This window comes from Hirundo rustica, chromosome 5 (assembly GCF_015227805.2).
Source record: "Hirundo rustica isolate bHirRus1 chromosome 5, bHirRus1.pri.v3, whole genome shotgun sequence".
In the NCBI taxonomy this organism is placed as follows: Eukaryota; Metazoa; Chordata; class Aves; order Passeriformes; family Hirundinidae; genus Hirundo; species Hirundo rustica.
The window spans coordinates 30,664,929-30,737,017 of record NC_053454.1 but is presented as its reverse complement, the minus strand read 5'-3'; the positions used below and the strand labels follow the sequence as shown (position 1 = coordinate 30,737,017).

The window sequence follows — 72,089 nt, the reverse complement described above, 5'->3', positions numbered from 1 at the left end:
TTCTGAGAGAGTTCTTATATCCAGAGACCTACAGGTGCTTCCATCAAGGTGAATGTATTGGGGATAGATTGAATGTCTATTGGGGATAGATTCCTATGTGAAACAGTTGACTTATCCACAGTTCCTCATTGGAATTGCTTTTCACTTATTTAAAGTTATTCTTTTCACTCCTTTTTAATTTTTGATCCCAAGCCAATGTTGTGTTTAATTTTCTTCTTCATGACTCTTCAGCTCAATTATCTTTTGTCACTTAATGGACATGGTGCTGATGCACAATGAGAGCAATCCACTTTTGGAAAAAGAAAATTTACTAGAGCTTATACAATGCAACTTCTATTGGTTTTGAACAAACTTGCCAGAGTTAGTAGGAGGTGTGATATTACAGAGTGTTAGCAAAGTGCTGCCTGGTAAGTGGTCAGTGTTAGCCTCCCTGAGCTCTATTTCACTGCTGGTAGTTTCAGGTACAACTACAAGAACAGCAGTCATCGAACCCTTGTCTGCAAAAAAACTCTTTTGTGCTGCTTCAACACCACTGGGTTGTCATACCATAGTTATAACTGTAATTTCCACCTGCTTTATATGTTTTTGTGCTGCTGATGTTCTGAGAAGCCTTGGCATGAATAAGGATCAGTAAGAATTTGATTCCACTTTTGAAATTACTTCTTTTCTGCCTAGCTTCCCCCTGGTAGGCCCTCATCTTTCTCAGTGGCTGACCTTCTTTAAAGAAGGCATGTGACCATTGCACTGCTCAGCACCAAGGAGACATTTTATGTGACGGATTTGTTTCTGAAAAGCTTGCAATCAACATACAAGCAATTAGAGGCCACTTTATTTCCTGGCAGTATTAAGGGCTCCTGCTGTTTGGTTTAGTACTGACAGTTGCAAATAAGGCTTTGAAAGGATCACTGTAAGTCATTCAGACTGATGTAGTCCTTTCATTCCCCACAATGCAGTCAAATCCACATGAAAATCTGTCTCACATGATATCAGTAGTCGGCCAAAGCTCTATCCTTGGATTTCTTCATTTGCTGTAAAAATCACATACTATTTAACAGAAAGAAAAAGAAAAGAAAATGCAAAGCAGTATCCTTGGAGCCCAAATGACAGGAGAGTTGTATTAACATGATGCAGGAGTTTTAATTATTCTGAGCTTGCACCTTTAGAGCTAGCCATTTCTCAGCCTAATTAACCTGTCTTATTGTACACTCCATGTAAGGTGCAAGCAATTAAAATTTCTATAATAAATAAACAATTAAGAAATGTTTTGATTTCTGGTTACACTTTTTGTTATTCAAACCACACTGTTGTATCTGCCTACAAGGAATTTCCTTTTTTAAACACTTCACAATTTATTATCGAGTGTCTCTTACCTCTCTATAAAAATGAAAATATATAAGGGTACCATTTCACTGATGCAACAAGAAAATAACAAAAATCACAGGCAACCATAATCTTTTAAAAACTTGTGTCACAAAGTATTGTTTAATTGTATCAAATCTTTATAGGAATAGTGAAAATGTTTTCTAGTTTTATTCTAGAATTTATTGTAACTGAGAACAAACACTTGCCCAGATTTGCAAGCTAAGTTTACCCCATGCCTTTATTAGCTAATATTTGCGTGGTCTCTGAAGTACTGTCATTCTATACTATTGACATACCTTCTCCTTATTAATTTTTCAGATAGCACTAATAGTTTTATATCCTTCCACTCATAAGTGAATTTTGTTAGTAGCTACAAATTTGGTGGGCAAGAAGTAGAATTCTCTACTATGGTCTTGGGTCTTGCTTTATTTTTTATAGGTCTGATAATGACCATCATTTTGATTAGCACCATAATTCCTTAATGGATAACTATAAAATAGTTCTAATTTATAGGTCCCATAGGTTATCATTATTACACAAGTATGTCATAGTAGAATGTGCCTCATGGAATCATGCAGGCTGTTAATGGAACTAGTTAATCACATCTATTAATGTCATTTGCTTGTTAATGAGTAGTTAATAATCAGTTTGTGATATCTATTTAGGAAGTTTATGGTACTAGTTTCATAATAAGGTCCCAGCAGGTAAGTTCTCATGCAAGCAGAACCATTGAGATCAGTGATGTCCTTCATAGGCAGGAGGGTTACTGCATTATATTATTGCACATCATTGTAGTGTTACACTAGAAGCCCATAGATGAAATAAAAAGGAAGGAAAGATATTAAGATTCATAGATATTAAAAATATGCAACTGTCCAAGGATAAAATTGACTCAGAACTACCTTTAGGTATATGATTCCGTTATGTATGTAACATCCAAAAAGAAAGTGTAAAATGTGTGCCTTGCAATTGTTGCAGTATATCCAAGAAAACGTACTACTTTTTAGCTTCTAGTATTCTTTGGTTATGAAATTGAAATCATGAGTGCCTGTAATATCGAATCAGCTTTACCCAATCATATATTAAAAAACTTTCACAAATCTTATAAATGCTATAGTTCTCTATTAAAAGTGTATATTAAAATTCTCTACTCTCTCAAATAATAATGGAGTTTCCACAACTTATGCAGCATGAGAAGTTCAAGGATTATGCTAGCAAAAAAAATCAGGACACAAAAATTTCTAGAAAAGATATTCATTCAGGTAAAAAAAGTCTGAGGTGTAAATAATCAGTGTGAAGGAAAATACAAAAGTTGTCAGCAGATGTAACATGCTTCCTAGTTTAACACCAACTTATAAAAAAACAGGCCTTACAGTTTCCTATTGACAAAATATACACACACCGTGTATAAAATAAAATACATCTTAGCATATCTGTCCCCCAGAGAAAATCTTATTTCTTTTTGCAGAAGTTTATGATATGAGAATAGTCTGAGCAATAAAATGGCAAAAGTCCCAGTGGAGAGATGATATTTTCTGTGAGAAGTTAGCTGCCAGTGTAAATCATACCCGTTACAGATTGCTGTATGTTTGTGGTTATTCTCCATGAGCCATATACATCCTGGAAAAGGCTTGTATTTTCAATTTAAACTGTCAAAGTGTGAATTTCATCTCATGCAAATTTGAAAACTTAGATCATAATGATTATTCAAATCCCTATTAACATAGTAGTTTTCATTGCTTCCTAAGTGCTTTCCCACACTTCTTTGTAAGTAAGAAAACAGAAAGAATGGTGCCCATCTGTTCTTTTATGATTTTTACTTCCAGACCATTTTAATTCACTCACTGTATCTGACAAAAGGAGTAGAGTACATTCACAAACATCTGAAAATTCCCTGTAGGCTACATATTGTGGAGTCTGAAGTCCATTCTCTAAAAATGAGTGTTTGTGGGAAAACAGATGGAAACAGGAAACACCTCCAGTCTCTACAACAATTCAGCAGGTGCCATACAATAGTATGATTGTGAGAACAACAAAGTCATGTTCAGCAGGTTGAGGAAGTAGTCTTCAAAAAATATCTTCAATAAATGCTAATGATACTTAGTTCAATTGATAACAGGCTATTGGAACTTAGATAACAAAATGATTCATTCATAAAATACAGTCTGCAGCTACATAGCAGGACTGAGAACTTAAAAGATTAGTATGTCTGAAATTTATCCCCTGTTTAGTAAATTTAGCTCAAAAAATGTTCTTGTTTATCCCCAACCATGAAACAGAAATAAGCAAGATTTTAAAAATAAGTGACCCCTGTCATATATAACAGTAAGTACCATGCTGTGAGCACACAAATACAGAGTGCAGTTTGTTCAGTGACATTATTTTCTTTTGCTTCTGACTGATCCTGTAAGAAATAATGAAATGGTATTCCATCTGGTTAAGCAGTTGCTCTCTATCTTCTTTCTTTTTATTGTCAGATATTTCAGGCCCAAGCCACTTAATCAGTTTCCAAAAGAAAGAAAAAGAATGGTTGCATTAACCTTAGCAACCGATAAATAAGTTTTTCTTAGAAAATTCTAACTCTATTCTACAAGGCTGACTCTGGAATTTGAATGTGTTAGGAATAATAATTAGCTGGTAATAGGTTTTTCTGAGGGTCTTTTCCTCTCTTTAACACTAGGCATGGCATACAGCTGCAATCAAAAGAGGAGATCGTGAAGCTTATAGTATTTATTAACTTTCTTTATATATATTTGGATTGTTCAAACTCCTAGGACTTATCCTACATCCTTTGAAATCAGTAGATTAGTCTGTTTGTCTACTGGAATTTGATTTACAGATGATATCAGATTTATTTTCACTAACGGTATGAAACGCAGTTATATTGTTAACCCGCAAATAATTTCTCAATAATTTCTTATCACTCAGCCCCTTTGAGCACAAACTGCATATTAGACTGTTTGCACTTTACCCCAGTCCTGTTCAGAAAACTTTATGCAAGTTCAGGATTTTTGCTCCCGGCTAAGCATAGCTTGTTCTAAAAAGACATGATGGTCCCCATCAAATACATAGCATTACCTTCTGTAGGATAGGTGTGAAAATGAAAAAGAATGTAAAGGATCTAGTATTTTAAATTTTTCTATAAAATATATTAATTAAAATTAAACTATTAGTACTTTTCCAGAGAAAATTCACATATACATGTTGCTACTTACTAAAGGTAATGGGGAATTAGAATGAATCAGACAATGGATACATTAGATAATCAGGAATCTAAAAGGTGTGAGAAGGCTGCTGTCAGGAATTTCCAGGTGACTTTTGACAGAGGGAGCTTGGAATCAGGATTCGTGAGTATCTTCCATGTAAATCTTATTCTACTCCAGAACTACTGTAAATACAGTGTACTCAAAGTCCAGATGCAGAGAAACTGGAAAGAAATTCCATGAACCTGGAGTTATCAGGTGCAAAGTCTTTGGGAAGGTAGCAACTTTTGGATCCAGCTGCTGTCAGAAATAGTTTGTCAGTGTAGAGAAGTGCATGACTTAGGAAAGTGACCAGCTGTATATTTTTATTACCCATAAGTCACTCCATTATTTCTGCATTTAATCCATTGGCATGACCTTTGCACAACCTGACTGAATCTTTGACAGATGATGAAGAGTTGTCAGTGTTTCTGTCCATTTTCAAGCTGTTTTGTACTTCAGTTTGACATTTTAAACATTTGGTTTCTTAAACTGAGACAGCACAGTCTAATTTATCCATTTTTTAAAGCTTTTTAAAGTCTTTATTAAAAAAATCTATTTGACAGTATGAATAAAATGCAATAAATATGGTATATTATTTTATCTCAGGTTTTAATAATTCTTAATTTATATAGTTGAGATTTCAAAAGAACTACAATGAGGTATAACTTTCAATTGATTTGAAATGCTAACTTACAATGTCCTGGAAATCCTACTCTTAATATCTCTCAGTAGAGAAATTGATTAGATTTCCAATGAACTCAGCTGTTTTCTGAAATCTCTTCCTGATATATATTTTTGTAGTATATTACTCTGTCCCTCTCTTCATTTAAGTCTGGGGCTAGTGCTTTTTTTCAAAAAAACTATCTTAGTTACAGAGGGGAAATCAGATTGAAGATTAATTAAATTAAAGAATTTGGTCCAGAAGCAATTTTCCAGGTGTACTTCTACAGCATATTTCATCCTAGACAGGTAAATACAGATAAAATCAAGTTGTGGATGAAAATCTAGATCTAGACACACTGCAGACTTTGTAATCACACAGGAAATGTAATCGAGACAGCTGTGAATGATGAATACTACCAAACTTAACATAGCTCATGAAGTAAAATCAGTGTTTTATTGTTTTGCCTTTTCATCAGTGATGCCATTTAATGAAAAAGGGTAAAGACAAGTTTTGAAAAGGATTTTGGCCTCACAATGTACATTTTCAGAATGTGATGCATTTTATTGACTGCTACAGAAGAATCCTTAAAACTGGAAATGCATTTACATTTCGCTCGGGTCATGCACGCAGGTGGTCTCAGAGGGTGCTGCACTGTTTAGCTAATTGTCTTGGAGATCTCACAGTCTAGCCCTGAAGCAGAGTGAGGAATCTAGCTCTCAGACATACTGGGCTCTTCAGCAGCCTATGGGGTGAACCGTCTCTTTTCACTGCTGAACTGAATATAGCTCCCCTCCATCCCTCAGTACTTTGTACAAGGCTTGTTTTGGCTCCAGTCAGGTATAGCATAGTCATTTGTCTCTTTCTTAAATATAAAGGATTTGACAGGCAGTGTCTCTGAAACTTCATCCGACCCAGAACTTCCACATCAAGTTTGGCCACTACTAAATAGCAGTAAGGCTTGAAAGGATTGCCAGACTGGTCTCAGTATAATCTCAAAACAACTTCAATGCAAAAGCTTATATCTTAATTACAACCTGCCTTTTCTACCTCTTTGAGATGAGATGAAGTATCTCCAAAGCTCTGTCTGAAGGACTGGCTGCACTGCTAGATGCACTGCTAGAAATTCTTAAATTACCATGGATAGATTAGCTGGCTTTACTAAATGGTATATGCTCAGCAGATGCATTTATGTAGGCTTCAGGTCAGAACTCAATTTTAACTAGCAAGATATCAGATACCTCAGAGGAAAAATCAGTGTTATATCTAGTTTTCTCCTCTCATTACTCCAGGGTTGAAGATATCCCAGGTCATCTGGATTTACTTAACTTAAATCTATGAATTATGAGATTATTGTAGGTTACACTCTTAGGAAATACGTCACACCACTACATTACTAGAAGGTGGGAGTGCAATGATATCCATGGTGTCTTCCCATATTCCCGTTTTATCACTTCCTTCTGAAAATGGCCTGGATTAAATGGTCAGTTTTCCCAGATTTTCTTACGTGGAATGGAATCTGTAAATCCTCACTAGCATTTAGATCACATAGCATATGAAGAATTGTTAACTACATGGTAAAATATTGTTCTCCCTATAGGCTATGACTGGTTTAATAGGACCAAAAGCTAAACTGAGTATGAACAGAGCATTGAAAAGTTGTTTATATTCTTTGCCATCACAGACACCATGCACTATTACTAGGATGTCTTCTCTTTGTCTCTCTAGTTCAGTGGCACAGAATCTAGGTTTTTAGCAGATGTCATGCCTTGGAGCTTGATTGTCATTGCTTTTCAATGGTTTTGAACTGGGAACTTAGTTGTTGAAACAAAGTGATGATTTTTTTACCAAGTTAGTGGAAAATCAGCCCTGTTTGTTGCTGAAAACATTTCTAGGCAATATTCCCAAAAGATAATGACAACACTATATTGATGTAGTTGTCATGAAACAAATTATATAGGTTTATCTAATATATAAAACTAGAGTAAAAGTCAGTTCTAAATAAAATGTTTGATGTGAAGAACAGTTCAGTGACTTGTTCAGTCACAACATAGTGATGTTTTGATTATATATTCAGTTGTTGTACTATGGCACCTTTTTTTTTTTTTTTTAATATGCCACTGTTCTGCCTGAATTCTCTTGTAAGAGAATTGTAACTTAATGAGCAGATATAAAATTTCCACCAGTGAAATGGCCCTGAGGAAGAATTTTCTTTCTCTTGTTACTGATATTTGACTCATATTTTTTCTTTCTGACCCTGAACACTAAGGAAGGTTGACCCTGAACAAAATGAAACAGTTAAAGACATTGAGGTCTTTTTACCTTCTCTGGGTTGTGCGTAACTATAGCAAGTCATTTATGAATTGTTAATAGACAGATAAAGACAATGAATTATGAAGACCTAGGAAACTGGGGTGAGGCTTGTAAAAAATAAAAATTGTTAACTCTAGATGGTGGGACATTAGTAAGACAAGGTAATACATACAGTCTAGGTATCTTGGGGGAGAGAGTATGAATTTTATGAACAAGGAACTGTAATGACTTGTAATTCATGTAAAGGCACTAATCTCTGCACATAGAATTTGCTTCAGAAAGATAAAAATTCATCTTTTAAAGTCTAAAAAAGTAAAATGACGCCCTAAAATTTTAGGGCATAACACTAGCTAGAAACCACAGAGGCAGGCATTCTAATAATTAACCCTAACCCTAAGCCTAACCCTGCAAATATGATGAAAAATATTTACCTCTTATTTAAAATCTTCAGGCATTGTTTTTGCATTTTACTTTTTTACCAGGAATACATTTTTCAGAAAGGTTTAGTTCAATTCGAGAAGAAGATCAAATCATCTAAATTCTAAAAAATGACAACCAGTGTCATTTGAGTAATTAGGTTATAATGGATGTAGACTGACATAACAAGGAAATATTTTTCAAAAAAAATGAATTCAACTCCACAAAAGTATTGAAAAGAGTCTCAAGAGCTCAAACAGAACTTCTTACACACAATATAATTTAACAAATTCAGAGCCAGATTTTATGAACTCCTGCACAAAATTTTGAATGCATACAGAATGCTGGACTCTTGATAGATAATATACAACAAATATCACAAACAATAATACCTGATAAAGATGTCAAGATCATAACGGCTCTGGTGATAGTAAAATGCACCTCAGAGGGATGACAACCAGGTATTTTAATGATTGAGTTTAAATCTTACTCGGGACACTGCCGTGGTGTTTTCCTCCTGTCCCTAATATTAAAAAGAAAGAGAATCCCTGCAAGGGAGTAGGAATTTAAACTTTTTTATTAGAAACCTTTGGAGTAACTAGAGCCTTCCCAATGTGGAACTGCTGTAGATACAAAGTGGAACCAGTTCTGGAACCGAGAAGAAATATGGCTAATTGAAATTACTCATGATGAAAACTTGAAAATGTTCTGTGTGTCTTTACACAAATAAAGCCCAGGTTAAGCATTAAAAAGTCAGAAAAAGTCAGCAGACAATAACCAAAATAAAATCACATTCGAGAATGACATGTAAAATAAGGAGCAAGATAAAGACCAAATGAGTACACAACTCTCTATAACTGAGAGTGAAAAGAAAAAGCTGCATAAACTGAATAACTTCATTTATGTGATAATATCAATTCAGCTAACATTCCATAAGAATGTTAGATTAAAAATATGTGAGACATTTTACATAATGATGTCAAGAGCCAGGAAGGATGTGATGTTGAATGACTTGTTTACATTGTCTTGTCTGTATGGACGGTTAGTCCACCACCTCTGTTCCTTGCAGGATGGCATGTTCAATGTAATCATTTTTATTTCATAAAAACTTAATTAATCGTTAAACTGGGAAGAGTAGGTGTAAAGGAATTTAGTGGCAAGACAGTTGTTGCAAAAAGACACTATGTACTAACACTCTGGGCCATAAACAAAAATGAACAAAAAAAATTTAGAACAAAGGAACTTACTAGAACCCATGATCAGAGCAGCTGCTCTTTTGCATCTAGAGTTAATATGCTGATATATAAACTTTAAATAACTATGAGGCACACAAAAATATTTCTCATGTAAGTGTTTTAAAACAATGCATTCTTAAATGAAGAGCAATTAAAATATATGCCTGAAGGAATCTGGAATTTCTGTATTGTAGAAAATTCTACTCTATATAGTTTCACTCTGATCTGGCAAGAAATAGAACAATTTCTACTAATGAATCATTTTTTGGGAAAATATCTTAAGTAACCATATGTTACATTTTTATGAAAATTAAAATTTCATCGCTGACTTGTATATTTCATTATTAGTATATGTTATAAATTTTGAAACAGCCTTTTAATAGAAATATAACAATATTATTTTATGATGTTTGGAGCTCCTCATTTTATACTTGTCTGTTTTTCTTAACAAAAAATATGTCAAAATTGACAGTTTACTGCAAAGAGGTAATTATGTGAACATACAGCTTTCTATCTTGGAAGCAAAATAATCTCTAGTAAACTGCCTTCACTTCTCTCCCAGTGATTTATTGTGAGTAGATGGAAGATTTTCAAATCTGTCATGGTGATTTTATGCTTGTTTTCCTTAACAATTTTTTATTAGGTAGAAATTTGCTGTGTTTTGGGAAAATAATCTTGACTGAATAATGGAAGTGAAGATACTGCAAAACAAATCTGAATTTGGTGTTTCCCCTGTCTTTGTCTAAATAATGGAAAATAATTACGTGGAAAACTTATCTTTCTCTTTCTCACTCATAAACACACAGTGTAGACAAAGCAACTTTTTTGTTTCACAGCTGGAAGAGACAAACATCAGAGCCAATACTTAGATGATTTAATAAGAGAAATATTAACAGTTCAATTAATTTCTATTTGAACTGTCTAAATGTTCAGAATGAATCTCTCATTTATTTAAGTGAATGGTAAAATGCAACAATGTAAATTAAAAGTAGATTATTTCTTTCCATTTTATTGCCCTTGATGTAAAGCCATTATGAACACATTATAAAAATATCAAACTGAAGACCAATTCCAGCACCTCTGTCCAAGAGAGACAGTATTTCATTGACGCTCACACAGAACACTTTGCAGTAACATATATTAATTGCCAATCAGAATAAGAGTTGTATGGATAGATTTCCAGGGCCTTGCCTACACTAGCAAGTGGGATGACGTAGCAGGACCTAGTCTAGAAACTGAAACAGTCATCCAATTGCCTATGATTTTCCAGGTTTTGCACTGGCTCTCTTCCTGGTCACCAGGACTAAAGGCCTGCTTGCAGTTCAAACTCATTGTGCACACCCTGGGGAGAAGTTTTGGTTCAGCCTTATCTGCTCCTGCACCCCTGGAATGCTCCATGATGCATGGCAAATTCTACTCTAGTGTTTCAGTTTCTTAATAGATCTGCATTTCATTTTGTGTAGGGTAGAACTATAGCTTCAGGGCCTCTTACAGCTATGTTAAATGACAGTCACTGGTTAAATCCCTGAGGTCTGGCAGCTCATCTTGTGTCATTGCAATTCTGTTTAAAGCAGTTTCATCTGTTTGTGTGTGTTGTGCATGTGTGTGTATATTTGCATGAGCTAATTATAAGGCAAAGCTAATTATAAGGCTAAGTTTTAGAAACAGTGTTTAGATTTGTCAGTTACATTACTTAAATTATTATCTGCTCTCAGAATTACCAGTGTCAAGGGAATAGACTCAAAAGATTGTCTCTCCCTCCCTCCCTCCCTCCCTCCCACTACTACGTACTATATAAGCTAATTTCCAAATGAGTGATTTCCCACTGTGACTATATGAAATATATGACACTTTTCATGTAGCTTATTTCTATATTAATTGTATTTAACTATTATTTGTGGTGTTTTCACCCTAAGTCCTGCTTTTTTGACTCCTTTTTCTTTCCCCAACATAGCTGAGACCCTCTCTGCTCCCACACATGAACCTCTGTTTGGGACTCTGCTTTTGGCTACCGGCATTTTATTACAGCATGGTGATAAAACAGGTGTCATGGTCTGATTTTGGATTCCTGGGGCTGAGCCACCTGCTTGGATTATTGTCTCACGAGGACCTCCACAGTATAATAACCTTTGTTTGTAATGTTTGTGACTTTACCAGCAATTCATGCCTAAGGCTTTTAGTGTGTCTGTAGCAAAATGACTCCTGAATATCTAGGTATGGAAAGGTAGAAGTCTAAGCTGTTAAAATATAGCTTAGTGATAGAGACAGATAAACTTTTGATGAGTTCTGTGTAAGGAAACTGTTCCTCTCTCATACTAAGTTAAACTTTATGCTTCCTGATCACTTTTCTTTCAATATTAAAAAAAAAAAAAAAAAAAACAACTTTTTAAATATCCCATGTTTCTAAAAATAGAATAAAGTTTCAAGTAGAAGAAACTGAAGCAAATATTCATTACTTAGAAAATGTTGAAAGGAACAAGTCAAAATTTCAGAACCTTAAGAAACACTCCTTACCAACAGTTACATTCCTCACAGTCAGTCATTCCTTGCAAAAGTCTGTTTTGGTTCATTTGCTTTTGTCAGCTTACACAATTCTGTAAAACAGTCCTGAGCAGCTCAGAAGTGGAATTGCTTTCCTTTATTTTTAATATTACATTTTCCTAGACTTCTCACCAAATTTTATCATTGTTCTGCAGTTTTATGCTTTCTCATAGGTTTTTTGGTTTTTCTTTTTTGTTTGTTTTGGGTTGGTGGTTTTTGTTTTTTTTTTTTTTTTTTTTTTGTTTATTTGTTTTTTACTTTGCAAATAGTTCAATATATGGAAAGGTGAAGATATTATATGCATTTTAGTGTTTCTAAAGTATGTGGTATTTACTATCCAAAGCCTTTAGAAATATTTGTGGAAAGAGGAAAGCCAATGATCCAAAAGCTCATTGAAATCAATGGGAGACTTTCCATTAAATTCAATGGGCTTTCATCCAAGCTGTTTGTAATTATAGGCTGACATTTTGAAAGCTGCCTAAGGGATCTGGAAGCCTAATACTCATTAAAATTAACTGGGCATCTAGCTTTACTAGGGCACTTTGGAAGCCACTACTACAGTGTATACAAATGAGTGACCTGTTTATGAGTTACATTACACCTTCGTGAATCTATATGCATGTGTTTTATCTTCCATATCAAATAAATATTTTCGATTTTATTGCTTGATAAGACCCATCTTCCTACAGAAAAGTATTCTCTAATTTAAAAACAGAGATGAATATACAAAAAAAAAAAAGTCATAGAACTGAGAAAAGCTGATTTATACAATGGTTTTTTTTATCCAGTTAGCAATTTTTGGTGTAATTTTTAAGAAACATTCTTAAATATCTGTAACCTATTTATAATGTGGACTCAATCACTATACTGAACAAACAACTGATTCCATAGATTACCTGATAAGTTATAATTTTTATTTCTTCAGCATGAAGTCTGTGATTTCCTTGTTTATATCTATATAAGCATCTTTATCAAAATCTATCTATGTCCTGTTTAAGCATCCCCAAAATATTCAGACAGTAGACTTTAATTTGAGAAAGTTGCTTGGACTGTGATTGACAAATGATAGAAATACTCTAACATTTCCTATGGATACTGAGCCATATAAAAACTATATATATTTATATATATATATCAAGTGAGTCACTTCAGCTACAGCTGCTTAGACACACTATTTAAAATTTAATCAAATTTGTGAACTATGTCGATTTGTTCTAAATGTCACTTGTTAGAGTAGCATGTGTTTTCATTGTAATACTTTCAAGTTAACCTTTGATTTTAATCTGACCAGTAATCTCATTCATAAATTTGTAGGAAAAAAAAAGAAAAAAAAAAAAAGTTCTAACCATAAGTACTTCAAGGGATTAGAAATATTAAAAGTCTTTGGAAGCTAGATAGAAAAAAATTTAAAGTTTGGAAATAAAAAGACAATATTTTCATTCTTAGAGGATCTGAATTATGGGATGGATCAAAAATAAATGTAACACCTGTTTAAAATACTTATGTGCACTTGATATGTAGTTCAGTAGCAAGTTGGTTTTATTTAAATTCATCATAAATCATAACATTATTTCCCAAAATGACTTATTATGGATTATGACTTTATAATGACAGTATTGTTGCCATGAAATCATCACACATTCAACAGAACTGTATAAGGAATAATATTGCCAAGCAACAAGAAAACATTCAAAGTGGTCAGATGCAAGTAGATCAAATATTTTAACTCATCTCAAGTAATATTAAATAGAAACAATTTAAAAATTATATTTGGGCTAAAATTAAAAAGTGTACATAAATAGCTGATCAGTTAAAACTGGTCAGATGGCTCCTGGAACTGTGAAGTTTCTTCAGGTGCAATTACATTCCAATTTCAAGCAAACAGCAGCTTCCTTCTTCACTCCTTGTGGAGGATTTTGTGTACTGCCAAATGAATGATGATAAAATCAGATTCCAAAAGTATGACTAGCTATTGAATTTTTTAATTAGCATCATGTTATGTTTCCTATCGGTCATTAATTGTTTTCTGCTTTAGAGTTAACCACTGGCCTGCCTTCTTGGTTTAAGAATTGATGTCAATTCAAATATAGGTTAAAATAAAAAGGGAAACGGAAGCTATTTCTTACAGTACAAAAAACCCAAAACAAGGCAGAAAATGTCTTAGAGTAAAAGCAGTACAAAAAAGCAGAAAACACATAATTAAACTCAATTGGAATGAAATGCAATTGCTAATGTGTCTACTGAGCTATTTTATGACATTGTCTGTAATCAAAATTCCACTTGTTCTACCCTGTAATTAGTTTCTATAGGTGTAATTTTTTTCAGTGTTAATGGGGGTGATTGATGGAAAATGTACATATTCGTGGAGGTACAGCACCAAAACCATTGTAGGTTTCAGCACAGATAATTGTTTAGATCTCTGAATCTCTTTCTGAAATTCCTCTGGAAATACAGCAGGCTATTTCTAACCCTCTTGTACCTGAGACCATTTCTTCTTTAGGACTTGCGAAGCTTCTCAGACTCATGCTTTTGTGAGAATTCATCAGCATATTTTTCATTTTTAACTAAAGACCACAGCTGAGGACTGATCATCCATGTCACGGTAGCTTCTCTGTGCTATGCTGTTGTCAGTGATCTGTTAGCTGCCTGTTTATCCATTCCTCAGTTCCTGTCCTAATAATCTTCTCTACTTTAACTAATAATTTCCTGTTAAGCATCAAATATTTTCCCAGCTTCCAAGTAGATTATATCTAGATTAGAACTATTTCCCTTGTCTAGAAAAGCAATTATCTCCCCAATGAAGGCTATCAGATTAGCCTGGTACAGTTTGTCTTTGTCAAACTGAGGCTGCATTTTATAACATTTTTGCTGTACTTCTGTGCCGTCATTCTTTCCTGTTGCAAAACATAGCCCAGACAGAGCCATGGTTGTAAGGATAACCCTAGTTTAGTGTCTTAAGTATATGTAACATTTAATCTTTTTTCTCAATTTTAGCATTTACTGGAACTTGATGGATTTTGCTCCTCTCCTAGAGGGTCTGCAACATTGTGCTAGTATTCTTGTGATTCTGGGACAGCAGCAATCTGTCTCAGTTTTTATACATGAAGTAGTGTTGTAATGCATTAATTGGGTTTATATTTGTAATGTTTTTTTCTATCTGCCCCTGTCCAGCTGTGCCCACTCCCCTCACTGAGATGCAACCTAATCCTGTTTCCTCCTACTGAACACTGATTGGGCGATGCCTCTGGGTCTCGCCTATGGGCCCTGCCCCCTGGGGGGGAAAAACCACGGCAGGGGAGAGGCCAGCACTCTCTGGCATCGGCTCTCCATCGGGTAGGGTCTCAAAGCTGAGCAGGACATAAGAATAAAAGCAGAAATATCCATCCGAAGTCAGAGAGTCAAGGCTCTTCTTTTACCTTTGGTGGCTGTCTAGTCTCATGGGAAAGGATACAAAATAGTAAGTGTGTTTTTCTCCATATCAAAGGGTCACTTGTGTCCCATATCATCCCTGTAACTTCACTGAAAACTGAACTTCAGCATAGACCTTTCTTAATCCTTATCCCCTCTTCTCTAGACACTCTTTTCACTTCATCTGAATTCTTCATTTTTAGAAGTATCATTATGTTTAATTTAAAAAACACAAAGAAACACAAAAACTAAATCAATTTCACTTTAGAACATTCTTCCTTATCTTAAAAATACTAAGATTTAAATGATAATTTTCTAATCAGGTCCATTTTCAATTCCTTTAGACTTTCTATTCTTCTTTGATTATTCTCATTCATTTTTTATTTATTTATACATTCATTCATTTTTATTTTACTTTGTTCCTTATGGTTTCCACAACTTTGTAATTTTGGGGGGTTTGTTGATTGACATTTTTTAAGTATTAAGGTTCCTTCTATAGTGATCTGTGAATGAAAAACACAGTTTCACATTCTGCTTAGCTTGACTTAAGGTAATTTTATTGAAGTATTCACTTTGAATCAGAAGCTTTAAAGACTAGTTTGTGCTTTTCTTTCTATTTAATTTAAAGTGAATTATCTCATGATTTTTCTTCCCAAGGTTATTTTCTACAGCTATGTTTTTAGTGCTTGTTAGTTGCCAAAGTCTGCAATAACAATGTATGTTTCTTTCTGGTATATAAATTTGTTGGCTACTGAGTCCAACACAATACAAACCTTAATTTCATTTTAGCATTTGTTCTGAAGTATATTTTTGGGAAGTTCAAACTACATTTAGCGACAGAGTTTCTGGTAGTATTTCCAGATGTCTTTCTATATGCAAACGTGACCTTGTGATTCTATAGCGGATCCCATTAGTTTTTTTACTCTTTCCCCTCTAATACATGTAATATTTTCCAACATTTTAAAAGATGAGCATGACAGTTCATATGCAATTCCTGCTTACATCTTTAAGGCTATCACATTCTAAAGTTATGGCATTGCTCTCACAGCCTTCTCTATGTGACAAAACTACATGCTCCAGAGAGCTTATATGTATCTTCTGTTTTCTTTTTCTCTGCATTTCCATTACCTTTTATCTATCCAGCTTAATAGTCTACATCACTCTCTTAAGTTTTTCATGTCTGCATTTCTAAAGATATCCATTAATTTATTTGTTAAAGATCGAAGTTTAATTATTTTAAAGCTCCTTTAATTTCTAGTGATCACAGTTAACTCAGTTAATTAATTGGCAAATATTTGGTCAGGGTTTTTTTTAAATTTATCCAGTTTAAAACTCTGTCATAAAAAGTGACAGATGTTATACTGATATGCTCCAAAATTCTCAATGATTTTTAGTCTCAGGATTCTGATATCATTTGCGTTGGCAATAACCAAAAAAAAATTTATACCAACATAAAAACTAATCCAACAGCAGAATACTTTCCAAATGACAAATTTGTCAAAACTTTCCTTCTAGCACCAGCTTTTATTTATCTCTTACTTTGTCTTAATTTCTTTTATTTTTTCTGTCGAATTTAAGTCAAGTATATAGTTGAATGTTTTCCCTGTTCTGGAATGATCATCTTCTATCTGTTCCAGTTGAACTGTATTATTGCCATTTATATGGTCTCAAAGTCTTCAGCATTTGGTATTTTCAAATATATGTCACCCATGCAGTGTATCTCTTCAGGAGAGTAGTCTGTTAAGCTAAATCTGACTCCTTTTCATCATCAAGCTAAATCTCCTTCCCTCTGTAATGCTAAATTTTAGATGTGAAAGAAACATGACTGTGTAAAATCTATTGCAACATAGACAGAGAAGAAAGAGGAGGAGGATTATCATAACTTGATGCACATGACCATGCCTGGTGTGTAGGAGAAGGGAATACAGGTGACCTCACTCCTGATAAGTAACAGCTGTGTTAATTACCCAATACAGCCTCACCCCTGATGAGTCACATCTACAGCCAATAAAGATAAGTGTGATAAAAGGGAGTGTGTTAGTTGCTGACAAGAATTATGAAGGAGAAAGAACCTTGAGAAAGAGGGAACCTTGAGGAAGAAGGATCCTGGGCAGAGAGAATCACTGCTGTGAGGTCAGTCTGGGTCTGCAGTTGGAACCTGCAGTCACAGTCTAGCTAGGTAAAAGCCTGCAGTCAGAGTCTGCAAACCAATACATGCAGTCACAGTTTAGCAGGAAATAACCAGCAGGGAGAGGCTGTAAGAGAAACCTATAGTAGGAGCTTGCTGCAGCCAGAGCCAGTGAATAGTTGGAATCAGGATGGCTGAGCTTTAAAGAGGAATAAACCAGGAGCCTTTTTATGCTGTGTTTAAAAAGAAGTCTGTGTCTCAGCTCATTTCCACCTTCTAACAAGAGGGCTGCTGCAACAATAGTGTGATGATAAAATAGACCATGAAGTTCCAGGTGAAGTTATGGACAAGATGAGAAATATTGCTGCTTCAAATTGAGTTTATTTTTTGTATAGAACAAAAATGTCTTTAAACTGGGGCAGACTTGTCCTAAGCTTTGTGTAAGACTGTGTAGAACCTGAAGAAATCTCTAGCTCTCCCCTTTCTGCTATTCAAATTTTTCTTCTCTAAAGCAAATAAACACATCAGTAAGAATTAATCATCTTTAAGAGTTTCAAAAAACCACCTGAGATGATTCTTCATATTCTAGGAAGAAAACTGGATACATCTTAGTCACTTTTCTTGATATTCTCTGGGTAATCATAGTACAGTGAATCTAGAGGTCGTAAAATTGACTTCTGAGTTCTTCAGAGTAATTAAGTTATTCTAATAACCTCGTCTGGCCACAACACAAATAAGAAGAGGACTGATGGACTAAGAGTTTTCTTTGAGGCTGAAGTTTAAGTTATGCTTTTCTAAGACAAATAAAGTATATATTTTTAGAGGAACTGTCATTGTTCAGCTCCTGCTGTATTTAAATATCTTCCAGTATTACCTTCAGCTGCCACTGGATGTGTTCAAAAGTTCTTCTGCAAAGCAGACCATAGTCTCATGTCAGGCAATGGAAAACTGGTGAACATATAGCTTGTGGACACCTATAAAAAGTTAGCAGGTGGCTGTTCTCCAAGGTGGCCTTGACTGAACTAATTAAACCATTCTTCTCATCTTTCCTCCCTCTCCCCCTCCATCTTTTCTTCACCCACTCTTGCTTCAATTTCTGCTGTAAATGGGGGGATCCAGGCTACAGCAAGCATCGGTACTGTAGAGTCTTGTTTTGGTCCCCCATGAGGAATGTTTCCTGAAAGAAAAAAGAGTGTATTGTTATGTAATAATTTCTTAGTGTGTTCTCATAGGGATTGTTCAGTCATTAAGATTGCTCAAGCAAATTTTACTCAAGTGTTACCAAATTTGGATTTCCACCATAACTAACTGCAATATGCCACCAGAAAAGTGTCTAATGGATTTATTAAAAATACTGATCTCTATGAATAGAAATACTGAATCATTTTACAGACAACTAATAACTTCAGCTAGTATAGTAATGGAGCAGTTCAGGTATGCCGGAATCCTTTCTAATTTCCAATGAGACAGTATATTTTTATTGTCACAGATTGTCCTGCCTTCAGTTCTTCAAAGGCATGATGGCCTTATCTTGCAAAGGTTTAGGTTCTCACCTAAGCCCCATTTCTAAATCACATCAAGTACAATCTTTATTCTTTAAGTTCCTGACACATTCCTCAATAAAAATCCTACTTTTTATCCTCTTTTTACATGATAGAGTCCTAGTGTCCCAGTGCCTGATCCCTTTGACATTGTTTCTTGCTGCAACTGTTCCCTGCAGTTCCTCCATTGCCACTTTGTGGCTGAAGTAGGTGTTAATACTACTGAATTCAGCAGACCCTGTTCACTTTATTTACTTGTGCCTCTGGGTTTAAAATATCGTAGAGGTGCATATATAAGAAAAGTGTTGCATAGCCATAAGTTGAACCTCTTAACTCCTTGCCTAATTAATATTCTTTGCATAAGACATAAGAAATCTCTGTCGAGCCTGAATATTTTTTTCCAAGCCTCATAATTTAAAGTGGCAAAGAAAGCCAAATTTCAGTTTTCATTCCACATTGTTATTCGCAGCTGCCAAATATCAATCTGCAGCTTTAAATTACATTAACTATTTAAATAACTTCTTTCCTTATCATCTCTTACCCTCCTCCCTCCTTTTTGATTTGCTATCATGAGTGAAACAACATATCTTTTGCCTCATTCTCAGAAATTACTGGATTGTTTTGGCAAAAAAGGCATTCCAACACATATTTTGACAACCTCAGAGCAGACACTAAGGAATATTTAAGCCCAAATGTCTACCAACTGGCAAATTGAAAAGTACTAAAATCAGCATTTTATAATGAAAGTGGCAGGGAACATTAATGAGCATAGCTACCAGCCCATATTTGGCCTTCATTGGTTTCTTCAGCACTAGCTAAAAAGAACAAAGTCCTTGGTAGAAGCAGCCAGCTTGGAGGCTTTAAGTCTCACAGGTGACATGCTGCTGGCCTAGCTGTGTTTTTTGCTGTATTTTGTAACATTATTTGTGGGAATCCATCAGAGGCTCATGCAGGATATTATCACTTCAAGCTGTTCTACCCTGGGGTAGTATGAAACCAAGCTCCAGCCAACAGGTCGACAACCAGAATTTTTCAAAAAGTGTTTGCTTACACCTTTTTTATTAGCCCTTTGCGTTCTGCATAAAAAAGCAATTTATTCTTAACTTTGATATATATATATATATACACATATATAATGTGACTCAGTAACTGTTATCCAGAGGTCTTCTTTGCCTTTGAAACTTCAGTCTCTGCACAAAATTACCTTTGAAGGATGGGGAAAGGGTTGGTTGGTCCTTAAGAACATTTAATAAATTAGCACATAACCACTAATAACCAATTATGTCATGACACTTTCACACGAACTTTAAACTTTCACTTTAAACATTTTCTATGTTTAAAAAAAATATCACAATCTTTTGGAAAATGTTTGGTAGATAACTTAGCAAGTTGTCTCCAACCTTAAGCAATAGATGTTCTAAACTGGACTGATCAAATAGGTGAACTGTGTAAAAAAATTTACTGATAAGACTAGGTCAACTGGAGTTGTAAAGCTAGGGAGTCATACTACAAGAATAATTTAACAGCAGAGTCATAAAAAAACCAAAGTATTTGCATTAGTAAGGAAATAGGAAATAAAGGAACTAATCACAAAAACATAGATATGTCTGTCCTCCTATCAGTTATGTAGAGTTTAAAATACAATGTATAACATTTATTGCCAAAGAGTTTAAAAGTAAGATTAGAGAGTACAAAGGAATTATTGTCCCTATAGTCTGTGGACCCTAGAATACTTATAGCAAATGGCACAGTATGAATATGGAAGGCATCGTAATGCTCCCCTCTGGGAAAAAAAACTATTTTAATTCCCTGTAGTAGGCAATTAAATATCACATAATATACACAGACATATATTATTTGAATTTGATCTGTTTGGAACACCTTCAATTTAATTTTTGGAGGAATACAACAAAAATAACAGTCCTCAAGTACCTTTGGGGTAGGAATCTAGATGGAAAAAAAGTATTAATACTTTATCCCAATATGTGACATTTTATTTTATCCAAAATTGTTACAGCTGAAAGAAGTAATGATACTGTGTTTTATAGTGGGTTTTAGAACTGATATAATATATGCAGCTAAAACTTTACTAACCCCACATTTTATAAAAGTGATTATGTGTTGATTAAAATTGCATATTAGAGACCATAACTCTAAATTTGTATTCACAGCATACAAAATAGTGTAGAATAAAAAAGAGTCATGAGAAGTTATATTACCCATCGAATATTGCACTCATTTCATCACATACTACAAAGTAATTTGAAGAGATATAGATGTGGTGTCCTTCTTCACTGGGACAAATTGATGGTGGTCTTAGACAGGGAAATGCAACTATGTCCAAACACTTCTTCCAAAGTAAGCTGATTCTTAATGATAGGGAGGAGGCTCACAGTAAATATGGAAACTGTGACTCACTGGCTGCTTTGCCTTGCAAGGAACAACAAAAGCTTTCCCACACTCTTGTGTTTACCCTAAGCATGTAAATTCATGTCTTGACTTGCACCACTTGCACAGGTGAAGTTCCTATCAAAGTCAGTGGGAATTTTGAACATGTAAGGAGTAGTTTATATCTTTAACTACATCAAGTTTTCTGATTAAATGTTCCAAAACCCCCCTTTCCACTATTCCTAGATATGAACAACAAAATTTCCTTAGCTGTATTACCCTAATTTCCCTGTGATGAGGAATTGCTACCCTTTATATCACCCAAATGGTCTGTATTCCTTTTCCCTCATCCCATCTACCAGCTGTATGTTTCAACTAATGCAGAACAGAGAGCATAGTTCAGGGCTGTCAGTTGTCAGGCTTTTGCTGTTGCAATATGCCACTTTTACCATTTTATTTGGTAAATATAATGAACCTTTCATCTCTTCTCCCTTAAATGTGTTCAAATAGACAGCATTTTCTTCCCATCCTCCCTTCAGCAGAAAAGTAAAATACAGTAAATGAACAATTCCTTCCTCATTTTCTTAAATAAATTACTGCTACAAGAAAGTGTTTCATGTTATCTTTAAGCAGACCAGAATAGGATGAAAACATGCTGTCTTTTCTTTCTTTAGACAGTGACTCAAAGAGCTTTCCAGAAAGCAGCAGTGGTGAGAGTGGTGATTGAAATAGTGCTTAGCAGCAGCTTACAGGGAACCCTTGTTAATTTTTGAAATAAAATTCTGAACTAAAATTGATTAAAATTTTAATCAGTTTTAAATTGATTAAAAACAAATACTAAGTGAAACAACTGCTGTGTTATTTGCATCCCTTTTGACAATTGCAGTCAAGGGACTCAATACTCCTCATTAAACACTTGGTCTGGAGGCTGAAGATGACTCCTCTTCTTTGTAACTTTTAGAATATAGCTGGTACAGTATTATATAAATAATTTTGATGAACCAGGATTTAAATGTATTCTGCCTACTATTTTATAGAATAACTCTGAATCTGAGCAAGAGGCAGGTAGACTAAATTTTCTGAAGCACCTCCTCTACCAACACTACCTCCCTTCAGACCTTTGAATGCTGTGGCAGTGCAAGAATTGTTTTATTAAGTTTTCATAAGAAGTTTTATGTTATGGTTCATTTCACTGTGCCCCCAGTTCTGTAACAGTCCATCCCCTTTGAGTTGTTTCATGTCAGTCATCCCACCCCCCACCTATCCTTGTCAATCCCCTCTCCCCCCTGCTCTGGGGCATCCTGTCTGTCACTTTGGGACCCCTCCCAGGCCTGGGAAATTCCCAGGGAGGCGTTGAGTGATAGGTTGGTGCCCGGGGGAATCCCCTTTTCCCCTTTTGTCAGTGGTCAGAGGCTTAGAAGTGGACACCCCCTGTTACCCCCCAAATTCCCTGATTTGCTGTCCTGTTGTCACCTCCCCTGAATCCTCCCCACTTATAAGATTGGGGAGGGAAATTCAAAGGGTCTCTGGCCAGTAGTTTGGACGAGCTGTGGATCTCCCGCAGCTCGGCTTGGATAAACCATCTTTAAACCTGCTTAGCCAAGAGCCATCCTTTATCTACCACCGCGGTCACAACACTATCTGGGCCAGCCGCTGCTGAAAAGCCGAGTCCTGCAGGTAAAGATAACCTGCTTGCATACCTGGACCGAAAATGCTCTGGCCACTGTGCAGATCTGAGCCAGCCAGGGGCCCGTGTCCGCCCAGTGCACAGAATGCCTCTTGCAACACTGCATCCCTCATATCTCCACCTAAAAAAAAAGTCTTTCTACATGAAGAATCCTTGCTCCTTAGCTGAGTAGGCTCTGTTATCTTGCTGAGTAGCAGCAAGGAGCAGGGTATTCTGCCAGATGTTGTCTCAAATACCTACCTTTCTGTGTGGCAATTTTTCTATTAACCCTGGGCAAAACCTTTCTCCCAGAGGGTGGATGGAAAAGATTTTGTAAAGGGAAAAAAGGAGATGAAAGAGGGAGCTTCTCCTCCGTGGCTGAGCAAGATGTGCATTATATTACAAGTAAAGGGAATCATTTTATGTCAAGTAGGGTTGCTTGCTTTTGGATGGGTAGTTCACAGACCCCTTAGTTGTTGTAAATCAATGTATTTACAGTTCAGAAAATGAAATGGGCTGCTAGTTTTGGCAAAATGGTAGAATATATATATATGCACAGCAATCTTATCATCAACAACTCCTTAAAAAGTAACTTTCTTTTATGACATTGAAGAACATTATACGGTGTTTTTCCTGTGTTTTTTAACTGGGATATAAAATGAAGATTTCATACTTTTTCATTCAAGGCATATTTTGTATTTGACCTATCCTAAAAAAAGTGAGAAATGGGACATTGATGGCAGGTAGCTCATGAAGACTGGCTTTACATCCTGAGGAACTTTAACCAGAGTGCACACAAGACAAACAAAAATTTTATATGGAAAAAATTTAATGAAGTTTTGCACTGAGAAGATTTGCTTATATCTTTCACTTTCTTCTAGATTCACATATTTTATATTGGTTTTACTACAAATGTATATGCATGATTGAACTCAAACATTGTTCAGCCTTAGGTATTATTTCAATATTTTGAGTGAATTCTGCTGGTAGACTGTTCAGACTCATCTGCATTAGATCTATTTGATTTATTCTGCACACCAGCAGATGTGTTTTGAGGTAGTTTATAAATGTTTCTAACTAAGTATTAGTAGTTATAAGTCCATGGTAAGTGGATCTTCCTTCCCTTAGTACATCCTTGATTTTTCTGCTCTCTGAGAAGATGGTTGATTAGATCCTATCGGTGAATGCTTTTGGAGACTTGTAAGTTTGTTGTAAATCCATGTGGTGCCAGATACTGAAAATAATTGGAAGCTTTGCTTGTTAATAATGTACTTACTAAAAAAAAAACGCCTCAAAGAGTTTCAGAAGGCTGAACACAAATCTCCTGTCTCTGTATTCCATTCCACTTCTTTCAGTTTCCTTATAAATATGTGAATGACACAACATCACCTATTAGACTGTTGAAGTGGAGAGTCTTAATTTCTGGATTAGCCAGCCTCAGTGTTTTACTGTCTCTGGTATTGTCCTGTAGAAGGCTGAAGCATGAAAGGTCTTTTAACCATATCAAGAGATCTGCAGGTGTGTAAGAAAAGAATATCCTTCCTGGAGCTCTTCTCTACGGCTGGAGATGACCTGCCATGATAAGAGCTGAGTGTGGGCAAGGAGGACCCTTGCTGCACAACAGAAATGGAAATGCCCCACACAAGAGAAAAATCAGGCAGGAGCTCATGTGAAAAGAAAGACCCAAAGTGACTCACGTTAGCTCTCAACCAGAGTCAGTCAACATTTTCACTTGTTTTTGGTGAATGCAACCAAATGCCAGAAACAAAACAAAATCTAGATGTGTAAATCTCTAAGTTTACCACAAAGCTTGAAGTCATGCAGAATACCATGGGAATAACTAGTGATATTTTAATTTTTAGTTTGTCAGCTTGTTTAAGGCTAGAAAAAGGTGAATTGTATTATAAGACCAACAATTACTTAAAGACTGAAGGGAAGAGTAAATATCATGTAGAACATTAATAAAGTTTAGGGGGAAAATAGACAAAAAAAACAATTTTGAAAATCATGTTTAATTGATTGGTCATTTGTTATGCATGAAGTATATTCAGTGACTAATGAAATTTTTACTATCTCAGATGGACAGCACTAGCAGAAGAATTAATGAAATTACACACAGCTTCAGCAAAGAGCTAATAGTCATAACTTGAAATTTTAGTTGTCTAGAGACTTAATTGATTTTAAAAATAATAAAAAAAAGAAAACAAGCCCTGTGTTATGTGTTATGCTCTAGTGAAATGTATATATACAGTATTACCTTAGCTGCCTGGTATGTGCGGTTCAGCCAAATTCTTCATTAATTACCCTTGTAGTGAACAGGAAACCTACATCATTATTGTAACAACTAGAGAGACTGTAGGATTTTTTTTCCATCAGCTCTTACACGGAAGAATACTGTCTGCAGTGTTAGATTGACTTCATGGTTCCAATGTAAGAATAGCACATTAAACAGCTAAAAATGCAATAATTACAAAATTAACAGTAATTTAATTACAGCCAGTGTATTGCTAAATTATTATGCATATATGTTAAAGCCTATATATAAGCACTTTTATAATCATTATCACAATATTTTAAAATTTTAGCCTAATTCTGAATGAGATTTTGGAGAATTTCTTAGAAACTTCCCTTAGATATACATCTATTGAAGCAAAAGGTTAATGTTTACTAGATTAAATGAATTAAAATTCTGAAATAAAGATCCATAAAGTGAGTTTACCACTGAGACTCGAATAATCTCTTTTATCAAGGTTGTGCAAAGCTTAATAATGAAATCAGAATCTGATTATGTTTGTTGGGACTAGTGATCCTTTACTTTGCCAGCATTTCCTTCAGTATGAACAAGAATGAAAATATATGAGCCTTTTAACATTACTCCCTCTTTTTGCTTTCCTCCAAAGCCCTTTTTTCCCCACCCAACCTCTTTATCACAGAAAGAAGGAAACAATCAGCAGTTCAGTCCAACATTTGTAGATGTTTTTACATGGGGGCTTTGGAGAGGGCTTTAAGACCATTCCACCGGGCATTTTTAGCTCTCATTAAGGGCCTTGTAGCCAGCATTCCTTCCATGCCCTGCAGGGCTCAAGCTGTGCTTAGGATGAAACAAATCTCAGCCTTGCCCTCAGCATTTATGTGGCAGTCCAATCCAGCTCACAAATATCTACATTCTGTCCTTGGATTCCACACTTTTGCTTGCTTGGGCATTTTTTAATCTGAACTACTCACTCATTCCTGTGCAAAAAAAGGGTCTATTAGGTGAATTCAAGCCCAGGGAAGATAGACATGTAAGCCAGAAAAAGCCCAGTTGTTTTACTGTATATTGTGTTTGGGCACAGTAATTATGTGAGCATAACTTAACCTTCCAATTCATTTTTTAAACTTCTGAATTCAGTAAAGTGAACTATTGTTAAAGTTCTCCTGCGGTGCAGTACATAACACTCTAACAACTTGTAGGAACAGTTAAATCCATATTTAAATGATTTATTGGTTTTAAAAATGGATGACAGATGTGGAAATGAGAGATATGTTTATCATGATGAATTCCTGTGTTGGAACCAAGTTAGCTTTCATCAGCTACTTTGTACCATTTTATTACACCATTGATCTGAAATCTGATTTTTGTACCTTGACATCAAATGAGGCTCAAAATATGTTTTCAATAAAACCTATCTATAAATTCCATCACACTGGCCTTATTTTGATTGTGGTAAGACCATCTTGGAGTTGCAATTAATATAAAATCATGCTGTTTTCTCATTTTATTTCTATTTCCTCCAGCAATCTGGAGCAATGATAGATGGTCACTTCAGGATGTTTTCTGTTCTGTACTGTAAGCAATGTTTTCCAATGACTCAAAGATTGAAGTTTGTTCTACAGTATTTTATTTGGAGCACTAGACTCTCTTTTTATTACTTCCTTTTTTTCTTTTATTTTTTTTTCTCTGAAGAAAACTAAATCAGCAAAGAATTTGGCCTGTTTCATGTTCCTATTGAAAAGGTAAAATCATCCATTAAGTTCAAGACCATGTACTTTATTTTCATGGTGATATAAGAAAAAAGAGAAATTAGTTTGCCGATCACATTTGTACCCAGAATAGTGGAGGAAAAAAAAAAAAAAAAAAAAAAAAAAAGCAAATGAGAAAATCCATGAGTGTTTATCTTAAGAACTTCAGATAAGGCTGACACTAGCTAGCTTTCAGGCTGTCAGCTCCTATTCACTCTGTCTTAGCTCAGCTACTTACACACAATCATGTACAGACATCTTGCTTGCCGACTAGTCCAGTGTTTTGGATTTAGAACTCTGAACTTGTTAGAATATTTCATGTAGACAAATCAATAAGACCATAACATGAATCCTCTGAGTGTGATTCAGCTTTTGTGTCAGTTACCTCTGACATAAAATGGGGATACTGTCTGTTTATAAAACTTACATAGGTGTACTAAGAAGAGTTTATGTATTCACCACCCTTAGTGGTATCAGAGTCATGAATAAGAGAAACAATAATAGAATATTAACAGCTCATTCAGCTCAGCATGCCTTTGGTTTATTTTATTGGGGTGCAAATAGTCTTATATTCAGAAGCAGCTGATGCATTTAAAATAAAGATTTATGATCTGATCCACTACCAGTAAGGTCTAATACCACTCAATACAAAATTGACTTTGTTGAGCAAAGATATGACATCTCACATCTTTACTGCTCACTTTCACAAGTTCTTCCCTGGTAAACTCACCTTCTCTGCTATTCACAAAGAGGGGGGCTCATCTTTTCTGTCTAATGAATTCCAGTTTACTCATGCGGCATCCCTATTTATGTTGAGTTAGCTGTGTCCATTTTGCTGCCAAATGCAGTATGTCATTTGGTATTTTCTAACTACAGTGGGCCTCAATCTTGGCCCCAGTAACCAAATTCGAATTCAATTGTCCCAGAAGTCAAGAAAAAATTATGTGTCCATGGATTGGCAAGAATTAATTTTATGAAAGTAAGTGATCTGAAATGGAAAATGCAGCTAAGTTGGGAGAATGCCTCTAGGCAGACTCAGAAAAGTCAGATAGTTTGGGGATACTAGGAGAGGGATTGAGAGAACTCAATGAGACCTTGAACTTTGATGAGGGGGAAAAGAAATACTGGGGTTTGAAAACAGAGGGACAGTGGGAAGTCTGTATTTTGAGAGAAGAAAGGTATACCTTACTAAACTGGTCAGACCTCTAAGTACAGACCCCCTTTCCTGAAGGCCTTCCTAGCACTATGCAGCTGGAGATCATGTGGGGAATCATACTACTCTTGGAAAGATGAGAGGAAGAGCAGTAATTTCTACTGCAAAAATAAAACAAAGCCCTAAAGAAACCTTTAGGCCCCACATTCTTTCTACTTCCCCACTACCCAAATTGTCTGTTTTCAAGTTACCTGGTCTATATGACTTCTTGCTTGACAAAAATAAGGGAGTGGGAGTACAGAACAGCTCCCCCATGGGATGTTGTTCTAAGCAAACACATATTTTTCCTAAGTCTAACGGCATCACCATTGCACCATTGCAACCCTGGTCATGACTATTTAGAAACACTGAAAAGCTTGCACAAGAAATTACTCTCTTCAGTGTTTTTCCTAGCTCAGTGAGTAAATTTGAGATTTTTTAAGGGAAAAGTCAGTCTGGTAGCTCCCTGTTTTCATAAATTAAATCAGTTGGTTTTCTCTGAGCAATTCAAAACAAAGTCTAAGGACTGTAGGAAAAAAATCTTAGGAGAAACAGCAAAAAGCACAGAAAGCTTTTTCAGGATATAGTTTAAATGTGGCCTATAAATTCTAATGCTATGAAAATGTAGATAAAGATAGTTCTCTTAAAATTGTAACGCTGCACAAATACCCTTATCTTCAGTTTTGACCTTCTGTGCCTCAGGTCTGCCCTACTTTCAGGAATTAAAAGCTAGTTCCAGGAAAATTAAAATTAGAGAAATAACTTTGGACCAGTTTCATTGCCTAGAATTTGATTAAAGTCACAGAAGTACTTGTTAATCATGTTTGATTCATGTCAGTAATTTCCACCAGGTTTAGTTTCTCCGTTGTAGGTGTTTTGCTTTCTTAGTAACTGTTAAATTGAAAAGTAATTATTTTCTTCTGTGACTTGTGCGCTCAAGTGAGTTTTTCTCGATAACAGGACAGGTAAATATACTCTGGACCAGTATGATGTTCCCTTGTTCTTTGGGATTCCACTTTTAGTTTGCATAAGAAACCAGGTTTAGGTGGAACTGTCTGCCCACTACAGATAGCTGGTAAGAGGAAATGACAGTAAGAATCTCGGTAAAAACAGGAATTTTCCCCTGGCCTTGTTGTAGGAAGATAATATCCCATTTTATACAAACATTGTAATACTTAGGAAATAGTTTAGTTTTCCTTTAATGAAGCAGCTAGATTCATCTCACCACTGGAAATACTGTAGGACATTTTCCCCCACAACTTTATTCCTACAAGTGGATAATTAATTTCCCTGATGGTTTAGCAGCTAATTCATCTCTAAGGTAACTGGTGGATAGCTGGGGATTTTTATGCTTCTGGAAAGAACAACAACAGCATACAAAATTTCCTTTCTTGCTATTCTTCATTGTTTTCATAACAGATACTTCCCCAAGTGGACAACCATGTTTCGTAATTCAAGGTCTCTGGAAAGCAACAAGGGAATTTATTCATGGAGGAAAGGATTTGCTGAATTTGTGAACTCATCTTGTGAGTTCATAAAAGATGTACTAAAATCTGTGACATTTGGAAAACAGTGAACATTAAAGAGCTTTGGTTTCCAGACCTTTTTGAAACTTTTATGCTTAGCTGACATCTCCGCTCCACAATTGTTAAAAAGAAGACCTGAATTTTGCTTATTAAAACTGAGTAGGCTATCAAAATAACAATGCCCAGCATAAAGCCCCCCATGTGAATATATCTTGATACAGATATTCCACTCTATGATTTTCCTTAAGGTTTGATGTTTATTTGTGATTCAAATTCTTAAATTAGTACACCTAAATTATTTTATACACCTGTAACTAAAATAAAAATCTGCTTCATATTCTACTTCACTAAGCATTTTTTATTTTGAAGAGGCTTGGGTTTTGCTTTTAGCTTTAGGACTGTTTAAGCTGCTCTCAATCCCACATGATGCTATCATATTTTAACATTATTTGACCTTACTGAAATCTATGGTTGATTTGGAAATGAAGGCTAAAGGTATATAAGTAAGACTGTAAATCTCTCTTTTTTTTCCTTTTTTTTCAGTACTGTAGAATCAGGTGGTCAGTAGCATCAATCCTGTGATGACAGATGGAAGAGAAAATCAGGCTGATAAGAATTTCTGAATCTGTCTTGTCATTTATGATGTCTGATGAACCATAGCTGCTACGTATTGCCCTCAGATGGTATTTTCTGATTACTTTCCTCATTTAGAGAGGCTTGCACACTATTTTCTTATTGAGAACAAGATGCGTGCAAACCCACGGGAGATTTCCATTATATGCACGCCAGTTTCTTAATGAAAGGGAACTAGTTGTTCTGTCCCTTAAGTATTCATATTTTCTATTGTTTATCAAAGTTGTTTTGTGCCTTAAGGGTAAAAGTCACAGCTTCTGTAGCATAAAATCAAGCTGTGTTCTTCCGAGAGAGAAAGTCTTAGAGAGAAGTTGGGTTTTGCCCTGAAAAATTTTCTTGTGATAGGGAAACAAAAGTTTTGAAGCAAAAGCTGTGTTCTCATGGTCCTGGATATCTACATGGATATGTAGTAGATATCTACTACCTACACCTATGTAGGGTGTCTTCCTGATGATATTTACCATGAAAAAATATATGCCCCAGGTAGCGTACTTGCACTCATACTTTCTTTAGATGTTTCAGAGCCCTCATTGAAAGTCATAAATCTGTTTTCTGTAGGAAAAATATATAGTCAATAAAATTCCTTCTGCTTGCTTCAGGACAGCATATAGTGACAAAAGATTAGTAGTTTTATAATAGTGTATAAAACTCAGGTTTAAAACACTGCTAGTTTTAGCTTATTCTATAAGGAAATTTATAGACATGAGAATAGTAAGTGGGGACAGAATGTGACACATCTCGGTTTTAATTGGCTATTTATGTCAAAATATACAGATCAGTCTTTACTCATCTTAAAATATAGTCTGAAATTTCTTGATTTAATAAAAAAAGTTTCAACAAACTAACTTAATTAAACTTAATAATTTAATATAATATATTATATATAATATAATATATATATAATATATATATTATATAAAATAATATATATAATATAATATATTATAAATAAACTTAAATAAAACTCAAATAAATTATTTAAATCTAGGAAAAAAAAGTATTACAAATGCTACCAGTCCCTGGTTGCATTTCCTTACATCTCTTTATAAAACTCCTAGGTAAAAATCTAGCAACTTTTTACCAATTTTCAATGGTATTAGGAGGAGCAAAGTTCTCATATCTACTAAATCCACATGTAATATGTAAATATGTTGTATGAAGAAAGCATTTGCAGAGAAAAGTAATTTTATGAGGTTGCAAAAGGTTATTAAAAATTGTGTAAAAATTATTTCACAGCTATAAAAATCAAATTGACTGTGCTTTTAACAATGACTAGTCATTTTAAAAAAAAGTATTTTCAAGTGGAATGGTAGACATTTTGTAAGTGCTAATGGTGGCAAAAAGATAATAAATTCCTTGCTACATATGTACACATTCGGTATAAGTCAGACTCGGATTCCTTGATTTCAGTGCAGAAAGTGTTTTTTTGGATAAGGGGGGAAATTATGCCATTGTGTTACAAAAACAGTTTTAATATCAAAATGAAAATAAAGCTTTAATAGCTGCAGCTGTTGATCCATGGCTGAAATAGCACACAACCTACATGTGGGACAAATTCAGATTCATAAAATATTAATGATGATTATAAGATGACTATACCTTTTCAAACAATGCCTAATTTGCAGTTGTGCTGTCAAAACCTTTCTCTTTCCCACATAATCGTCTGCTTCTGAATTAAAATAAATATGCTCTGTTTAAAATGCATGAAACCTGAGGATAACAGTCTGCAAATTTACTCCAGATGCATACTAACTGCTAGAATAAACATTTCAGAATATGGTTTTACATAATACTCTTATCTGTTTCATTTGGCTGTCCTCATAAACTCACTGCTCTCCAAGCATAAACAGGTTGTTAAGTACATTTAAGGATTTTAGAATGAACACCAGAGATGTCGTTATCATTAAAATGAAGTGCTGATATTGGAGTCAGGCCACACGGAAGTGTTTACCCAGCACTGAACTAGAATTTCAATTTTTTTCCTTCTCTTAGGCACTGTAGCATGGATGGTTCTGATACATCAGCTTGAAACCCATGATTTGAAGATTGATTACTAAATGCATACAAAACAACCTAAACACGCAACAATACATTTCTATATAACAAGGCATTACAAAGTTGAACAAGTTAGTATGAATTCTCTGGGTCCAGGGTTTATTTTGCTTCTAGCTAAATGCTGAATGCTAGCTCGAGTGCAGGGTAGCATGGATACAATGCTCCTGTCATGTCAATAATATTCTGTTAACTGCATGCAAGACATCCTGTATTTTCTTTGACTGTTCCAGATCACAAGACTGAGATAACCTCTGAACGTTTTGATTGCACAAAGGAGTGATGAGGCAGTGCAGAGAACAAGGAACCGGAAACAGTGAGTTGATTTTTAGTGTTGATCATATTTTCTTTCAAAAAGGAAGCTTCTGCTTCATTTCACAAATAGTATCCAAAGCTGTGATGTTGACCCTTGAATATTCTAACTAATGAAGCTTAGTCAAATATTTTCTACAAATGATAGCTTTGAATGAAGAAACAGAAAAGAATGACATGAATGATTTAAAGATCATTTACTGCTCTAAAATATGATACATACACGCGTGAACATATGTGTCTGGGTTTATAATTGATGGTACCTCATCCTTTCTATTCCACGTCCTAAACTGAGTTCTTTGTAAGCCAGAGATTTTTCAGGTCAGATGATTCATATTTTTAAGGACCTGATTAGTGTAAATAATATATAAATATTATCATAGGAAATAGAATATAATGTGCAAAAAAATACAAAACTGCAGGTCATCAAGAAAAGTAAAAGCACATCAGTAACACCAATTGCGCAATGAGTTGTGTTTGTTGTCTCAAGGCTTGGGAGTTACCTACATACTATTCTTCAGGGTGAGAAAAAAGTCCTGGCTGGTTTTCAGTATATCATCATCATTATATATTTCCTACTGCTATTGGGCTAAATCCTCCAGAGTTGTTCTCTGATGGATGTTTTCCATTTTTATACTTCTTCAAGGGTCAAATCCTTTTTTTATTTTTTTTAACGATAGACCATAAAAAACCATGGTGCACATGGTAGTAGTGCAGGTATGAAACGTCAGTTCTTCTGAAGGAAAAAAAAAGGATGGAAAAAATGAGGAAAAAAAAAAACAAAAAGAAGGAAAGAAAAGCAAATAAATCAAAAGAAAGAAATCCCACAAAGAATTAGAACAATGTAACTCAAACTTTCAGCAGAAGTCAGCAAGAGTGATAATCTTAGGAGAGAGTTGCAGGGTGCAGGGAGATTTCTCCATTGCCAGTTTATGGTGTAATGTGAAGTTGAATGTGTCAACAGAAAAGAAGAAGGGAGAATGGAAAGGGAAGCCAGAATGGAAGAGAGAAGGAAGGAAGGAAAAATCCCAAAATGGGTCAAAAATTGGAAGAGAACACTGGGTCATCTAGTTCCACTTAACTGCTCAAGCAGAGTCCCCTAAGTACATTACTCAGGACTGTGTCCTGGCAGCTTTTGAATATATCCAGAGAAAGAGACTCCACCTCTCTAGGCCATCTGTTTCCATGCTCAGTCATCCTCTCAGTAAAGTTTTCCCTCATGTTCAGGTGCTCCAGTTTACGTCTGTTGCCTCTTGTCCTATTATTTGTCACCACCACCAAGAGTCTGGCTCCAGCCTCTTGGAAACCTCCTTTTAAACACTTAGAGGAATTGATATGATCCCCCCTCAGCCTTCTTGAGTCTAAACAGACCCAGCCTTTTCTCATAAGAGAGATGCCCCAGTTCCTTAATCATCTTCATAGCTCTCCTCTGGACCCTCTCCAGGATCTCCATGTCTCTCTTTTCCTGAGGAGCCCAGAACTGGACACAGCACTCCTGATGTGGCCTCACCAGGGCTGAGTAGAGGGGCAGGATCATCTCCCTCAGCCTGCTGGCAATGCCCTTCCTAAAGCCCCACAGGATCCCACTGGCCTTCTTGGCCACAAGGACACTCTGCTGGCTCATGGACCTCTTGCTGCCCACCAGGACCCCGAGGTCCTTCTCTGCAGAGCTGCTTTCCTGCAGATCAATCCCCAGCCTGTGCTGGTACAGGGGGCTATTCCTCCCCAGGTGAAGAACTCTGCTTTTGCCTTTGTTGAATTTCAGAAGGTTCCTCTCTGACCATCTCTCCAGCTTGTTGAAGCCTTCCTGAAGGGCTGCACAACACTCTGGTGCATTGGCCACTCCTCACAGTTTTGTCAATGAATGTGCTGAGGGAGCATCTGCCACTTCAGCCAGGAGTGGAAAAAGTGGAAAAAGGAAAAATAAAAAGGAAAAAGGGGAATTGTGGATTAAAAGTAAGACTTAATTTTAAATTCTGAAGTGGCATGTAACCTGTGCTATCCACTTGCATCGCTTTTATAGACCTAAGGATTTTACATAATTCAGATACCAGTGTTGCTTTAGAAAACTGTGAAATGACAACGTCACAAGCTATCTTATGTGATAGAAAGGTGATTTATTTTATTAGTGTCTGTGAATATTTGTTAGATTTGGGGCATGATGTTTTTTAAAGAAGTATTGTCTTCATAGGTGTAATTGATAGCCTATGTTTGTGATGGCATTTTCCCCAGGAAAAATCCTTTCATATAAAATCCTTCCGTCTGGAGACCAATGAGGCATATTAGCATAGTTCAATGTTTTGCATTTTTGCTGACATTATAAGCTTTTATGCTACAACAAACCCTAGTAAAATGTATACAAATATCAAATTTTAAATAATATATTTAATTCAATTTAATTCCTTTTTTTTTTTTTTTTTTTTTTTTTTTTTTTTTTTTTTTTTTTTTTTTCTGGTAGTTGCTTGTACTTTTGGCTTCCTGACCTTCAGGCATTTCTCATCTACCATGAACTAAATCTCTCACAAAGAAAGTAAATGAAAAATAAGCAGTCAACAAATAAGAAAATTGCATTTATTTTCCTGCTTTCTTTGACACGCCAGATGTGAGAGCAAAACATGATAGAACGGCACTTTAAAGGTTAATTTCCGTAAGAGGGTCTCCGTACTTATCACGACATCCAGACATCTATTTCAATTACTGAAAAAATAGTCTTTACAGTGGATGAATGCACACAGTATATTTTTGTTAAAATATGAGTGAAAAAAATCTTTTCATTATCTTTTTAATGAAAGTACTCTCCTTACTGGCTGATGAAATGTTTCCTGTTTGTATGCTACACACTTGCTACACACTTCCTCTAAAAAGTGCAGGGTAAATAAAGAAATTTACCTGGGCCTTTGGCAGGGAATTAGAACTTTCTTGCAAATCTTAACTGAGCTATAAATCTTACAAAGTGATTTGTTTTGACATTTTAAGAGAGCAACCAAAAAAGGAAAGAGAGCACTATGAGGAGAAGAGGAAGAGGTAGAAGTATTGGCACTAATATAGAAAAAGGTATGTAATATTTGCACACCTTGTATATTAGGAAAGTTTCTGAAAATATTGAAAAAAATGTTATGATTGTGTTGGTCTGCTCTACTGTTCCTTAATCTAACTAAATGAAGCTCAAATTTCTGTAGAATCGAAGGATATTTCTAGTACTTCTTCATAAAAGTTAGTATGAAAATACTTCCCATTTTATTGAAATCTATCTTCTCAGATTTTAAAACTGAAAAACTTTAAACCCCTGCTTATGCAAACTTTCCAATGTGTTCCTTTTAAAGCTGAAGATTCTATTCTCCCATTCCCAAAAATAATCCTTATTAACTGATAAAGCATAAAATCAGAAAAGATAGAGTCAGAGAACTTTTCAGAATGTTACATCCTTATCTGAAGCAAATGGTGCAAACAATTTTAATGTCTGGTAAATGGTAAATTATGGCAAATATTTTAATTTCCATGATATATATATATATTTATTGAGCGTTAGATTGCAGAAATTTTGGATAATGGTCTCCTTTATCTTTGTGTGATATTTGAGACTACAAAGACAGAGAGAAAGAAAAATATATAGTTTCACAATCTTCTATAATTCTTGAATTCTTATTAAATGCAAAATGGCTCCTAGCTACTTTTAAAGATAATTTGCTAAGAGCAGAAAAGGGTATCTAAATAATATCAATAATGTTCAGCAGTTGCTAATAACATCCCAATGAAATGGATGTACAAATTCCTTTTGGATAAATATGCATAATTCTCTTTTAGTTTTTTGCTAATATCGCCAATGACAATGTAAAATTCTCTCAGTATCAGATGCTGTGTTTTTTCTGGGATGTGGACAGCCATCACAAGGAGCTCAGCCGAGACTAACAACTTCTTTAGCATAGGTCACTGAACAATTGTGAAATACTCCAAAGTTCCAGTGACTATTGACAGCAGAAGATTCAGAGCAGTGAGCTAGAGGTGAGAGACTTCATAAACCATTTCCATTCCACTAAGTTATACAGTCTCATCCTCTGCTCTTTTTCATTATATTTGACATTTTTTAGATTTGATCTTGGTTCCAGACTAGTAGCTTGTAGCTGTGGGCTGAGAGGATGAGACTTTCCTTAGCTGCAGAACATATTGAAAGGGAAAAATATGAAAGGTATGTGGAAAATGCAGGCCATGCAGAGTTTAATAGCTGCTAAGCACAGGAATTTTCAGGAAGTAGTTGTTTCTAATGTTACTCCCAGTAGCCAAACCAACTTAGTGACAGGGAACTGCTGTTTCAATAACTGTGATTCCTCTGTGAAACAGTGTATGACCTTGGCACCATGAATTGTCACTGAGTTGTAGTCAAAATTGCTGAATTTGCACCTGGGTGGGGAAGGAGTGATTATAGTTCACATTATTTGCAGAATGGGCCTTATTTCTTTGGATGAACTCATTCTCCTGGGAGTTCTGCATGTTTGGAAATTTTAAACCATAAACTCGAGTGGAAGGATACAAAGAAAAGTATAAACAAATGCCAGGGTATATCTTCAAGAAGCAAAATAAAAAATAAAAATAAACAAAGAAAAACATACAACTTTTTATTATTTTTATTTCAGCTTTTAAAACAATATTTATGCACTTGTGTAAATTGTTTTAAGCTGTGAGCCTTGATTACAGAATAATCTGACTTTTAAGAGATTCAGAATGATCTGCTAAGTGATAAGCTAAGGCTATATCTGTTACACTTAAACCCAAAACCTAAATGGTAATCCCAGTTTGTCAGTTCTAGAGAAATGTAAATGAGGCTGTCAAATTGTTTAGGAAATGCCATTAGGCAGTTTTCTTACAAAGATCTTCTTACTGTTGGACAATGTTTATGTGCATGTGGTTGTACATACTGATAACTTCTTTCTGAGTGTGTATATATGCTCTTTAATATACATGTACAAAATAAAAATATGAATTAGAGAAATATATAAAGAAGCAGAAAGTGTGTGTTGTATTTGTGTGTATCTTTATTGCCAGTGAACCCATAGTTATACATAATTCACACCCTATAACTGTGCACATAGTTACAGGAATGCAGCAGCAAATGAAGGAATCATAGGTATGTGTGTGCATATTTAATTTTTAGAAAGACTTCAAGAACACAAATATGATTTTATATTACTTGAGTATTCTTGAATAATTCAAATTAGCCCATAATGCATAATAGGCTTTAAAATACAACTATTCAGATATTGTTATTTAGATACTGAATTTTAGGTAACTGCATTGAATTCATCTGGGGTAAATGAAAAACACATTTGATGTATTATTGTGTGCCTGTTATGGAAACAGAATGGATTTGAAATACACATATTCCATTACAATATACACTTTCTTTCTGTCCTAAGAAATAAAAACCTAGTAAAAAACAACAATTAATACTATTCTCAGCCGTGGCTGGTGTCTACATTATGGTTGAATGTGCTATGCAGACAGAAAAGTTCTACATTTGTACAGGGGCTGATAGACATTTGAGCGTTTATAGTTTTCTGCAATGCTGGATCTTGCAGGCATCTTATGTAGATGATGAAAACAATATTTTAAAAACCTTTCTTCATTAAAATTTTCACTTAGTGACGTCAGTATTGTATTTTCATGTCAGAGGATAGGCATATGGCCTTATAGGCAAGGGCAGTCCAAAACATAAACTCTGCTCTATTTTTTTTTTTTTTCCACAGAGATGTCCTTAACCAAAAGCAGAATAATTTTCCCTCTTTGATCTGCCTTACTGCAGATCTGGTGGTTGTAAGTGGTAAGATATCCCAACTGTTTGCTCTCTTTTAGGTGTGGGACAAAGGGACAAAATTCACCTCACTTGGGCACCTCACTGTGCTCATGCCCTTGAGCTGGCAGAGGGACATGCAGGAGATGGAGCTGCCACTTCTTGGTGCCAATCATTAGCCTGACCAAGCCCTGGAGTAGCAAATGCTCACAGGCCCCTTAAATCTCTGCTTTGGAGAAAATACTGGAAGCAATAAAAACCAGAAGTTTCTGGTGTTTGTTTTGAAGATGTGGTATTATTGTAAAGTTTTCTCCATCTGACATTTCACTGTAGCTCCGATGGAGAACGTGAATGTTAATGTATATTTTCCATGGATCACCAGGCTGATTTAAAAATAAAGTCAGTAAACTTGCCTGCAACAGAAATATTTCTTGTTAATTTTTTTCCCTTTATTCCTCTGGCACTGCTACGAAAGGCAGAATATGCATCCAGTACTGTGACCTAGCACACAAGCAATGCAATCTCAGGTTTCCCCTAGGACAAAATCTTTCAAAATGTGACTTTATATTAAAAGACACTTTCCTCACCATGAGCATGATATTATAGATGAAAATATTTTATTTTTAATCTGCAACAGAAATGTTTCTGGATTATATTTCTAAACACCTCCAAGGCTCGCTTCTCCTACCTGTTTTACCTTAATTTATCTTTGACCCAGGAAGAAAATATCACAGAAGAAAAAACAGAAATCACTGCTGCCCAAAGATAGAAAAACTTTCACTCAGAGAAAACGAGTAAAAATATCCCAAAAATTCAGCAAACAGCCACTACTTAATTTGTTTAATAAATTACCTGCCACACCAGTTTATAAACTGAGAAAGTTGCTGAACTATTCCAACATTTGCAGCTCTTGCTTTCTATTTCAAAGCAATCCAAAATTAATCAACATCAAATGTCACTAAGTGTTCCAGGATAATCAAAATAACACTGTGTGAAATTCATAGTATTTTTTTCCTTAGATTATAAAATTTGTTTTGAGATCCATCTAATCTCTAGCCTTTGAATTTCACTAGTTATTTTTTAGTCATGTGTATACGAAGACAAACTGAGAGAATGATTTATGAGCTATGGTTAATAATATAATAACCATATAATATTTTATGATAATGTTTGTACAGGTTATATGTCATGTTTTTCTTACAGAAATCTAAAATTTGGTTGGTTCTCAAGTGTACCTCATATATTAATGGGTGAACAAGTCTTGACTTCTGAAAGCAGAAAAGGTGATAAAGTACTTACTTTTGTGTTTAAACAGATAAAACATGAATTTTAAAATATATCTTATATGACAATCATTTTCATTTCACAAATCCATACATTTTTCCTTCAAAATGTATCATATGAGGTTTGGAGTGATTTAGGTTGACTTCAAAATTATTTAGGAAGCAATTCTATTTTTCTTCTTTTTTTGCACCATGCTGTGGACTCACTGCACCTTCTGACAGTAGTACACACATGTCCATGCTGAACCTTTTCTGCCAAAGATTCAATTGAGGCTGAGCTTGCCTCCATACAGCTGGGTTAGCTCATGGTCCACCTGTCCAAGAGTCTGCAGGTTCAGTTTGTTCCTTTTTAAGGTACCAAACAACTTACCAAAACTTTAGTAAATGTTTCTTTAAAGGTAGTTGAGATGACAAATAAAATTCATCCCTCTGACACCACTCCCACTATCAGCATAGCAAAAGTTCAGCAAATTTTACTGAATTAGGGTACAGCAGTAGGAAGCAGAAGTGTTTTATGTTTTCCTCTGGATATTTAATGGGTTGTAAACTTTACTGGTTGTACAATTCCCATTAGTGTCAATAAGAGAAATGTGGTTAAAATTGAGTCAGTTTTCTTTCTGAGAATGTTAAATGACAGTGGGCTTAAATTTATATACAGCAAAAAAAGTCTTATTTCAATTAAAAAAATGCCTTTGTCACTTTGTTCCCCCAAGGTCTAACCTAAAATTTAGATTAAAGTTTACTGGTTACTTTGGGAAAATGTATTTTGTGAAAATGGAATTTGTCACACAAGGGCCAGTTTTACTATAATGCAGTACTTAGCATCACTGGTCATAAATAACTCAGCACCTAACTGTGAAAAAAAATTAGACAAAAAATACTTAGTACTATAGCTTTTTGAAAGGAATTATATATGCATAGACTTTGCAGACAGAAGACTATAGACTGAGTACAAAATTAGAATATTAGAAATTCTTCAGAAATTATAAGTCTGAAGTAACATTTAATCTTTACACCAAGAACCCTAACAGATGCTAGAGAGTGGTAAAACCAGCTGGCTTCTAAGCAACATCATAAAGTCTACTCATAGCAAGATGAATTATTTACTTGAAAATTTTAGTCTGAACTTGATTTCTGGACAAAAACTGTGAAAAAATAAGGGCATTAAAGGGAATAAAAAAAATTGTACTAGTTCGACAGGTTGTAATAGTTGGTGGTTGCAACATATAGAAATAATAATGTTACTGAGAAAGAAACAGTAATTTACTGAGATTTTTGTTTTCCTACAGCTGTTTATTAGTTTATAACTGTGTGAGCCATCAGATGAATGAATTCATTAGATGAATCCTAAGGCAAGGGACAAAAATATAATCCACATATTTTATTTTAATAAATCATATTATATTTTATCATAATATATATTATAATTATCATATTATAATCCACACATTAATCACAGAATCTTCTCAGTTTGCTCTGAATACCTTACTTTTTAACACTCTCATTCATGGGCACTTATACAAATTACAGTCTTAACCAAAAGTTCACCTTAATTAATCTCAGTGGCATCTAAGCTTAAAATCCCAAAGACAGAATTTCAGTATCAAAATTGATTATTAAAATTCCAAACTTTTTAACAGGCAGCATCAGAGGGAGTGCAAAAAGAGAGACAAGCTGGCAGGGAAAGCAGCAACCGGTAAAGCATGCAGAATGCAGACTATATAAAGAATTGCTGGAGGAAAAATACTTTTTAAAAGCCTATTCCATTTTGGCAGAGGCATGTGGATTTAAGAATAAGAACATATTGATTTTTAATTGACCATAAAATCAATAAATTATTCCCACTAGGAAAAAAAAAAAAAAAAAAAAAAGTAAAAAAAAAAAGTAAAAAAAAAAAAAGGTCTAGTTTTGTAAGCGTGCTCATGACATAAACTTTAGAAGCCTGGGAAGTCTCCATTATACATTCACTTTTCATTCAAAGATCAGCAGATTCTCCCTTGTTAGACATCATCAATGTTAAGATGAAATATCCTGCCTGGAATTAAGAAGGGATGACCTGTTTGTTTGAAAGGAAAGAATGGCCTGCATTTTGTGAAAATGCAGGAAGTATTTCTCTTCAGAGCAGCAAGTTTCTTTTTTGTTTCAGAGGTTTTTTTATCATTGCTTCCAACTGGTTTCATGCAAATTTTAATGAAGTCATTAAGATTAGTTATATTCAATATATAATTTCAAACTCCATATATTCATTTAGGACTCAAAAGAAAGAAAATCTGACCATGGCAAGCACAAGTACCATGTTGGTTGCTGCAGGTATGTTTTGCTATTTGAGCTCCATTTCTTTCTCCTTTTACGTTCTAAATAAAACTTCACCCGCTGCAAAGAAAATTTTATACAAATCTAACTTCTCCTGTATATATATATATATCAATTTACCCATCAAATATAGAGACCATAGCACTTTCTCATTTTCACACACTTGGAATTTTGAATTATAAGTTGCAGTTTCAAGACCTAATTCACATGGATTTTTCTTTTGTTGAACATATTGCAGATCCACAGGGTAATAAAAAATGACCATTATTTATTAATGTATCACACCAGAATTTCATATCCACTACAGGAGTTTTTTATGGTATGTGGACAATACACTAGTTTTTCCATGTCCTGAGTCATTAAGTAACAGTGGCATCCCTAATATGTGTCAGGCCATTTTCTGTTTAAAGTCACATGGTAAATGGTAAGAAATTTTTAAGATGATTTTCCAAAAGGAGTCAAAATTACTGTACGAACTCTCTAGATTTTTTTTGTCAAAAGTGTATAAAGAAGATATGTAGGTAATTATATAAAGTTAGAAAAACTTGGGAATCAAGATAGATTTCACTATGCCATTAGAATTATACAAAGTCTATATGACAGGAGTAATATTCAGCCTCATTTACACATTTAAACTAGTTGCTTAGAACTGTAAATTTAGAGAAAGTTTCTTCTTCAGTTTTACTTAACAGGAGAATCTGTCTTCCCTTGAATTGCAGGAGCAGTTAATTGCTTGTATCTTCTCTCTTGCCTCAAGGCAGCCAAAGTGATTTTGCAGCAGGACTTGAGTGGTAGGATGGGCAAATTACATTTGTCCCGATTTCTTATTTCCTCTTTGATAATTCAATCCATTTCCCACTCAAAGCCAGAATGGTGAAAAAATAATCATTCTTCTTTATTCTTATTTAGAAATATTCTTTAACCCTCTGATTAACAGATTGAAAGAAATCTGGACACTCAATATATTTGATCCCTGCCTCAGTATGTACAGGCAGGAGGCAGAAAACACTGACACATATTTTTCCTTCAGAAGCTAGACAAATTCTTGCTGCCTTGTATTGCATTATTAAATAATTAAATAATAAATGCATTAACAAACAGCTATTTGTAGGAAAATTATTGTAGAATTATTTGCATACTCCTTTAATAGAATTTTCATCTGAAAAATTATATATATTCTATATAATCCTATATATTTTAAATTCAACTGGGTAATTCCAAAATTGCCACAGTCAGATTTGTTAAGATGGTAATGTGTAAAGATCAAAATAATTTTTTTTATAACATCTCCATTTTAAAATTGTCATCATTTTGAAATTTATATAGAACCACTATAATCATTATCAGTCTAAGTGAGAAATGGAAACTTAATTTTAAATAACTTCCATGATGTCTATGAAGACTATTTTTCCAGTTATTTCTACTATGTATTCTTTTTTGAAGATAGAACTGGAACAATATTAATGTATTAGAGTGGTCTTGGAGTGCATGAACTGTTTTTTTTAATTAATGCAATCTGGAAATGTGTTTGTATTCTCAAACTGATGCGCTCTGCTTGCCAATGGGCATCCAGTCGATGGAACACAGCTAGGATCCATCTACAGTGGAGAGTGAAAAAAAGAAGGATGATATGATTAAATGGGTACTCTGAGTCTTTGAGTCAGAGCATCACCATAAAGTGAACTGTTCACTAAAGCAAATGTAGACAGATATCCCAGTAACACAGGCTTTTTTTTTTTTTTTCCTTTTATGGCCAAGTAGCAGCTCAATTGTTCCCACTGTCAATCACTTCATGTGCGTCTGAGAGCCCACTGTTAAACTGGCATAGTGATGTTCATAAGTCACAAGCTAAATTGAATGTTCAGCCTTGAACAGAGTATCACTTTATTTCTCCACTGAGAGTCGAGTGTCATAAGAAGTTACCATGGAAGTATTTGATGAAGTTTTTTAATGGCTGAAACAAACTAGTGACTAAGTTTTTCATATGCACTGTGGTTTTCCACTGAAATCAGGAACAGGAAAAGTGTTCCATTTTACAGAAATTTCAGTTCAATTAATGAGTTGGACAAGATTTAATCTTCTCTTACTGTTACTAGTTTCCAGTTTTAGACTTAGATACTTATGAAATAAGGCTGAAGAAATAAATAATGAGATAGCTACGTTTTGTAGAGTATTCTACCTTCAGATCAGAGAAGAAAATCACTATTTTAAGATGGGACTACTACTAAGTACTGTGACACAAAAGTTCCTTTTGAAGCAATTCTAACATTCTATTCACTACTTAAATCATCAAATTTTGCTTTTTTTAAAAAAAAAAATATATGTTTCAGAACAGAACCTGCATATACTCAAATTTAGAAACAATAACAGAAAATGTTATTTTTTAGTTATTCTGATTTTCTGCTTGAAAATGGTACCTGTTTTTTCAGATTAGATACAGAGATTTTGTTAATGATTAGCTACAAAAAAAGTACCTAAAAGATAAGGTGCTTTAAAATCACAGACTACCTCCATAAGCCAAGCTCTTAGAATGTTTCATAACTTATAATGAACATTTATCAAAGCACTGATTTTTTCCTTGGTTTTGGTCTCTCTTACATCTGCTTTTCATTTGATGATGACCATTGTCTACTCTTTCACAATTCAAGTTCTGGATTACAATTTTGACCATGCACTTCAAAAGTATTTTATTTTTCAGTAACACTTTCTGTTCTTATTACAAACATTATCATGAGGACTAAATAATTTTCTGTAATTCCCTGTCCTTATTACTAATTCCTGCACTGTGAATAAAACATTAAACTTTTCATGCACAATTTATTATTCACTTGATGTACTGTGTTAACCTTTCAGATTTTTCTGTAGTTTAGTAGGCTGGCAATTTCATCCCTTTTTAAATTTTGTCAGGGTGGTGGAAGCAAGAGGTAGCAGAGACAACCAGTCAAAATTCCAGAAAACTGACAAGGTCAAAACTCTTGTACCCTGTGCAGTGTATGAAAATATAAGCCTAAATTTTAATGAAAATATTGTCATGAGGACAGAAATATTGTGATATCAGAGTAAAATATATTGATACAAAGTACTTTTTCATTCCTGCTTAAAAGGATAGTTATCACCATGTGGTGGTTTCCTAAACTTTAGTGGTGTCTTCACTTTGCATTAGTGGCAAAAACATCTCTTTCTTTTTATCAGTTTACATTTTTTTATAAGCCCTTAATGTTGTTTGTGAAAGATATTTGACAAAAGAATTGGAATCAATGTATTTATATTGCCCTTTTTAGTGGCATAAAATTAATTCTGCTAATTTGTGTGACTTTGTCTGAATGACAAGTTTAACTTGCTCTTGATCCTCAAAAAGATCACTAAAATAGTTAATTTCATGCCTAAAGGAATGTCGATAATTTAAAATTAAAGTCCAGTTATGCTCTCATCTCCAGGAGCAAAACTCTCAGGAATATTTTGTTGAAAGCCCACATAATAGCATGAGCCTGAAAAAAAAATGTTGAACACAAGGCCTGATCAGGAATGTTCATTGACCATCACTTAAATATGTAAAAGGGTATTTTCTGTAGTTCCATCTCCCGTTAAAAGTTTTGTTCCTTCGTTGCATCCTGACATCAGGCTTGAATAGGAGAGAAACACTTTGCAGGAACACTTGCAAGGACTTATAACATATGATTTAGAATAATACTTCAGTCTCTTATTTGCCCTAGACATGTTCGTTTAGATCTTTTAGTTATTTAATCTCTTTACAATTGCAGGAATATATACAGTGTCTGATGTATACAGTGAAGATGAATTGTTAAGTAAAGAAAAATCTGAATTATTATTTTTTAGACTATCAACTCTCTCTGGATGGGTTTATTGACAAGCAAATGCTAAGATGTAAGTTGTTAAACTAATTTGTGGCATTTGACTCAAAATTTTTAACTGAAGTTCTAAAATGCATGTGCATATCAGAATTCTAAGATGCAGAGCATATTTTATTGCTAGAAAATCTAGTATGAGCTAATCCTTTGATCTTAAGCAAGTCTGGAAAAAAAAAGCATTATAAAACAAGTTCACTAGTGATCAAACTTATTTTTAAGAAATTACATAAGAAAAAAATTTAAAAGAGCTCCCAATCTACATTATTTGAATATTTTCCATCTTTAAACCAAAGGCCTAATATAAATCCGAAAAGTAGCTAGAATATTGTAACAGAAATTGTCCTAAATTACTTAAATATTGCAATTCAAGAAAATTAATTATTATTTTTAATTTTAATTTACTTTCATTTTAATTGTAATAAAAAGTATTATTCAAAAATAAAGTATTATTCTAATATTTTCCATCACATTTAATCAAATTAATTAAACCTGTATACCAGTTTCAGTAACAAAGTCACTAAAAATATTGGTTTATTTTTCCAAGATAGACTCAGGACTACATTAATGATAAGGGAAAGCAGAATGGATAAACTGACTGCCAAACCTGTCATGGCTTCCAAGCTATGTTGTCTAGCTGTGATATTTATATTTTAGAAATGTGAAGAAAGTCTAAAAAAATAACAGCCAAAGTAATTAAATGGAAAGGTAATTATTTTTAATTCTGGGATCTGTGCAAATACCAGTCATGAGGTTTATATTTTTACAGGTTTTTGTAATTTTCCCCTAAGTTGAGAGTTGATTAGTAAGAGTTCTGCTTTAACAGCATAAAGTAATATTTTACAAGAAGAGTTCTGTATTTTTTTTTTAAATTATGCCTGCCACAGAAGGAAGATACATGATGTGTATTTAAATACTAGTTTGGAACTGTAATGGGACTGCCCGTCATCTTTTGAAAAACAGACAAATTTTTTATTTATTAGTAACATCTGTTGTAAGTCATATGATTTTTTTTTTGAGAGAGAGAGACTTGAATTTACTGCTGTATTCCTGCCTTCCTCAAACTGAAGTCCTCTTAAGGATTCTGTCTTTCTCTAAGAATTAATATTTAGAGAGCTGTAAGTTTTATCATTCCTGGGGCAAAGAGCAAGTTGTAATATCACTGGGATCATACAGTCTGATTGCTGCTTGAAAGAAAATTTGCTATACAAATGTCTTCTTGAACTAGGTGTGCATATAAAATGCACTAATATTCTGTCCAGTTTCAGTCACTTCAGATCTTTTAGTATCACATTTTAATTATTCTAGGCATCAGTGCCTTTCCTAAGACATTTGATGAAGGATGAAAGTATCCTGGAGCAAGGGAACAAGTAACATTAAAAACAACAAAAGAAAATCAACCAGGCTTTATTTTTATGGTGAACCTAATTAGAGAGCATGCAATTATGGTTTTTACTAATATTTAGGAATCTCAATATATAATGGTAATGTAATATCCAACAACATTCTTAAAAGTCTTTCAATAAAGCCCTATCCATTTCACTCTAAGGGGTTTGGGTTTTTATAAAGGATATCTTAAATCACCACCCTATCTACTGAAACTCTCTGTCTTATGGACTTATATGGAAAACCCCAAGAAACAGTACAAACTATGCTGTGGAGAAAGCTACGTAAGGCTATTTACCAACAGAATGAGCCCTCTGCTCAAAGAGAACTCAACAAATCTAGTTTTCTATGGTAGTATACCTAGGGCAAGTCAGCTGATGTCCCTCCTGCGCAGCTCTATCACAGAATTTGATGTGTTATCAAGATGTTCATCCTAGCAGAATACATTAAAAAAAAAAACCCTGTTCCTTAGGATCATTGAATAATGGTACTATTTTAGTTAAGTTCTTAGCTATAAAAATGAGGTGGAGAAAAAATCCGGTTGCCTCTGTGTCTGAGTGATCCTGGCAATGTGATTTCCTATATTTCTTTCTGTTAGTGGGAACTGTCTCACTTATTCTACATTTTTGGCTTTCACAAATATAGTCCAATTTTACAAGGGAAAATTAGCTTTCCTAAGGTAAGTATTCTCTTGTTACACAAGAGGTGAGATCCAGACACTGTGAATTCCTGGCAGAGTCCCGTACTTTCCTGTGTTTTCCTCATTTGGTGAAAGCTGGTTGAATACTATTTTATATTTTGGACCAGAAATTACATTAAAAAGTTTTAGAAGAGGAAATGTATTTCCTTCCAATCAGAACTGTATTGTTCCTCTAAACTTAAGATCCAGCCACATAGTTATATGCACCCAGAGTTTTGTAATGCAATTTATAAATGTTTCAAGGATAATTTGAAGCCAACTATAGCTTAGACAAAGTCTTGTATCTTAAAACGAGTAAAGTTAGCTTAATTTTTCTTTTCTCTAGACTTAAACATTTATTAAAAACTCCAGTCTTTAATTTTTTCTGTAAATTACTCAAGGATGCTGTATTTACTTACTTCGTTTTTATTGAGTGTGTAAAGAGTGTACATTCATTTCAAAACAATTCTGCCAATTTAGATTTAAATGTCTCAAGCTGCTTGGATAAATATGACTGCAATATGTCTTAGTTAAAATAGTTCTTAATTTCTTGTTTACATTTGTTATTTTATCCATGTTCAGTCTTTTGCTCCAGTTACCTCAATAGCTTTATCTTTGTAGTTATTTCAATGTACTGTCTTTCTTATAAAGACAGAGGTAATATTCTATATAGAGAGTGTGATTTTATCTTGAATTACTCAAGTGATATACATCTGAATCCTGTAATAGTCCATATAATCCAAATTTAAACTATATTTAGTAAAATCACAGCTATAATGCATATCCACGTGCATTATATCCAATGGATATACTTCAGTCTCAAAGAATCTTTCTCCATTACAGACAATAATAAATATATGATTTAATTATCTTTTTTCTACCTTTATATAAAGTTCTATTCCATTTTTTCATATTCTTTTATCCTTTTTCTGCTTTTTTCTTTCTTTTTTTTTTTGTTTTGTTATTTATTTATTTTTTGCTATATTTTCTCACTTTTCGTGTCTTTCTTTACTATTTGCAATATCTTGTACCTTGTCTCTTCCCAAGTTTTGCTTATATTTATTCACCCATATCTACTTTAATATGACCTTTTCCTTTCTGTTTTTCATTTGCTTCTATCCGTATTTCTGCCTTGAGTCCCTTGATTCCCTTCACCTCTACTCCCTAGCTGTTTTTGAGCTAGCTGGCCATCATTGAAATTTCAGTGGAACACCTGTTCAGATGGTACATGGGGCAGAAAGAGCACACTTTGAAAAGTGACCTGGCCCAAAATGCCACAGGGTAGAGTCTATAGGTCAATCTGTTCTCTTTGGATATCGTCTCAGGTTTGGAAAATGCCAGCTCAGGTTCTGAACGATAGTGAGGATTAGTAAAAGCAGATCATAAACATTCTATCATCTCTATTGTATTGCTTTGGATTTTTATCTATCGACCTGTATACGCTACCTGTAGGTTATAAAGCAATGCTGCTTTTAGTGCAGAAGTGGAAATACAAGGTCTTTAATGGAGAACAAGACTTTTGAAGTTAGAAATCTTTAGAGTAAACACCATAACATGTTCTGCCATAATAATGTAACTTTAAGAACTATCCTAAAGCCTAATAAAAATAGGCATGCGAAGCTATTTTCAAAATTCCACAATCTCTTGTTTTCAGTGTTAGTGAGGCTATTGCACAGGAATAATGATGGTTTCCCACACAGAGAAAATGTCCTCAAAAAATTTAAATAAGACTAAGGATCCTAAAAATGAAGCTTTCAAAAGTGTCTTTATATTAATGTTGATAGTTATTGATAGTTACTAGATCTGTTTAGACTTTCCAAGAGCATGAACACAGAAAAAGGTAGACTCATGTCTGGAATGTTGGGCAGTAAACAGCACCTCTGACACTATCTGCTGATTAAAGTTTTCTAGCATATTTTGTTAGTTCTCATGTACATCTAGGACAAAAAGGAAAACATCAGTGGCAAGCCTAATTAAAGATACATTTTTTAAAAAAGTAATTTTATCTTTTAATCTGTATTTTCTGCTTCACTGATGAAATATAACGTGAACTTTTGCATTAATTGAACAGTTTGGCTTCCTTTACAAGACTCTTCATAAAGCCTCAGTTTCTTTTCTCATTTCTTTTGACTCCACAGCTGATTTTGTTTTTCTTTCTCCCACAATCTGCTTTTATGAAGAAAGTCCGATAACCCGATCAGAACTCTTTACTTACTCTGATAAGACAATGGAAGAAACACTAACAAAAAGGACAACCTTACTTTATTGTCAGAATGTATATTTGATAACATTTGTGACCTTGTTTTTGCTCTTCTTTCTGTGCTTATCTTTATTCCTGTATCCATCTGTGATCCTTACATAGAGTATAAATCATGCTGAGAATATTTGTGTAGTAAAGAACACAAGGACACTAAAAATAGAGCAGCCATTAGACTCTACTTTGGTTCAAACAGTAACAATATGAGTAAATTCTATTTATATGGGTCTTTGGATGCTTTACAGTTTTTACTGCAAAGTAGGCTTTACTGTGTTGAGCCCCACAGCCAACAAGGCATAAGAGAAAATAAGACAACAAAATTATTCATGTTGTCATGTTAACATCCACTAATTCTATAAAATTGCTCTATTCTGGTAAGGTTAAATAAGTTTTTCTATTTCAGAAAGTCTTTGACAAAGAAAATTTGTATAGCTGCGGCTAGCACTTTAAACATGAACTCAGCCATAGATTTTTGGTTCAAATCCTTCATTCTATTCATCTTTTCCTCCTCCCTTCCGTCTTCCCTTCTCATATGAGGTATTTTCACACAGCTGTCCTAAGAAAGAACAAAGCAGTATATGCTTACACCTTAAAGGAGGTTGGAGCTTCTGTAATCATTGAAAGGTAAATATGTCTAATTCGATCTATATGCTAAAAGCAAATGCTGTCACTTCTGAAATACGTATCTCCTCTTTGGACTGCTTCCCCTTCAACAACTGTCATGGACAAAAGAAAAACTATGATGAGCAGAAAGGGGAATTCTTACTCCAGAAGCAAAAGGAATCCGTATTTAGGAGTTATGAAGGCTTTCTGAAGAAACACTTCTTTCTTCTCCAGGATTGGGAAAGCTGCCCAATATAACGAGCATTTATATTGCCTGGAAATTACATTAGAACATTTGGGAGAAGTTTCCTTGAAATATGGATAGTTTCAGGGCCAGATATTTGGAACTACATATGCATGGTATATTTGAATATTGTGCAAATATTTACCCATGAGTAATACATCAGTATTTTTTGTCATTTATGCTGAAGCGTTTTGTTTTTCCAGAAATCTGGCGCTTAAGCAGAGATAAACTAGTTTTTCACAACAGAATAGAGCACTTTTATTCAGCTTTCAGTTCTAGGGAGAATACTCAACAATACTCAAAGTAAAGACTATGTGATGCAGATAGGCAAATTTATCTACACATCATTTTGCATTTTCTTAAACTTAGATGGGAACATATTTCAGCCAAAGGCTCCAAAAGAACACCTCTGCTTGTGCAGCGGTGTTCTTTTGTGGCCTTTGGCTGAAGCACCACACTTACTTTTCTCTAGACATCTGAGGGAAGATTAAAGTGGGGTCACAATTATATTGCTTTGCTTGGACATGAGTTCAACATTTTGGATGAGCAGACTGAGCTTCTCTTCACACTCCCTGCCAAGCCAGGCAAGGTACAGTAACATTTTTAAGAAAAACAATATGAAATAAAACTAGTAATTTGTAGTCCTCAGAGATTAAATATTTTCAAGTGTTCAAAATGTCAAAATCTTCTTTGATAATAGTCATATTTATTATAATAGTCATAGTTATATTTATTGTGCTATGAAATGCTGTGTCTGTTTTTCCTAGAGCATAGAGCTCTTTTTCCTAAAGGCAGATGAGCCATCAGAGGCAGTGATTCGAAAACATTGCAAAATGTTTCCTGATTCAGTGCATAAAATACTGCCTTTAAAAATATTTTCACCTTTTGTGTCTAGAAAAATGCAAATCAAAAAAGATGTGATGCGAACATACATAGTTTGCTTTGTGACTGCTGTTTTATTTCCCTGTAGATTATTTTTTACATTGACCAGATAGAAACCTGGACAACTTCACTTCTGTATGAATTCAATGGCAAAGGAGATCTCATCCTCTGTTTCACCAAGATCGACTAATTCTTGCCCCCATTTTTATGCTGACAGTAGTATGTGCACAGCTGTATCAGGAATTGTGACTTTAGCAGCCCTTGCCAAAAGAAATACACAGTTTGTGTGTTTGTGTGAATTACAAGAAGCCATGTAAATAAGTCTTCCAAATCTACTCTATTTGTCCTTCAAATACTACATGAAGTTCAGCAGTTTGTTACCAGCAAACCCAGTTTAACAGTGACTAATTTCTTTAAGGGTTAGTGCTGGTTTAAGCAGTTGAAAATGAGGTTCAGATAATGTTTGATTTTTCCTAAATATATTAGAGAGAGAAGAGTTTATTTTCAAAATGCTTCACCCTACATCATGAGTCAAAAGCATTGACAGTGCCAAATCATGTCATTTCAGCTAAATATACTACTAAAAGGAACAATCTAATGTCAAAACCAGCCTTTGTTTTGAAAAAAAATATTCCCTTTGGCTATATTTATAGTATCAACATGATAACTATAGGCTGTTCTAACTAATTGAAACACAAAATATATACTATAATGTGAATGGCAAATGGTTTAAGGTAAACTAATGAACTTAGCCATAACTTCATAAACACCACAATAAAGTAGTAGCTAATTGCATATCTGCATAGTTTTCAGCCCATTTTAGTAGTGATTTTTTTTTTAAGTGAAGGTTTTTTCCTTAAAAATTTTTACTCAGAGAATGAAAGCCTGACATGTAGAAAGTCCCCTATATACACAACACAATGAATGTGTTTTTCTGATCTATCTTCCCCAGTTTTATGCTTTTCAGCCTGGAAGAGAACATGTGGAATGTGGAAGAGAAAAACTCTTTACAGGCAGGACAAGCTCCCACTTCTTTCAGGATGCACCTCACTGCACATTGATGGTGTCAAATAATGCTACCCTCTAAAAATTAGGAAAATGTAGGGGTGCAAGAATTGTTTTATCAAGGTTTATAAGAAGTTTTATGTTATGGTTCATTACACTGTGCCCCCGGTTCTGTAACAGTTCCTCCCCTTTTGGTTTTTCTGTATAGCAAGTTGTTTCATGTCAATCATCCCACCCCTCCACCTATCCTTGTCAATCCCCTCTCCCCCCCCGCTCTGGGGCATCCTGTCTGTCACTTCAGGACCCCTCCCCGGGCTCGGGAAATTCCCAGAGGGGTGTCAAGTCATAGGCTGATGCCCAGGAAATCCCTTTCTTCCCTTTGGTGAGTGGTCCAAAGTTTACAAGTGGACACCCACTGTTATCCCCCCGAATTCCCTGATTCACTAATCTGTTGTTGCCACCCTTGAATCCTCCCCCGCTTATAAGTTTGGGGAGGGAAATTCAAAGAGTCTCTCTGGCTGGGCGTGGGAGGGTGGCGGAGCTCCCGCTGCCCTGAATAAACCATCTTTAAACCTGCTTAGCTGAGAGCCGACCTTTTATCCACCGCCGCCGTCACGAAGCAATTTGGACCAGCCGCTGGTAAGAAGCTGAGTCCCACAGGAAGAGGTTGCCGGCTTGCAACCAAGACCAAAACTCCCCGGCGTGGAGGGGCACAGACACAGGAAGACAGCTTGATGTTACCTAGAAATCGTTCATTAAAAGAAAAATGTAGCCAGATGATTTGGTATTGTGTGCTAACAATTTTAAGAGAGACATTCCAACTGGTCGGTACCTGATGCAGAGCAGCTTTTCCAGTGATGAACTTTGTTGATGACCTTTCTTGCCTGCCGCCAGTGCTGTGGGGTCACAAGTCACTGGCATATGTTCTAGCATGACTGAATCCTCTGAACATCCAAATTATCTTCTTGCAAAATAATATTCAAGTAACCTAGTAAAACAGACTTCTCCTCATTTTCCCAAGCGGGTCTGAAAACTGTGTGCCAAACGAGGCACAGAGTACTGGGATACTCTCTGGCACTGCGATCAACACTCCCCTTGTGCCAGGTGGGAAGTGTTAAACATATGACTGACATTTTGGTAAGGAAGCTCTTCTGGCTGAGATTTGGTGATGTTTGCTGTTCAAATAAAATAAAAATATTAGAAAACTGGAGGAGTCCTGGCATCTGAGCAATTGAATAATGCTATGCTTGTGAGGTGCAGCAGGACCTCAGGAAAACAATCATCAAATACCAGCCCTTTTAAAGAATACAATGAATTTTTACACACTGTCTAACACCTATGAAGTATTACAGCTACACAATATAGAATATTTTATGTATTGAAATCCATAAAGAAGCAGAGAAGTCTGAAATATTATAAAGCATTTCAAAAGAGGAACTACATATTTTATTCATATGGAATGACGTTATCTTAGCAGATCAGGTACAATTCTTGCTAAAAAAAGGATATATTTAAATATTTATATAACTCATTAATCAGAGACGGAAAAGAACCTCTCCCTTGGCAATAAAAATTGGCTGATTACCAGAACATATTAACATTTAACAGATTAATTTTTTTGCCATACAGATCTAATATTTGGCATTCATCTTTTTATCCACAGAAATTTCTGGGTGGCTGCAATATTTAGAAGGGAAATCAATCGAGCCAATTTCTCATTTTCCAAATAGTAATTTAGAAGAAATATTTATATATACACCTTATTTTCTGACAAAGAATGTAAGCACAAAGACTTCTGTTCTTTCCCTTTTTACTGATCAACTTTGAATCCATCATATCCATAGTCCAGGTAAAAGAGCTTTGCCTGTCAAGCTACTTGATTTTGAAAGTGATTGGTTATCTAATGTCATTTCTCTTGGAAAAGTTCAAAGGGTTTAAACTTAATCCCAATGCAGGCTTTTGAGATGTGGTATAGTTTTCCTTAACAAACATTCTGAAAATTAAGGCTTGACAATTTTTCTAAAATACATTTCTTACACAAATAAAAATACATTTAAAAGCAATTTTTGTGTAGCCTATGCAACAGATTCATTCAGTGAGCACAGTGGTGTTTTCTGGCTCTGCAGCCTATTAACCTAAATCATTGAGAAGTGACTTATTTTCCCAAATTCGACTTTTGCTTCCCAGGATGTCTGCATTTCACAGCCAAACTGACATTATGGAAAGGATTTAACTAGCTTGTGGTGGCCTTGCCTGCAACACTGGGATTTCTGTCTTTCTGACCTTTGCTCTGAGCAATTGCAATGTGGCTCTTTGCGATTCCACACTTCCAGCCTTCTGGACCTCTCCACTTCATGGAAATCCTCACAGAGGGTCATGTAAGGACAGACAGGGATGCTAAATGGAAAAGAGGCATGCTTGACTGTTCTCAAGCAAACTATGATAATTAAAGTGGACATGATGCAGTATTAAATCAAGATACTCTTTTTTTTAAAAAAGTCTCCTCACCTCAGTGTTTAATGTGTCTCTACACTCTTTGTGCACAAAGAGTTTTGGATGAGAGGATGCAAGGAGTCCTTCAGCTTTCCTGCAGAGGTTATTGGCTATCTATTCTAGATGTTTTAAAAGGAAACATCCATCTTCATCCTGCTACTACACTGCCTCATACAGTACTATGTCTTTGTTCCCAATGCAAGAACTCAGTTTTATTTAAAGGCAGTCCTGTCCGCCTATGCTTTGATACCAAGGTCAGATGGCAGAAGTTATGAGATAGAGGTGGAAAATGGCTCTGTGCAAGAGTTATTTCAATCACTCCTTTAAGATACTCTGATTCAAAGATCACTAAGAGGTAGAGGAAAGACCAAGACATACTGAACAGTTATTGTGAACTATTAAGACTTCTAAAGCCACTGGAATGCACATCCTGCATGTGGTGATTTGGTCCATTATAAGACTTCATTGATTTAGTAAAGAATGCAAACTTGTATTCTAATATTCTGTTACAAAGTTTTAGCTCATCATGTATTTTGCTGTTCTCTCTTTTCTTTTTTTTTCTTAATCCTGCAAAAGGCCCAGTTGGCTGTAAGGAACCTCTTAAAATTTCAAATACTAGATGCTAGAAAAAATATAAAAAACTTGTATTACTGAACAGCACAATTTGGTGAGATATGGTATGGTTAAAAATTCAGTTTTAGGAAAAAAGAAATGAGGAAACTGACACCTTAATCATTCTTAATAATAAACATCACACATTCACAAATATGTGCAATTTAGACAATATAGCAGTTAGCAAACATAAAAAAAATTTAAAATAAACTCACTATAAATATAATTTTTAGGTCTAACACTCTGTCTTTCACTGTCCAAGCTGTAAAGGTGAGAAAAAAATCAAGCAGGATGAAAAATAACTATTTCGTTTTACTTTAGTAGTTAAATTTAATAAGAAAGGTGCTGGTAAAAAATCCACATATATGTGATATTCAAAAACAAAAAACAAACAAACAAACAAACAAAAACCCCACCCACCAAAGAAAAGCAACTAAAGCAACTAGCCTTCCCTATTTTTGCCAGTTTACAAGGTGGGAAAATCTATGTCTTATGGTTGCCTTTCTATGTAAAGGAACTGTTAAATTGTTCAAAGCTGTTTTGATTGCACTTTTACTATTAATTCTGAAAAGCCTTCTTGGGACATTTTTAAGTTTTATACCAATTAAAGCACATTACTTATAGGAAAACTACTGCAAATTTGCAAGCCTTGAAATGGGTTTTTGCAATTCAAAATCTATTTTCCAAGTTCAGTCTTAAGGGATATTTAAGTTATTTTCCCATTTTACAATATGCCTGCAAAGGTTTGGGCTTTACTAGAAACTGTAAATAATCACACAGATATACTTAAGTATAGCCCCATCAAAACAAAATAAAAGTGAAAGCCTGAACTTTACTGCTGGAAATACAGTAGTGTAAATAAACAAACAAAAACCCCCAAACCAATGAACTAACCAAAAATCAAAACCAGCAGCAGCCCCCACCCAACCAAATAAAATTAATAGAACCTAAAGAAAAGAAAAAAGTCTGCCATAATCAGAAGCACTATGATGACATAATATATGGCCTGTATTTAAATATTCTGAAATCTCAGCCACTTTCTTAGGAAGAATTTGCCTTAAACTCTGTACCAGTGTGAATCATTACAATAAAGCCATTGTTTGAAAGACTTAAAGGAAGTTTTGAGGAAAAGTGCAAAGCAGATTCTCCTGCAGATGAAACAGCAAGTAACACAGACTTTATTGAAAACTTCTTAGACTGGAAGAAAGGATGAAGAGATACTTCCCCAAATTCACAGATGTTACAGATTTGGAGGTAATCACTATTTAGGTGTCCTCACAATGTCTATGCTTATTGTTTTATCCATATTTTCATTTCTCCAGTCCAGATGGCTGCAATCTTTCATGTCACTCATCAATCTCTCTTCATTTCTCAGTTCCAGTAGTTTCTCATCTACTCAAGGTGCTGCCTTATTCTGAAAAATTCTGAATAATTTCATGTTTTGCTGTGTAAAATACTCCTATTATCTTTTTATTACCCTCTTCTTATGCCATATTATTAAGGTGGTGAGCACCTCAGAAGTTATTCCACACAATATAAGGCTGCCATTATTCATCCAGGGCTTTACTGAGCACGGGTTTCCAGGCCATGGCCCTTTTGCATTCATACTCCATGTTTTTTACTAATTCATTCTAGTGCATCTGGAGGACCTACTGTCCATTGTGATGGGGATACACAAAGCAATCACACGGAGATGAGAGATTTCACAGGGCAGAGAGTTCCTCAGAGAGAGCCCCAGGCTGAGCCAGGGCCGATAGCCTCTCTGCCTGTTTATTTCTTACTTTTTATATATTTGTGGGTCTGGCTGTGGATTGGCTTCTGGAGTTTTCACCTCCCAGCCAAATGGCCAGACCAACTGTCAGTTACAATTGGTTTCAGGTTAGAAATATGCAAACAAAGGACAGAGAATGAAAAACAAAGGATTTGTTTATGTTACATGTGTGAGAAAAGGCGAAAACTGTTCCTAATATTGTACAGTAGCTAAAAAGTCTGACTCCATCTTATGAACAATCAAAAGGCTTTAAAAAACTCAGAAAAACCAGGGTGACAGTCCATCTCTCATGCTTGTTCCAGAACTGAAGTCCTCAGAGTTGATACGACACTACTTCACATAGTCTGCATTCCATTCCCAAAATCATATCCTTTTCCATAGCTTGAAACTTTGCGCCCTTGTCACCCAGCGGTGAGAGGCTCCCTCAGCCCTCACGTTGTCTGCTCCGCTACATTACAAATAAGGTCATTGTTAGTGTAGATTTAACAGTTATTTGGCACCAATCTGCAGAGATTAATGGAATTCATACAAAAATAGGAAGGCATGCAATCTTTCTAGCCAGATATGTGACACTGTTGGGCCAGACTTATATCATTTTTCATTTTCCACAAAAATGGAGAGGAAAAACACTGTGACTGTTGAATGTCTTAAGACATGAACAGTTACACACACGAATGAAAGACCAGCTTTGCCTTGCAGAGCGATCAGTCTCTAGCAGGATAAAGCTTGCTTTCAAAATTCCAGCCAGGGAGTTAAGGAAACTCAGTGTAAATGTAAAACCCTACCAGCTATTTTTGGATATATACACATAGCACATTTATGTCTGCTAGTACTGGCAGATACAAAACATAGCAGTGTAACAGCCAGGTGATCTTTGAATTATGGCAAGCAATGGGCCAAATTTGTTTTTTATTCAAGATAGTGGTCAGAGAAAGAAAATTGGTTGCATATCCCAAGAGAACACTTATAAGCATCAGGGCATTTATGCTGAACATACCTGTAAATGCAACAGGACTTTGGAAACATAAAAAGAGCAAACACACTTCCATTCTTGCTTACCAAGCCCCAGCTCCAAACAGCTCATTGCCCTTACCCACTATAGGAGAAGTCAAGATACTTGTTTGTGGCATAAGCATAATATTTGTGACTTGATGCAGACAGCTATCTAGGGGCATGATTAATATTCTGACTACTGTTCGGTAGCTTTCAACTTGAAAACTCATGGTGAGTTTTGCCTGCTTTATGAACAAAAAGGCAAAGTGCAGCAATCTTCTGGTCATTCTCAGAGCATTTGAATTCAAATAACACAGCATTTTCCCCTTATGCTTGTGTAGTCCTCAATTTAAACATCAGAAAATATCTAGTAACAATGCTGCTAGCATCTGCTATGTACATATTAGATTTTTATTCTCTGTATTAAAACTGACATTGGCACGGAAAAGTATGTAAAACTGGACAAAACACATCTTTACTTGAAAATAACAGTGAATATTTGTAAGCAATCCAGTTTTTAACAGTAAAAGTTCTCTAACACCCAGTTGTAGAACTATACACAGTAAACTATACACAGAACTATACACAGTAAAGGTATCTAAAAGTTTGTTTTATCTAACAGTAAAAGTTCTCTAACACCCAGTTGTAGAACTATACACAGTAAAGGTATCTAAAAGTTTGTTTTATCTATTATTATCTCTACCTAATGTTTTCTCAACATCAAAACAGGAAAATATGTTAAGGTGTCAAGTTTGTCTGACTAAGCATCATAGCTAACACCCATATACCCACTTCTAAATATCAGCTCAGTTTGTCCCACTGACAAAGGCTGATCTTTCTCCAGCACCACATTAACTGCTTTATTTACTTGATGACTTTTTAAGGAAGGCAGATCATACTTGGCATAGTAGAAAACTATTCCAGTTTCTGTATGATCACTAAGTTCTTATCCTGAGCTCAGCATTATTGTCAATAGTTTGTCTTTGCTATCTTTTTTTTGACCTGAGTCAAAAATTTTTCATTAATATCTAATAAAAACCTCTCTTTCAGTCTGAAGGCATTCCCCTTTTTCCTGTCACTTCATGCTCCTGTAAACAGCCTCCACAGTCAAATGTAATCATAAAACCAATTCAGCATAGCAGTATATTTACTGCTCAGTAAGTCTCGAGAATAAATTATTCCTCATTCACCTTTGCACCTGTGTATGCTACACAGCATTTTACAGTTAATGGCACTACAATTAAAATAATGGTGGTGCAGATGCACTACTTTAATTGCACCCTACTTTGCTGTTACTGCACAAATTAAAATAATGCTTCCCAAACTGGGAAGTGGCAGGATTATAAGAGATGTAACTGATCTAAGCAAGTAATCTGCTTTGTTTTATCTAACCATTTTTTGCTCAGCTTTATAATGTGACAATGAATTTATACGATGTCCATGCTGTGGTTTAGCTCACCAGACCACAGAGGTATGTGGGGTATTCTCTGTCTGCACCATGCTTGTGGCCGGCAAAGTACAGCCAGGCAGTCTTAAAGCTGAGGCTTTTTGCAGAATTAAAGGTGGGATAAGGAACCAAAAGATAGAAGACCTAGATTTGAGTGAAATGGAACAGCTTCAAACTTAATGACTTCACATTTAAAATTGTATAATAAATACAGTATTACTTAATTAATTCCTAAAAACCAAACAAAATAAACAAAACAAACCCAACCAACCAAAAATCCCAAAACAAAACCACCAAAACCCAAACAAACTAACAAACACACACACACAAAAAAAAAAAAAAAAAAAAAAAAAAAAAAAAAAAAAAAAAAAAGCCACCAACAAGCACTGAGTTTTAACCTCAACAGTTTAGCTGAAATCAGCCTAGGAGCTCATCACACAACCTGTCAAGCAGTTTCAGGATTGGATAACTTAACGTCAAAGGAATAATCCTGATTTTTCAACACATCATGTTTCCTACCTGTTACATCCTTATCCTGACACTAAACTGCCTTGCCCCAAAGCTCCAAGGCAGCAACAGTGAGTCAATATATTGAAAATTGATTTTCAATCTCCTTTTTGTCAGTGGTGAAGTTTAAACATTGTCCTCTTCCATCAACATTTTTACTTCAAAGCTATGCCAAATGTTTGTTTGGCCTATATATATATGTATTTCAATCTCTCTGTCATGAGCCCTCAAAAGAAACAACCTATAACTTTATTGGACATTACTGATAGTTGTATTGCTGTGCCTACTCCTTTTCTCAGAGTGCTTTTTGTCCTCTTAGAAATATGATAGTGTGTATTAGTGGGTAGAGGAGAACTAGTCTTTTTAATTGTTACTTGTACTGGTTTAAGACCAAGAAAATCATAGAAAGGTTAGTAATTTATATTGAATTATTCATTTAAACTGAAAAAGAAAAATTGCAAAGAGTGGTATGCTACAATAGTGGTGAACACTTGACAGGATGGTAGAAAAGGTTCACTGTTTGGAGGGATGATTCTGAGCTGTCTGATATATATTTTGAAAAACATTAGTTATTAGCAAATTATTCCTGTTTAAAAAAAATTAAGTTAAATGTCCAATTATTAAAGCTGATTCCTTTTTTAACTGCTAGCCTTAGAAGTAATTTCTGGAGATTACTGTCATACAGGACATACTTTAATTTATACTTGCTATTCCTTAAAATTATATTAATTCTTAAAGGTGATAAGAAAACTTGAAATGTATCTTTAAAAAAACCCGTACTTTGTACATGCAACTATCTATATTGAAAACCAGATTTATGGTGATGTTTTGCAAGTTACTATTTTCACTCCATTTTGAACCATACTTTCAAAAGAGCTATTCTTTTCTTAGTAGTCATAAATTGTATAAGGAAAACTAAATTTTAATTATAAGTAACATTAACAAAAATTAACACCTACATTTGAACTTTGCAGAAAAATCACAATAAACAATGAGGTTAAGAAAGCAACCAGGAAGTTAGAAAGAAAAGGAATATTGGTTGGGGCCCTGGAAATGTTTTGTAATCTGAAAATTGAAACATAAATTTCTCAACAAATTATTGTTACTATTTTTTTAATGATATCTAAAAACAGTAGCAATCACCACCATTTAAATTAGTCTTTAAACAGCAGTAATGGAACACAGGCTGCCTACTGGTCTTTAAAGACTGCTTATTGGATTAAGAGAGATTCTGATCCACTTAACAAATAATACAGCTCTGCAGCTCTTAAATATAAAATACCTGTTTGATTTAGAAACAGGGTACTTTTTGTAGAACCTGATCTGTGTAGAAAATGAAATTGAGTAGCAGCCTGGGAAAAGCTGAAATAAAATGCAAACCTTTAAAGAGAGTTTGGGGAAGATTTAGGAATGCTGCACTTAAGCTGAGCAGCAAGGTCCTTGATAAGCTATTCTTTGTAACTTTAATTTTATGCTTTAATGAACATATAAAGTAATAACTTTTTAAAAGCCATGTATGCTCTACTATCTTATTTCCCATGGAGCAAAATTCAACTCTATTTATTATTAGATAAATAAACAAAAGAATAGCAGATATTTATTCCTTTGGGGGAAAAAGTAAAGCTGAAACCTCCCAACCCCTACATCTAAACATTCACATTGTATTTTCCACAGCTTTTGGATATGTAATTAGGGCAAATTTTACTCCATAGCATAATTCATACTAAAACTTTCATCAGAACTGCTACGTATCGCAGTGTACTATTTAACTGCCAAATCATCATCCTGCATACTAAACTGCATCTTGAGAAAAGAGTCATTTAACTGTCATTGAAAATATAATACATTGGAACAAGCAGCCAAAGTTGAGCAGATAAAACTGAAATTAGCTGAAATATGCTGTCAGATGAGCAATGGATGAAGGAATTAGAGGCAGACAAGTAAGCAAATCACTGGCTTCAACTGCAGCAGTAGCAAATGCTAATTACACCTACCACATACTTTTCTAGATGTGGAATTACATAGACATATGTATATATACAGTCAAACAAATTTTTCATTAATAATTACTTTATACACATTTTCATAGATTATATATTAATAAGCAGTATAAACAGTGTGGTTAGATAATATTTTAAATAATACATTACCAGTATTTAACTTATTAAACTGTACACAGGTCTAAGGCCAAATTATTGTATCCTAGCATATCATACTTTGTCTTCAATTTCTTGAAGATTAAGCTATCATATAGAGTTTTATGTCATAAGAGTGACCTCACACTGATAAACTGCAAACAAGAAACTAATATTCAACTGAATGGAGATTATTTGGTTGGTTCTGCTTTTCAACATCTAGAAGTAACTCCACAAAGATTCCTGCAAAATACGCCTTCACAAAAACCTTAAAATATCTCATTGTCCTTTTTCCCCCCTCTGAAGGCACAGAGATTCACATATCACATACTTCATGTTTCTCAATGAAATTATTTGAGGATGTAGATGGATAGTCTTCTGGAGCTAACTTTTCTGACTGTATATCACACAGGTGACTCAAATGCAGTAAGTATCATCAAAATAATCAGAAAATGTTTCATGTATCTAAACCTGTATTCTTTTTAAAGATTCAGTAAACTAAGTTTCTAATTACTCTATGGTAACAAAAACACAAAATGGGTTGAAAATCATTGTGAGTGAGAATAAGTAGAAAAATAGTTTTCTTCCAGATTAATGCCTTTATTTCATTTTTAATAGGCAATGTTTAGGATATGTGTCAATTAAAATAAACAAAGCATCCAAAATGTCTTACTTACTTTTTAAATTAAAAGTCCTAGTAAATATCCAGAGCCACTAATGAGATTGTAAAACAAAAAACAACAACAACAACAACAACAAAAAAAAAAAAAAAAAAAAAAAAAACAAACCACCAAGCAAACAAAAAAACCCCAAACAACAAAAAACAAACAAGCCAACCCCAAAGGCCAACTATTGTCACTACCACCACCAAAAAGTCCCAGTTTTTGTTATTATTTAGGCTGCTCTTCCAGCCTGCGAAGGCAGCTGTATTTTATAGCTGCAGTTCTGTGTGGGAGAATCCCCCTGCAGTGGACAGTCAGTTCTTCCCTTCACAGAAGCACCCAGTGTACCCACCCTGTGTGTGCCCCATCCAGCCTGGATGTGTTCCCTGGTCCCTACAGGGCACTGTGCTCTCCTCCCTGCAATGCTGCTGCCCCACCCAGCTGGTAGCTGACACTGGCACAATCTGTTGTCTCCTCACAGTGCTTCTTCAGGCATTCATGTGTTGCAACAGCCCTCTTGCTAGAAGGTAGAAATGAGCTGAGACACAGACATCTTGTTTATCACAGTATAAAAAGGGTCCTGGTTTATTCCTCTTTACAGCTCAGCCATCCTCACTCCAACTATTCACTAACTCTGGCTGCAGCAAGCTCCTACTGTAGGTTTCCCTTGCAGCCTCTGACTGCTGGTTATTTCCTGCTAAACTATGACTGCATCCATTAGATTGCAAACTCTTGACTGCAGTCTTTTACCTAGCTAGACTGCAACTGCAGGTTCCAGCAACAGGCTCTGACTGCAGATCCAGACTGACCTCACAACAGGGATTCTCTCTCCCCAGGAGCCTTCTTCCTTATGGTTCTTTCTCCTTCATAATTCTCAACTCTAGCTAACCCACTCCCTTTTATCACACTTACTTTCCTTGGACATAGCTGTGACTCATCAGGGGTGAGGCTGTATTGGGCAATTAACACAGCTGTTACTTATCAGGGACAAGGTCATCTGTGTTCCCATCTCCACATCAATGCATCCTCAAGTGCCTTTAATTCACTATCACTAAATTTCAGTAAACACCATAGAAAATACCTTTTTGGCCCATATGTCCATACCTCTTGAATGTTCCAACTTGATGTCCAAGCAGAGGACTACTGAGAGACTGAAAGAAAAATGTAATCCTTAAATTAAAGCAAGTATTTTCCTACTATGCATGTAGTAGTAATAATGTGTAGCTGGTGTTTTAAAAAAAAATAGTGAGACTGTCCAGGCTATTGACTGTGAATTTAGGAAGCTGAAAACGTTTTTACTGAGGGAATAAACCCAAATTCTTTTGTTTGCCTGTGCTGGTTTCATCTAGAACCCACTATAGCAAATTGAAATATTTCCCCTATAAAATTGTTTCCTAACCTTGATAAGTAATCTGCTTGTTAAAGTATGAAATTTGATTATTCCTGCTTTTTCAGATGTGCATGTGTCTAGCTGGCATGACAGAAACAGTCCTTCACAGTATTTAATTCAACATTTGACCTTCTGAAGAAACTGTGCACAGATGTTCTATCTAATGGGTAGGAGAATCCCATTCTTTTGTTTAAAATTTGCTACTTAATTTTAGCAGGCTTTTGTTTTTATAAGAAAATGTTATGTGGTTATTTATGGGAACAGCCAAAGAAAAGAAAAGGCTGATTAAGAATCGCTAAATATCAACCTAGAAGAAATACTTCATGTTTGAGAAAGAAGTTGCTCAATGAAGTGATTTTGTAGCTGGTTGGTTTGACCTTTTTTTCAGATGGTGCTCATTGAAAGAAGCAGTAGGTTCCAGGGAAGCAAAAGAAAATAGACTTAACTGCCACTGTCAAAAATGTCAAAAAGTATGTTTTGGAAACAGGAATGGAATAAAATCCCCAACTCTGGATTAAGATTGAGACACAAATTATCTCATGGTTTGATTTTCAGGGATTCAAAATTTTAATTGATGTCTGCATGTATTTCTGTGAATACCTTGCTCAGTTTGGGAGATTGCACTGTTTTATTCTTGAGCTAACATGTTGCATCTGTAGAAAACACAGACTGTCTGAGCAGCTCCGACTCTTTGAAAGCCTGCTTTCTCCAGCAAGTTTTCACAGAATGCATGAATTTTTTGAATCAGACAAAGAGAAAGGATGCTATGATCTTGAAAAGCAGAAAAGCAGACTAAAGGGCTGCTTTCAGTAGGGAAATCTGATACAGATTACTGTATTTGCTGTTTTGACTTCTTTCCAAAGAAAAGTCAGCAAAATTTATAATTTTTACTGTTCCAAAGGATACTATTCAACATTACATCTTACCTGTATCTATCTACCCTAATACACCAAGGAACATCTTGTTTTGTGCGCTCCCTGAATTGTCATGAGATCCAAGGAAATCAGAAGTGTAGCTTCAGGAATACACCACTAGGGCCCTCAGTGGGGATACTGTGAGGAAGCTACTCCTCTTCCATATCATTATAGTAAAGGCACAGATAGTGATTTCACTGATACCAGCAAGCTCAACCATTTATTTTAGCATTATCCATCTCCTTAAAATTTCTATCTATTTTTGTGTTCCCCTCCCTGCTCTCTACCAAAATTCTGAGCATTCTGGCAAGTGGTAGGTTTAGGGGGTTTTTGCCCTGAAAATCTGTGCACTTTCTCAATGAGCAGTTTCTCCCTCTGGAGCTGTAGAGATAATTATTTGTGATTGGAACATGAAGATATCCACTATGGAAATGCCACTCAACAAAACTTAGAGGTACGAAATGGTATTTAATTAGCCTGCATTTTACATACAGATTTCATTATTTCACAAGCCAAAAACCTGCAGTTATGAACAATTATTTTAATGTAGTAACAATGGATTCATACAGGGGCTATTGAGAAAAGAGTATTGGAGAAATGTCACCTTCTATGAAGTGAACAAAAATATTACAGTCACTCTGAGCTGCTATTCACAGGCTAAAAGTTATTATATTTGTCAACATTTATAATGCTACATTAGTGCTACACTAACTCTGTCTTGCCAACTGGAATTATGCCTGTACAGCACATGATCTAATCAAGGCAGGCTGCAGCTCTCCTTATTCACAGTATAACTTATTGAAATGAATGGACATTTTACAGTCAGCTTGAATATGGCAACAACTTTATGAAATGTCTTTTTCAAGGTCACACAAGAAATGCATCTTTGTGCTAAAAACAGATTCCAGATGTCTGCTGAATATAATCAGCAGAGACATTTCTGTAGACACTGCTCCTATCAGCATAGCGCTGGTAGGGGTTTAGAATCCCTCACTCACATTTTCACTCCAATCTTTCCCTTCCCCTCTATGACTTCATGACTTCATTATGGCACCAGCCAAGAGATCTGCACTTCCAAAACCTGTCAAAGTCTGTCCCTCGTGTGTTGTCAGATACAGGAGGTGCTGAACGTCACTATACTCAACTTGACCAGATCTGGGAGCAGGGCTGGCATTCACCACAGAGGCCCTCATGAAACAGAGCATGTTCTCTCTTTGCAAAATGTGTTCACTGTCTCTATATCAATGTCAGACCCCAAACCATGCTTATCTGAAAATAAACAGAGTGAATGGATATTTAACATGAGTAGCAGTCTTGGGAAATCACTAAAGGGTATTTGTAACAAAATGCAAGGGATTTACCTTTCCCATTAGAGTTAATATCTGTCCTGTGGCTAGAAATCCAGGTATTAATTCTGTTGCCTAAAACTAAACTGCTCTCCCAATTTAGTACCGTTCTAATAAAATCCAAATGAAGGGATTTAAATGGAAGCCATCCACAGTGTCAATCATGCGTTGCTATTGGTTATCCCAGGATGTGCAGTAATGACTGGGCAGCAATGCTGGGGGCGTGAACAAAATCCAACCCCCTTTTTTTCAGTGTTTAACCACAGTCGAATTCCAGCCTTCTCCCTTGTACAACACATCATTGGTTATGTGGAAACCCTGTGCTACCAGAAGATAAAAACACTCAACCACTCGTATTAGGTCCTTGGAGCATTTAATATGCAAGTAAAATAAAACTTGGGTTTACCTGTGTTTTAAGCCAAATCAATGAATTTATCATCTCAGAATGAGCTGGAATGATAGAAAATTCCCTTTATTTTGACAAGAACTTACAATTTAGCACTTCCTATGATGCTTTGGGAAGGCTGACTTGAAACAGACTGAACAGAGCTAGAGAATAAAGTAAGTATTTATTGAACGGCCTTTAGGGTACACCTTGGGCAGGACAAGAGCCTGACCAGGGCTACACCCAAGGTGGACTTAGAATGGTCACAAAATGGACTGGTCATGAGGTCTTACACTTTTATAAGTTTTGGTCCATTTGCATATTGGGGTTTAATTGTCCAATTACAGCTTCAGGTTGTGAGGTTTCATCCTTCTTGTTCCTCCCTTCAGTCCACCATTGTTTGTGCTTTTGGACTGAAAGTTGTCCTTGGTCTTCAGCAGGAAAGGATTTGTTTTGTCTACCTACTCTGTGGAGAGAACTTACCAACATTTAATATGAGGCTCAGAACTACACCCCTAGGCAGTGCAGAACCTGAAAAGCTAAGTAATAAATTTATGAAATGCATACAATTACTTCTAGCTGTCAAAATACTTAAAATAATAAGCTGTAGATAGATAATCAACCAGTGCGACTGAAGACGCATTATTTAGTTTAAAAGATGGGTCCAGAGGAATGACTACTTAAAGTACAAAAACAGATGAAGCTGCAGAAATAAAGATATAACAATTAAAATATATCTTTGAGCAAAGTCTGAAAGCATATACTTGATTCCAGCTATATGACTATCCTTGCCACTTCATCATACTACTAACATGCAAAAGTTTTTAGCAAGATCTTTAGCAACATTTAGGAAGGTTTCACAAGGTGCTGGAAGAGTTATTTTGATAAAACTCACTGAATGGTTTAGCAAAAATTTCGTCACAGCTCTGTGAACATATGTTTGCTATTTTAATGAATATATTGTACTGCAAGTAAGAAGAGAAAATGAAATACAGGAAAAATAAACAAAAAAAAGTTTAATATGCATTGAATTTTCTCCCTGATAGAAAATCCATATAAAATCATAGAGGATAGTCCAAAATAGTTTATTTGTCATAACAAAAAGAACAGTTTTTTTTCTTACAAAGCATATTTACTTCTATCTTTGTGATACTTTATAACAGCAAATTGTTGTGATCAAAGGAAGTGTACTGAAGTGTGACAAGTAATTTCAGTTGCCTAGATTAACAAAATCTCCCCTATTTTATACAATGAAGGTATACCAGTTATATACCTCAGTTACATAACTGGGGGAAAAAAAACCAAAAAAAAGCATGAATGGTGCTCATGCTTTTTTGGTTCATGTGCTTTGTACCTCTGTACAAAGGAATAGGAAAAAGAAGAAAACAGATTTCACTTCATTGCACCACTAGCTGTATTTCTTTACTGTGTGACAACAGAAAATGAAATGGGAAAATAGTACGCGATAAGGTTTTCCACTGAAATGTCTGATGTGCTAGGAAGTATCAAAGAAATAGTTGAAGCAGAGAGAAGAAAGCTTTTGTGGACCTTTGGAAAAGTCTGAAGCAAATATTTGAAAGTGTTTATAAAATTAGGTGAAGATGGTACTTCCTCTCCCTACATATAATTTGCATAACATGTGCACAAATTTATTACAGCCTATGTAAATTAAAGAAACCAGTGTTGTGAATTTTCATATTTCTGTGTTTATTTCTTCATTCTGTATTTTTTAAAATTCATGCCCATATAAAGTGTATTTGGGTGTTCTTTTTACTGAGTGGTAGGAAGTCGCTAGAGACAACCTTAAATGTCAAGATGAGTATATATCTACTGTATAAATAAATGTCAAATACATAGGTCAATGTTTGAGAACAGAGCCTGATGAGATGGAAATCAGAATTTTTGGTTATTTGTTCCACATTCATTTTGTGGAAATGTATGAGTCTACTGATCTGAAAAATTCTAAGAACAAGGTTTCAGAAAGTTTCATCAGAGATTATTTATTATAAAGAATAATACATAAAAAGAGAAAAGAACAAATATTAGGAGCTGATAAGAGGGTGAGAATCCTCTACTTGTTATTCAATATTTTTTTCCATACTAACAGCAGCAGCTTTTCTCTAAACTCAAAAGACTACTTATTTCCTGTTGTCCCACTTAGTAATTCAGTTTTTGGTGTATTAACATGAGCACTTTCTACTCTTCAGGGTTAGCACTATTTGGTTTAGCTCTGCCTTATCATATAGAAAATGTTTTATTTCTAGCTCTTAGTAAGAAAATTTGTACAGTGGAGATAGAATGTCATTTAACTTGTCCTGAATATAAGCTGAAATGTAAATTTTCAACATTTTCATGAGTATGTTTCTTATTGTTCTATTTTCAATTTCAGAGATATTCACTATTAAGCTTAATATACACATGGCTCTGAAATCTAGAAGTACCTAGAACGTAGCTTACTGCAGCTAAAATCTTGCCATTTTTAACATTTACCTATTTGCCCTGCATCAAAAATGCCAGTCTCCATGTGACTTATTTTGTAATCCAGCATGATAAAGAAGTGCATGAGGATAAAGATTCTTCAAGAACAGCAGCAGCAACACGGTTAGCATTCTTTATTTATACATTTCCTCCAAAGAAGTGAAGTGTCAAGAGAAGAAAGATGAAGAGAACATTAGCTTCTGTTTTCCCTTCAATTTACTGAAAATAGTCAGCATGTTTGAAGTAAGTGATGGATACTCCCTTCAAGACCTCCAGGGCTACTTTGCTGTCCAACGATTATATGAAAGAAAATGCATACCTATATCAAATCCAACTTCCAATTTCCTTTGATGGATGCCTCTAAGTCTTGGAAATATTAAGGGAAACCCATAAATCTCAGTATTTAAAATAAAAGTGAAAGATCATAAAAGTAAGCTATAGCATGATATTATTTTAATTTGATTTTGTTTAACCTATTTAACTGTATTAACATCAGTAGAATTATCTCAAATATTCACAGTCAAATTTTTTAGAAAGCAGTGAATTTATTAATACTACTACACTGACTGGTTGCCATCTGAATATACACTAACTTGCTAAAAAGAGAAATGTCTACAATTTTTAAAGCCTAAATGTTTAGCATATTGGGTACATTTAATAATGCATTGTCCAGTAGAAAAATCTGCAGAATACATTCAATGTTTCTCTTTCAGAATTTAAAAATACTCAAAATATTCAGCAAGTCATAATAATTATTAATCCAAAATTACTAATGTTACGCATGAGGACATGTTATCTGGAGCATGTACCAGAAGGTGGAGCAGTGATTCAGAAAGAGTTAGGAGGTCATCCTGAACAATCATCTCTACGTGACCTTTGTATGCAGTGTTCCAGTAAAAAGGCCTGCTTGATGCATTTCTTGGTTAAATAAAATGGGAACATCCATTTGAAATAGGAAAGCTATCCTGCCTTTACTGGTAGTGTTGTGAGCATTTCTTGCTATGAAAATACTCCAGATTTGAAGATCACAGTTCACAAAAGATATCTGTACACTGGAAAGGCTTCAAAGCCATGAAAAGCAATTAAAGGAAGGAAAAATAAGCACTTATCCATTTCAAGCAATTTAGCTTGTCAGATTGAGTTGGAAAAGTTTTAAAACTATGTTACAGCATGGATATTTATAAAGCTACCCAATAAGGCAACTATTTCCAAATTTACAAAGAAAATGTAAAACGCACTATGTGGTTGTTATACTCAGTCTAACACAGTCTAGAAATAATATATCAGCAAAAGCAGTTAAAAAACTTGAACTGATGTGGTATACACATCTTCTTACCATGATGCTTCGTAACACATAGTGGCATACTTTACCAGATACTTTGCAAATGTGCTGTTTCCCAGATTCAGGAAAAAAAGATGACCAATATACTGTAATTACTGAATGGGATAGAATTAGATGTTCTGTAAATTTGAGATCCTACCCAGAGAAAGCCTATCCACAATTTTATTTTGGATGGACAGGTAAGAGGGGGAATTGCTTACATTGTTCTCAGTATGAAGAAAGAACTATACTGGCTTCTCTTGAATGCAGTGTCTTTGGACACTATCTTTTCTAAAGTTTGCAAGAATTTATTTGGTTGTTTTTACCTATGAAACCGAGGCGGTTGAATGTTTTCTTTCTTATTTTATATTCTCCCTTTTTTCCTCATTTTTTTTAATATAGACTGAAAATACCATATTGAGCAGAATTGAGCAGAAGGTTTGATAAAAAATTATAAAACCATTTAAATCTTTCTTAGATATTTTTCTAATAGGAATATAAACATATTTCATTAAATGTTCAGAAGATATTTTCCTTCCTTACACTAGTAAGGAGTCTATGCATTTTTTTTTTTTCACTTTGAAGCTTATGATGAGTATTGACAAAATATGATCCCTTGAGTTTGTTTCAAAAATTGATTTCCTAAGACTCCTACAAGCTAAGACTACTGGCAAGACTTAAATTTTGTTCTTTTCCTTCTGTAGTCACAG

At 34.9% G+C, this 72,089-nt stretch overlaps 1 long non-coding RNA gene across 1 annotated transcript; it reads left to right on the top strand.

Annotated features, from left to right (window-relative positions):
* The first annotated feature begins 15,160 nt into the window (after nt 1–15,160).
* On the top strand, nt 15,161–35,663 carry LOC120752514 (uncharacterized). Its single transcript, XR_005700736.2, has 3 exons — nt 15,161–15,231; nt 32,544–32,626; nt 35,599–35,663. It is a non-coding gene; the product is annotated as an uncharacterized LOC120752514 (long non-coding RNA).
* The last annotated feature ends 36,426 nt before the right edge of the window (nt 35,664–72,089 follow it).